Source organism: Panthera leo, chromosome E1 (assembly GCF_018350215.1).
Source record: "Panthera leo isolate Ple1 chromosome E1, P.leo_Ple1_pat1.1, whole genome shotgun sequence".
NCBI lineage: Eukaryota > Metazoa > Chordata > Mammalia > Carnivora > Felidae > Panthera > Panthera leo.
In genome coordinates, this window is record NC_056692.1 from 1827574 (window position 1) to 1897086 (window position 69513).

Below are 69513 nucleotides of genomic sequence, written 5' to 3' on the forward strand. Positions count from 1 at the left end.
CTACCCTCCTGCCGTACTCTGTTCCTGAAGCTTGCGTAATCTCCTCCAGGAAGCCTTCCTGACTTCTCGCTTCCCCGTATCAACTTGTATTCCTGACTGAGCTCTCTGTCCCTTCCCCACCCTTTCCCCCAAGCTGTCATGACCCGCGCAAGGCGGCTGTTCGACGAAGCCTTACTAGGTCACGTGGGCAGGGTATCAGTGGGTCAGGGGAGGGGAGAGGTCAGGGAGAGAACTGCAGTTTTACTGTCCAGGAGGCACAGTAACAACACGTTGTGTCAGAGCAGTACGTTAAAGAGGGCCGCGTAACCAGCTCGTGTCCTCGGACGCCAGCCTCGTACCCGGGAACGAACGGGTGGCCCGTTCGTTGTGGTTTTTCTTCCTTCGTCATACTCCGCGCTGCTCGGCAGACCGTCGGGCGTCCCGCCACTCAGAGGGACGCACAGAGCTGTAGGGAACTGGAATGCGTGGCAGATTGGTGGCCCCTCGTGCGCTCAGTGGTGTGGTTGCCTGTCGGCCGCCATCGTTACCAGTTAGGGGAGTTTGCCGTTAGGGGATCTTACGTTGAAAGTAAGATCCCCTGGTTCTGCGAGAAAGTCGAGAAAGTAAAGGAAAGCGAGACAACTGATGGCGGCACCCGCCGAGTGCGGCCACGGGACACCCTGTCACGGCGGTGGTCCCGGGGGGGTTGGTGTCGGTGAGTGAGACAGACGAGGACGCGGGCCCGGAGCGGTTTCCCCGACCTACCCGTCAGGTCTGTAAGCCTCGTAGCTCTGAAGCCAGGGCGGGTGCACGGCCCTTCGAGCCGGTGCTTTTCCTGCGGGAGAGACCCCAGAAGCTCTTAAGAATGTAGCCTGGATGAGCCGATAGGCTTCCACGGGGATAGGCATCCACGGGGTTGCTGGCTCCGGTCGGCTGTCTCGGCTGGGGGAGGGAGGGCCACGCGGAGCCCTGGGGGCGGACGTGCCGTGGGCCGGGAGCGTGTCCGCCGAGGCTAGGTTAGGGTTAGGGTTAGGGTAGCACCGGTTCCTCGAGCTGTTTCTCAGTGACACGGGGTCAGGTCCTCATCAGTCTGGGTTTTCACAGGCTACCCTGATGGCAGGTGACGGGATCTCTGGGCAGTCAGGGCAAGATTTTGTCAAGACGGCCTTTGGAGCAACTGCTAGATTTTTCTAAAGTCGAGTTGGGTTGTTTTTATAAAGTTCAGCCTGAGTTGTGCTGAGTTTAGTAAAAACTGCCTTCCTTCCGGAGGACTCTGTAGGTCAGCGTCTGGAACCACGCAGGCCGTGTGTTTGTCCCCGAGCCCCCACCGGTCAGGGCGGGTGTCCGTTCTGGTGCGGCTCCTGAGGGCCCGCGTCCTCCCGCCCCCGCCCTCACCTGTGCCCCGAGGCGGGAGCTGGGGTGTCGCCGCCTGCTGGACTCCCGCAGTCGGGGGGCTGGACGCCAGGGGACCCTGCGTGGGTGCCTCTGATCTCTCTGTGAGAGGACAGTCATCCACGCTAATCCACAGCCTTGGGGACACGTTCTGGCCTGCGTTTTGAGTGTCTTTCCAAAGGTCACAGCAGGACTTCCAGATGTTCCAGGCCCTGTGTCCCTGCCTCCGGCTCACTGAGAACACAATGTCATCTGGAGACCGTCCCCCCGTGGACGCCACATTCCAGACAAGAATCTGTGAGAGGCTCCAGGGCGGCTTGTACTTGGGGAACTGATAAGTGCTGTTTGGAGTGTCCGTCTGTCCCCTGGCTCGCCCCAGGGCAGTGGCGGCGTCCGAGTCCGGGATGACCCCTCCCAGATGACGTGCCTCTAGCCTCCCGAGTCTGTGAGGTCAGCCCCCGGAGGCTCTCCTCCCCCCCCCCCCCCCCCGCCGAACGGGCGAGTAGTTCCTCGGGATGAGCCGGAACAGTAAGCCCCGGAGAGGCTCCCGCCCTTTGCGTGGGTGCGCGCGTGCGCTCTCCCGAGTGAGACATCGTGTAGTTGGCCTGCTGGGTCATCTGGGGCAGCCTCCTGCTCAGAGCCGCGTCCCTCAGCTGTGCTCTGTCGCGATCGCATACGCAGACTTGCGTTGGCCTCGGCCCAGCTCTTTTGCACCAGCATCTCGGGGAAGGTGACCAGAAGGGCAGGGCGCCAGCGCACCTGGGCCTTTGGCCGCTCTCCAGGAAATGTCCTCCTTGGGGGCCGGGGAGTCCAGACCCCCGCGGGCGGTTCCCGTCTTCCGTGAAGTGTTCCGAACCCTCCCACGCCACACCGGCCGTGAGAGCGCTGTCCCCGTCCCGGTGGGACCGGTCGGCGAGAACCGCGCTCGCCACGGGGCAGGTGGGAGGGAGCCGTCTGCTTGGTTTCCGAACCACGTGCTCCGCTTCCATCCGCGAGGCCCTGCCGAGGGCCTGGCGCCACAGCCGCTCTTTTCTCCCGCAAGTTCACCCTTGTGTGCGTGGGGCCCCGCCCCCACAGGACCCTCCGGCCTGGGGTGGAGGCCGCGTCTGCTCCTGACGTGCATCCCCAGGTGGATCCCCTCCCTCAGCCTGGCCAGCCCGCCCCTGCCCCTGCTGATGCCTTGTGTCCTCCTGACTCTGCCCCTGCAGGTGGGGTCCGTCCCCTCTCTCTGTGCCCTCACGTCAGTGTGTTCTTGCCCTCGTTTGTGCCAGTGTTTTCACAGCCATAAAATACGTGGAATTGCAAGGGAAACCGATTCTGATCAGAATGGGAGTTTTAAAAAGTTGTGATGGAGCAGCGTGTAGTTCGTCGTTAACGCATCAGATAACAGGACCTAATAGCTGCCGATGTTTCAGATCAGCGGAGCGATGTTTCAGGACGCCTGTAAATAGAATGTGCTGTGAAAACAAGCGGTTTCTGCCGGTGACCGTCAGGGGCACTGCCGACGGCACGGTGGCTTTTTGTCTCCTTTTATAACGGAAAGAAACCCTGCGTTTCACTTACGGGTTGAAAATGATAAAGATATATCTTTCCCTGCCATGTTCCCAGGCCCCGATTCTGGCCCCAGAGAGTTTGTGGCCCCCCAGTGAGGCCTCGTGTGGGCGGGGACCTGGCCCTGCCACACTGCCTTCTCCTCTTGCCTGACCCTGCCCTGCCCTCGCACCTCCGCACCTCTGCACCTCGGCTTGGGGCCACACTTCCCTGCGTGCACCTGTCGTCGTGTCTCAGCTGCAGGGGTGGGAGTGTGGTGGTTGCCGCTTTTTCAGGACCGCGTCCTTTTGGCCTGAGGGAGAGGACCCTCGTTTTGCAGAAATCAGTGGGAGGGAGCCCAGTGTCTGTGGGGCCAAACGGGAGGCAGGCTGAGGGTGAGGGCTGTGTTCGGGATGTCTTTGGACCCCGGAGCGGGTGCACTCCAGGCACGGAGCCCGTTAGCCTGCCTCGCGTCCTGGGTCTGCGGGACGGAAGGGCCTGGGCGCTGGCTCACCAGCCTCTTCCTCTCTGTCCCCTGACCCAGGGCAAGCTGGCCTCATTCTTCTTGTCTCGCGTGGATGCTTTGAGCCCTCAGCTCCAGCAGGTAAAGGGAAAGGAGGGGGGTGGAGACTCTGGGGGCCTGAGCTGGAGCTTTCTTCTCTCTTCCTTGGCTTTTCTTGCTGTCACTGCCATTGGACTGTGACGTCACCTCCCCACCCCATCTGCGTTCCGCCCCACCATCCCTTCCTGTTCCCCTCCGAGCTCTCTTTCTTGGCCCATTGGGGTCGGGGGGTGGCCCTGGCGCTGGGCCACATTCCCGTCTGACTGCTTTCTGGCGTTTCTTCCGCAGTTGGCCTGTGAGTGCTACGCCAGGCTGCCCTCGCTGGGGGCCGGCTTTTCCCAGGGCCTGAAGCACACGGAGAGCTGGGAACAGGAACTGCACAGCCTGCTGGCCTCCCTGCATGGCCTGCTGGGGGCCCTGTACGAGGGAGCGGACACGGGTAGGGGCTGCCGCAGGAGGGGCCCGGGAGGGGCGCCTGGCGGTGTGGGGTGGTGCGGCTCAGCACATGGGTCACCTCCCGTGAGAGAGAGGGACGGGGACGGAAGAAGGACGTCGGGGTGCGAAGTGCCGATGTTTCCGCACAGCCCCCGTGCAGTGTGAGGGCCCCGGGCTGGATGTGCTGCTCGCGCCCTCGGAAGACGGTGACGCCCACACCCTCCTCCGGCTTCGGCACAGGTTTTCGGGCCTGGCACGCTGCCTGGGGCTCCTGCTCAGGTGTGTGAGTGAGGGTGGGGGGGGGGGGGGGGTCATCCTCCCCGGGGAGGAGGCAGAGGACCAGGGAGGGGGTCCCGTCGGGGAGCCCGTGCTGAGGGTGTCCCTGCTCTCGTTCCCGTCAGCTCTGAGTTTGGGGCTCCCGTGTCCGTCCCCGTGCAGGAGATCCTAGACATCATCTGCCGGACCCTCAGCATCAGTGCCAAGAACATCGTGAGTGGACCTCGTGCTCTGTCCGCGGCCCTTCCTCGGGACTGGGGCGACTGGGAGGGCCATGCGGGAGGCGAAGCCCCCAAACCGGGGCCTCCCTGAGGCTGCGCCGGCCAGCGCCTTCCTCTTGTGCAGACGCCACTGCTCCCCGGGCTTCTCGCGACACACGTGCACATCCCAGTGGGTTCGCTCACATTTCTAGGAATGCTTCTGGCACGTGCTTCCCTAGGGGAGGGCGAACCCGGGGTCAGCCGTGCCTCCCCTCCTCTCTCCGGGGTCTGTCTCCGGGGACGGGTTTGTGGCGCGGGGCGGGCTCCTCCCTGTGTGCACACGCGTGCGGTCCCCCTCCCCTCGCGCACGCGCCTTCCCTCTGCCTTGTGTCCTGCAGAGCTTGCTCGGGGACGGTCCCCTGCGTCTTCTGCTCCTGCCTTCCATCCACCTGGACGCCCTGGACCTGCTCTCCGCGCTCATCCTCGCGTGAGTGGGACGGGGCGGCGAGTCGTGAAGGGGCGGGGTGTCGTGAAGGGGCGGGGCCAGAACGGGGTCCCTGTTCTGTCTTCGCCCCCAGGTGTGGAAGCCGCCTCCTGCGCTTCGGGGCCCTGATCAGCCGCCTGCTTCCCCAGGTCCTCAATGCCTGGAACCTCGGCAGGGATGCCCTCCCTCCGGGCCAGGAGAGGCCTTACAGGTGACCGGCGAAGGAGGGGTAGAGAGGGGAGGGTGGGCCGGGAGCCCCGAGGGGACCTGGCCGGCGGCCCCCTGACGGGCTTCTTTCCGCTCGCCCTTCAGTGCCGTGCGGACCAAGGTGTATGCCGTGTTAGATCTGTGGGTGCAGGTGTGCGGGGCCTCGGCGGGAGTGCTGCAGGGGGGCGCCTCGGGGGAGGCCCTGCTCTCCCACCTGCTCAGTGACATCTCCCCGCCCGCCGATGCTCTCAAGGTGAGCGAGGCCCGTGCTCCTGGCCGGGGACCGTCCCCCGTGCCCCTGCTCCCTAATCTCTGTGTCTGCCCACGTGTGTGACTCCCGCTTCCCTCCTCCGCCAGCTGCGCAGCCCCCGGGGGAGCCCTGATGGGGGACTGCAGTCCGGGAAGCCCAGCGCCCCCAAGAAGCTGAAGCTGGATGTGGGGGAGGCCACGGCCCCGCCCGGGCACCGGAAGGGGGACAGCAACGCCAACAGCGACGTGTGCGCGGCCGCGCTGAGAGGTGGGTGAGGCCGTGCCCGGCAGCCTGGGGCCGTTGTTGAAGCGGTGCCCGTAAGGCCCAGGGCCGGCCCGGGGCTACGGACGCCTGGGCTCCTGTGTCACATGGGGCTCCGGGCTCTTCCTGCTCCCGCAGGGTCTCTGCTACCTACCCCATGCTGCCGCAGCACAGAGTTGGGGGGTCCCTGGCCCTCGGAGCTTGCATCCCCCCCACTCACCACCCCCCCCCCCCCCAGCAGGCTGCTCAGCGGGGCTTTCTGCTTTCGTTGTCACCGATCAGGAAGCAGGAGCATAGTCGGTACCGTGTGGTGCGAGGGTGACTTTCCTCTGGGTCTTGTGTGTCGCCCGGCCCGCCACCCGCCACGTGGAGAGGAAGGTCTCTCTCCCCGCGTCTGCGAGTGCGTCCGCGCGTGCGTGCGCAGCGCGCCTCCCCACCTGCCCGTGCTGTCTGTGGCCCTGGGCGCCGGAGGCGCTCCTGTGACCCCCCGGTGTGCTGTCGAGAAGCCCAGCGACTCGACCGAGGCAGGCAGGGCCGGGGCCACCGCCCGGCTCGGGCTGCGGAAGCCCCACTGGCCCGCCTGAGACGCCCTCTCCTCCCCCAGGCCTCAGCCGGACCGTCCTCATGTGCGGGCCTCTCATCAAGGAGGAGACTCACAGGGTCAGTGGAGACGGGCGCTGCCGTGCGCGGGGGCTGCCCCCCGAGGTGGGGTGTGCAGACCCGGACAAGGCTCGGGTGGGCTTGGCGACGTCTCGAGGTGCGCTCCGTGTCCTTTTCAGAGACTGCACGACCTGGTGCTCCCCCTGGTCATGGGGGTCCAGCAGGGCGAGGTCCTGGGCAGCTCCCCATATACCAGCTCCCGCTGCCGCCGGGAGCTGTACCGCCTGCTGCTGGCCCTGCTGCTGGCGCCGTCTCCCCGCTGCCCGCCTCCCCTCGCCTGTGCCCTGCAAGCCTTCTCCCTGGGCCAGAGAGAGGACAGCCTGGAGGTAACTGCCCACCTGAGCCCACCCCTGAGCTGTCGGGAGTGTCCTGTTCCTGACGCCACGGGCCCGCCCTCTCTGGGGCCGTGAACCCTTGTCCTGTCCCTGATGCCACGCCTGCCTTCGTCTTTCCTCAGGTCTCGTCCTTCTGCTCAGAAGCACTGGTGACCTGTGCCGCTCTGACCCACCCCCGCGTTCCCCCCCTGCAGTCCATGGGCCCTGCCTGTCCCGCGCCTGCCCCGGCTCCCCCTCCCGAGGCCCCGTCTCCATTCAGGGCCCCACCCTTCCACCCCCCGGGCCCCATGCCGTCCGTGGGTCCCATGCCCTCCGTGGGCCCCATGCCCTCCGTGGGCCCCATGCCCCCCACACGCCCCGGGCCTCCAGCCACAGCCAACCACTTAGGCCTGTCTGTCCCCGGCCTGGTGTCTGTACCCCCCCGGCTCCTGCCTGGCCCTGAGAACCACCGGGCAGGCTCAAACGACGACCCCGTCCTTGCCCCTAGTGGCACCCCTCCACCGGCCGTGCCCCCAGATGAAACTTTCGGGGGCCGAGTGCCAAGGCCAGCCTTTGTTCACTATGATAAGGAGGAGGCCTCCGACGTGGAGATCTCCTTGGAGAGCGACTCCGACGACAGCGTGGTGATCGTGCCCGAGGGGCTGCCGCCCCTGCCGCCCCCGCCCCCCACAGGGACCACGCCCCCCCCTGCAGCTCCGGCCGGGCCACCGACAGCCTCCCCTCCCGCGCCGGCCAAGGAGGAGCCTGAAGAGCTTCCCGCGGCCCCGGGGCCTCTCCCACCCCCACCGCCACCCCCCGTGCCGGGCCCCGTGGCGCTGCCGCCACCCCAGCTGGTCCCCGAAGGGCCGCCTGGTGGCGGAGGACCCCCCGCGCTGGAAGAAGACTTGACAGTTATTAACATCAACAGCAGCGATGAGGAGGAGGAGGAGGAGGAGGAGGAGGAAGAAGAGGAGGAGGAAGAAGAGGAGGAGGAGGAGGATTTCGAGGAGGAAGAGGAGGAGGAAGAGGAGTATTTTGAGGAGGAAGAAGAGGAGGAAGAGGAGTTTGAAGAGGAGTTTGAGGAGGAGGAAGGTGAGCTGGAGGAAGAAGAGGAGGACGAGGACGAGGAGGAGGAGGACGAGCTGGAGGAGCTGGAAGAGGTGGAGTTTGGCCCGGCAGGCGGCCCGGCCGAAGAAGGGGGCCCTCCGCCCCCCAGCCCGGCCCCTGCCCTGCCCCCTGCCCAGCCCCCTGAGGCCCCGCCCGAGCCCGGAGTGGAGCCCGGGCTGCTGCTGGAGGTGGAGGAGCCCGGGCCCGAGGACGAGCCGGGGGCCGAGGCCGCCCCCACGCTGGCCCCCGAGGTGCTCCCCTCCCAGGGCGAGGGGCAGAGGGAAGCGGGGAGCCCCCCGGCCGGGCCGCCGCCCCAGGAGCTGGTGGAGGAGGAGCCCTCGGCTCCCCCGCCCCTGCTGGAAGAGGGGACTGAGAACGGGGGTGACAAGGTGCCACCCCCACCGGAGACGCCTGCGGCCGAAGAAATGGAGGCGGCGGCAGAGGCAGAGACGGCGGCCCTGCAGGAGAAGGTGAGGCGGGCGGGCGGGCGGGGGGCTGCGGGTGCCCTGGCGACCTCGGCCGCCCCGCTCTTCCCCGTGTGACCGCTTCTAATCGCGTGTCTTTGCCCCGAAAGGAGCAGGATGACACGGCTGCCATGCTGGCTGACTTCATCGATTGTCCCCCTGATGACGAGAAGCCCCCAGCGGCCCCCGAGCCTGAGTCCTAGTCTTCCCCTGCGCCCCCCACTCCTGTTTCCAATAAAGTTGTGTCTTCGGCTATCGACTGCTGCTTCTCTTGCCTTTTACACCACCGTGTCCCCGTCCAGAAGCCCCGCCGTCCACTGGGCTCCGCAGGGGTGCCCGTAGCGCTCCCCACGCGTCTGCGCAGCCGTCCTGTGGTCTCCGCTGTCCAGAAGAGGAGCCGCTGACCGAGAGGGCGATGGACTGTCCTCTTGCTCAACGGGGCCGGGCCGGGGTTTTCTGTGATCTGCCCCGCACTCTTGCCGCTGCTGCGCCCGGAGCCGGGCTGCCCGTGTGGGTGAGACCGGGAGGGGTGAGAGGACCCGGCCTTGCTTGTCCGCGTGTGGCCGTCCTACGTGTCCTCGTCCTCATGAGCGAATTTGTAGACACGCTCGCCTGCACACCTGCCCCCTTGGTCTGAAAGGCTGAGGGATGTGGTAGGACTTGGAGAAGCGGGAAGGGTACGGAGGGGTCTGGTCCGTGGCTTCTAGGCGGTTCGAACCTTGTTGCGGGTCTCCGGTGGCTGTGTCCACCCTCCTCAGGGGTTTCCTCCCCCATCTTGAGACGTGGATGTGTCCCGGCCCGTGTCTGGTCCCCTGAAACACATGGGGCCTTGTCGGGTGCACGTGTGAGGGGGCTTTCTCAAATTGCACGAGTGAGATCGTATGTCTTTGACTTACTTCGCTTAGCATAATACACTCTAGTTCCATCCATGTTGCTACAGTTGGCAAGATTTCATTCTTTTTCATCGCTGAGTAGTATCCCGTTGTGTGTCTATATATGCGTGTATATATATGTGTACACATACACACAGACCTGGCCCTTCACCTCTAAATTCTTCAACGTTCTCTCTCCTGAGATTTCTCTGTGTAATCACAATACCACTATCAAACCCAAGAAAAGTAACAGCAATTAAATAACAATGTATATAGACTGTGATATTCAGATTTCCTCATTCTTGAGACGTGTTCTGCAGTTGTGCTTTTTCTTTTTATTTGCTGTTTCAAGTTCACGAGGTTTTTAGGTGAAGGCCGCTTGAGGCTTACGGACCACTGGAAGGACGAAGGTGCAGGAATCCTGCAGTGGTGATTTTTAACAAATAGAAAGACCCTGAATTCTGGAAACTGTAGAAAAGTAAAGTTGTCACTGACTCCGAGGAAGAGGCTGGCACAGAAGTTTTATGATTTAAATTGTGTGCTGAGTAGAAAATACGTTCATGTGGTTCAGAACTCGGCGGGTTCGGGTTTGTTCAAAAGCCTTCTCGTCCCTGCCTGCCCTTCAATTAGGCAGAGGGCAGCCTGACCCGTGCCCTCCCGCCGCGGCCCTGCGCGCGCGTTCCCACCATGACCGCGCGCACGCTCCTGCCGCAACCGTGTGCGCGTGCGCGCTCCTACCGCGCCCGGGTGCGCCGTCCCACCCCCACCGTGACTGCGTGCGCGCTCCTGCCGCGGCTGCGTGCGCGTCCCCACCGTGGTCGTGTACGCACTCCTGCGGCGCACAAGCGCACGTGCCCAAGCTTCCCTTTAATCTGCCCCCGAGCGGGGCGCGATCTCACTTAGCCTAAGTGCGGTTGGCCGAGCCGTGGGCTTCCTCGTCACACGCGGAGTGCCAGTCACGTGGTAGGCACTGCGTTCTCGTTGCCGTGTACTTCGGACGTGGTTCTAGACGGCAGGAGGTTCTGGAAGGAGTGCGGAGCGTGGGGGAGCGACGGGGCGGCCTCCCCCGTGTCCCTTCGTGGTTGCCTCTGCGTGACTAGGGCACGGCGTTGAGACCAGGATTTGATGTTGGCACAGCGCTGGGCGCCGTCGCCAGCCGGGGGCACAGACGTGAACAAAACGTCTAAGAATCGCTGCCCTGCTCTCGGCCGTTTACGTTCCAGGTGCGTGTGGGGGGCGGACTGTAAATGAGCGTGTGTCAGGTGGGGCCGAGTGCAGCGGAGGACAGGGGAAGGGGTGCGGCGTGTGTTGTTAAGATTGGACGGGAATTTGCAGACGTTAAACGGGGGATTTATAGAGCGCATCCCCCCATTACTGCGACTGCATGCGGGCGTGCGCAGTGGGAAGCAGGACAGACCGGGAGGGTCTCGCTGAGAAGGCCATGGTCATTACGGACCCGAAGGAGCGGGCGGGCGGCAGGGCTCTGTCCGGGGTGGGGAGGTGCTCCGGGCCGAGGGCAGAGGGCACAGCAGGTAAGAGTGTTCTCAGGGTGTTGAAGGAACCCAGGGGCGCCGGAGGGGCCGAGAGGGCGGGGTGAGGCGTGGAGGGTGGGGGCAGGAGCGGGCGGCGATGAGAGGAGGCCGCTTGGAGGGTTCGGGCAGGCGACCTAATAGGATTTGACCGCTCTGGGGAAGTGGATGCAGGTGAGGGTCCGGCTGGGAGCAGGGGCGCCGGCCAGGAGGCCGAGTCGGTGCGCGAGTGGTTGATTTCTAGGTAACGTCTGAGGGAGGAGTTGACAACGTGCGGATGGTTCCTTCTTTGTCCGTGCAGAGTCTCCTCGTTCTCTTTTCCAGCTGCCCGGGGTGCGTTTGCCAGCATGTATGCGACCGGCCCCTGGCTTCTGCCGCGGAGCAAGCAGATGACGTGCACGTGTCGTGCCCGCAGTTATTTGCCCGTAGGACCAGGTGCTGGAAAGAGAGTCGCGGAGCCCTCTCGGATGCTGTCCGGGTTTGGGGCCCGGACCTTGCCCACCTGCGCTCTTCTCTGCGCCGGCGTGTTAGACGGGAAACGTGCCGGCCTCGCGTTCTTTTCGGTGTTCAGGGCCTTTGAACTTCCTGTTCTGCAGAATGGGCGTGTGCCTGCGAAAGTGCTGCTTTTACTTGCTTGTGGTTTCGTGGCTATCTTTATGTGGCGGGAAAGTTTGCCCTTCGTGTCCAAGCCTTGCACCAACCTTCCTGACGCTTTGGCTCTCATCTGCGCGTGGTAGTTTCCGACCTGCTGGACGTTTTTAGGAAGTGTGTTTATCAGTAAGTCTTTTAGCTCTCGGGTCTTCAGTCCTATTTTTATTATTAATTGATTGTTTGATTGTGTTTATTTACTTAAAAAAATTTTTTTTTTATTTTTATTATTGAGACACAGAGAGCGTAAGCAGGGGTGGGGCTGAGAAAGAGGGAGACACAGAATCTGAAGCAGGTTCCAGGCTCTGAGCTGTCAGCACAGAGTCCAACGCAGGGCTCGAACTCACGAACTGCGAGATCATGACCTGAGCCGAAGGTGGACACTTAACCGACTGAGCCACCAGGTGCCCCTGATGGCGTTTATTTTTGAGAGAGAGAGTGAGGGGGGCAGAGAGAGAATCCCAAGCCCTCTTCGGGGCTCAAACTCATGAACCACGAGATCATGAGCAGAGCCGAAGTGGGTCGCTCAACCGACTGAGTCACCCAGGAGCCACTTTGAGCCCTATTTTTAAAAGGCCATCACCTTGGGGCAGCTGGGTGGCTCAGTCGGTTAAGTGCCAAATTCAGCTTGGGTCATGATCTCCCGGTTTGTGGGTTCCAGCCCCGCGTCGGGCTCCGTGCTGACAGCTCAGAGCCTGGAGCCTGCTTCGGATTCTGTGTCTCCCTCTCTTGGCCCCTTCCCTGCTTGCACGTGCGCTCGTGTGCTCTCTCTCTCTCTCTCTCTCAAAAATAAAGCATTAAAAAGTTTTTAAGAAAAAAACGCTATCACCTTTCTGAGATTTTTAGGAGACTTACTATGTTTTCAGCATTTTTATGCTGCTGCGATCTCATGCTACGGATCCTTTGACAGTTTTGGTTTTTATATGTAAGTCTTTCATCCGTTTGGAATTTATCCCAATATAAGGCTTGAGATACAGATCTGACTTTACTGTTTTACCCAAAAGTCTTTTATTTTTAATTTTTAAAAATTTACATCCAAATTAGTTAGCATATAGTGCAACAATGATTTCAGGAGTAGATTCCTTAATGCCCCTCCCCCATTTAGCCCATCCCCCCTTCCACAACCCCTCCAGTAACCCTCAGTTTGTTCTCCATATTTGTGAGTCTCTTATGCTTTGTCCCCCTCCCTGTTTTTATGTTATTTTTGTTTCCCTTCCCTTATGTTCATCTGTTCTGTCTCTTGAAGCCCTCATATGAGTGAAGTCATATGATTTTTGTCTTTCTCTAATTTCACTTAGCATAATACCCTCCAGTTCCATCCATGTAGTTGCAAATGGCAAGACTTCCTTCTTTTTGATTGGTGACTAATACTCCATTGTATATATATGCCACCTCTTCTTTATCCATTCATCCATCGATGGACATTTGGGCTCTTTGCATACTTTGGCTATTGTCGATAGTGCTGCTATAAACACGGGGTGCATATGTCCCTTCGAAACAGCACACCTGGATCCCGGGGATAAATGCCTGGTAGTGCAGTTGCTGGGCGGTAGGGTAGTTCTGTTTTTAGCTTTTTGAGGAACCTCCATGCTGTTTTCCGGAGTGGCTGCATTAGCTTGCATTCCCACGAACAATGCAAAAGAGATCCCCTTTCTCCGCATTCTTGCCGACACCTGTTGTTGCCGGAGTTGTTCGCGTGAGCCATTCTGACAGGTGTGAGGTGGTATCTCCTTGTGGTGTTGATTCGTATTTCCCTGATGATGAGTGAGGTAGAGCATTTTCTCACGTGTCGGTTGGCCATCTGTCATCCAAATGTCTTTAATCAGACAGTCTGTCTCTTGCTGCTTTGAAGCCCCTCCCCCCTTTGCCCTGTTCTGCATTTCTACCGTATCTGGGTCTGTTTCTTGACCTTGTATTTATTCCACTCATCTGCCCGTATACCCTTCCCCATTGGGGCTTTATGTTATGTTCCAGTATCTGGTCCAAAGAGTAGGTTGTCAGCGTGTTTTGGTTTGACCTTGGAACAGGTCATCAGTAGGAGCCGGAAAGGGTTCACAGTGGAGGACAGGGCCCGGCAGACTAGCCCCTCTGGGGTTGACAGTTGTGGCGATGCGAGGGCACGGGTCTCAGCCAGCCCTTCAGCAGCCCCACAGCATGCGTGTGGCCAAGGTGGGGAAGGTTGGCCAGATACTAGGATAGCTGATTGAGGTCTCCCAGCAGTTAATAATCCTGCCCAAAGGGTTAAGAGATCAGGGTTATTCTGGAGAAGAGTGTTTGGGGTGTGCCCTGGACCTTACTCAAAACCCCTGTAAGCAACTGGGATGTGGACCTGTGTTACGTTTGCACGGGACACTGACTTGGAAGGCTACCGCGCGTCTGCGCGGGTTGCCTTCGGGCTCCTGTGTGATAGGGAAGAGGCTGCGGCTTAGCGGAAGGGGGGAATCGGGTGGTTGGGGCACGCGGGAGAGCCCTTCTCCTCCAGGGCAAGGTGCAGGGGCCACGGGCACACCGGAAGGCTGTGCTCCCGAGTTTGGGCGCTGTTCTGCAGGTGGCGGGGATCCCTTTCTTCTTAAATTTTTTTTTTAATTTATTTTTGAGAGACAGAGACAGAGCACAAGTGGGGGAGGGGCAGAGAATGAGACACAGAATCGGAAGCAGGCTTCAGGCTCCGAGCTGTTGACACAGAGCCCGATGCGGGGCTCGAACTCACAAACTGTGAGATCGTGACCTGAACCGAAGTCGGACGCTTAACTGACTGAGCCACCCAGGTGCCCCGTCGGGGATCCCTTTTAAGTTTAACCTCGCGGAGAGACAGGACTAGTTGTGTTTTCCGTCGGCCTGCGGAGGAGAGCTGCGCCCGAGGGAGCAAACGGGAAACGGGCAGCGGTCGGCGGGGGCAGGGGTGCCGGAGCGTGGCTTTGCGTCCCGGCCGCCGGCGGAACGGGAAGGCAGGCGGCCCGGCGTCCACGAGTGCCCTTTGACCCGCCGTCACGAATGCTTCCTCGCCGGGACCCTTGCCAAAGGCTGGCCGGGCCTCACCTGGGAGCAGCTGGCCGCCTGGCCCAGGCCGTTAGCCCCGTCGTGTCCTTGCTGCTGACTGTTCTCTAGAGATGGGCTTTGGGCGAGCAGAGAGCGGGAAGCCATCGAGCATCCCCCGCGTGGCCGGGGCTGTAGCCAGCAGAGGAGTGGCTTGGGTGGCAGGCGTTGGGGAAATGATACATCGCTCAGTCTTGCTCTAAAGGAGTCCACGACCCGGCGATAATCGGAACACTGAGTGAGCAGCGCCTCTAGGAGAGCGAGCGGCTGGGTGTGTGGGGTCTGGAGCTCAGAGCGTCCTGGTGGGGGGTGGGGGGGACGCGGCTCCCAGGGGTGGGGCAGTGAGGGCAGCGGAACCCCCATAACACCAACATTTTAGGGGCAAGGAGAGCCCTTAACGGAAAGAGGAGCCCACGGAAGGGGTGATGTCCCAGAAAATGAGACATACTGGTTTTCTGCAGGGACTTCCCCCACGTTTACCTATAACTGATTAAAATGGGCAGAACGTGGAACACTCTAGTTATTTCCAGGTGAATGCTTCACATTTCCCGGCTTTTGGAAGTTCTCCTTCCAGAAATCTTCTAGGACCGTGTATCCTCGTAAAGCCCCGTCATGTAATTTCTCTCCACCGATTTGGACAGATACAGTGGCTTGCTGTGGGGAATCAAGAGAGGCGGTTCATCTCGCGAACCCAGAGGACACCCCAGCTTCTTTAGCTTTGAACCTTTAGCCGAAAGAAATCCCGCAATGCCGGCAAAGCCAACAACGCCAAGTCTCGGAAAAGATCCGGGAGGCACACCTTGGAGATACCCGCGGCTGTCTGGCCCCCATCGAGCCGGACCCTGCATCTCGGGCTTCGTGTGTGAGTGTATTTCCGGACCCCAGCTGGTCTGTGGCTCACGGTAACGTTGGAGGTGTGAGACGCTTCCTTCAGGGCGGGCCCTCAGCTCCTCCGCACGTTTAGATTGACCCCCGGGGACGGAGTAGAGCGAAAGCCCGTGAACTTCCACGGAGGTTTGGTGAGGTGGGCCCTCTTCAGGGGAGGTGTAGACCTTGAAGGTGAGCCGACTCAGGCCGGCCGGCCCCACAGACCTCGGAGCTACCTTGAACGTGCTGCTGGCAGGGGGCACTCCGGCCTCCCCTGCTCTTCAAAAGGCCCAAGAGGAGATGGTCTTTCTTTCCGCCACTGTGTGGCGTTGGGTCTGCCCGGGCTCATTGGAGGAGGAGCGCCATCTTGCCAAGGAGGTAAGTCACTGGACGAGCTCATTCACGAAGGATGGACGGATAGGAAAACACAACCCCAGCTCCTCGGTGACGCTGACCTGGACAGCCCTAGACTCAACCTACCCTATGGGCGTCTTATCTTCTGAGATCATAGTTTTTCCCTACTGTCTGAGCCATTTTGAATAGATTTTTTTTTTTGGTTACTGGCAAGAGAAAACATTCTATATGTAAGTGAAATAATTCACTTCTTATTTCAATCAGTCCCATTATTTAGGTTTTGCTCCTTGAAATGTCACGACATAGCCAGTGGGAGCCCCTCTAATTGGAAACATGCCCTTTCAGTACTGCCTGTGACTTTCTTGAGAACGCCCTTACTTTTTTTTTTCTTTTTTAGCGACAATAGTATGTTCCAGGCATATCCTGAGGTTTGCCTGCTCGAAGGTATGGAGTCAGCTGCCCTCCAAGGAGCCCGCGTTTTAGTGGAGAATAATATCGTAGACCACAGTCCGGTTTCCAAGGAGCTGGTGTAGGTAGAAAAGACCGTTGTTGCTGTCGGGACTCTTTTCGTTGTGACAGAGCTGGAAAAATCATTTCCTTCGCACGGCCATAGTTCTTACCAATCAGTAAGAAAAAGACCAAAATCCCAGAGAAAAACGGAGCGGCCGGTCCACAGAAAAGGAAATACCAGTGGCTTCTACGATACGGAAAGATGCCCAACTTTACTCAGCGTAAGAGAAACGGAAATTAAAATGACACGAGTGTGCCGTTTCTCGGCTGTCAGACTGGCTGCGGCGAGGGCGCTCATCAGCACGGTGTTGGCGAGACTGAGGGAAAGGGGGCATCCTCACGCATCACTGGCCTCACTGATGGAAGCGGAAATTGCCACAGCATCTGTGGGGGGCAGCTTTGCACGTGCCAAATGTCCACATGCTCGTGGCCCAGAAATTCCATTTTTAGGATATCGTGCTACATGTATACTTACATTTGAGAAACCATGTATGTGCCCGGCGATTTCTTGTAGCAAAACACTTCTTTTTTATATTTACACAAGATTGCCAGCATCCTAAATGTCCACTTAGACAAAGCTGGTAGGCTATGTTTTGCTACGTCAAAACAGTGGCACCCTTTTTAAGAAATATTTATTTCAATTAAAATATTTATTTATTTTTGAGAGAGAGAGAGAGATCAGGAGAGGGGCAGGGAGACGGGAGACACAGAATCTCAAGCAGGCTCCACACTGTCAGCACAGAGCCGGATGTGGGGCTCGAAGTCACGAACCTGAGATCATGACCTGAGCCGAAGTCGGACGCTCAACCTACTGAGCCCCCCGGGCGCCCCCAAACAGTGACACCCTTAAGGCACAAGGAAGCTCTTTAAGTTGATACACGATGATCTCCTGATTTAATCTGCAATGTGGAAAAACCAAGCTGCGGAACAGTGTGTAGAATATGCTACCACGTGCAGGAGGAGGACGAGGGCGATCGGCGTGTCTCCGCTCGTGAACGTGCGTAGGGAAGACGTACGGCGACCACAGGAGGTGGAGACACCGGGTGGCGTGGGGCTGAGCGGGAGACCCTAGCGAATGCCACTTTCTTTCTGCCGTTCCCGCTTTGCGTCATGGGAAGTTTCCGCCCACGAGAAAAGCAAACCAGAAACGACGCTGTCCCTGTTTCTGTTGACTTCACTTGCTTTGTCAGGCTTATGGGACTCGGCGTCACGGCTACTGGAGTCGATCTGGCCATTCCTTTATTATTTATGTTGCCTGGGAGTTGCTCGTTTGCCTGTGTCTCTCCCGAGGGAAGGACTTACTTTTAATGGGCCTTTGTGCCCAGTGTGTTCTAGCAAACACCTCTCAGCACCCGCAAGCCTGATACCGTGCTGTATCCAGAAGAAACCAAAATGAGGACGTCCTGCTGGGAGTGTGGTCCCTGCCGAGGGAAGCTGGCTCACCGTGGTTGGGGATCCGGCCGTTCGCGCAAACTACTGTGGCATTAAGTGTGCGGTAATGAAGTATGCACAGGGCAAAAGCGGTAGAGAGTGAAGCTGATGAGGTCTGGCGGGGGGCGGCGGGATCACCGGGGAGGACTCCGAAAAACCGGAATCTGACCAGGGATTAGAAGGCTGAACAGAACGTCCCAGAAACAGGGACCACAAGCAAACTGCAGAGTGGGTTCTGGGAAACACAGGGGTCCGGCCCACGTGGGGAGACGGGAGGTGAGGATGGGGTGTCGTGGAATAAGGTGGGAGAGGGGCGGGCCAAGTGGAAAGAGCGTCGAAGGCCAAGAAGCTTGGATTTTTATCCCGCAGGCAACAGGCGGGTAGCGATGAGCCCCCGAGCTTGGCACAAGGAAGGCCTGTAAGTGTTGGAAGTTGACCAAGTTAGTTCCGAGGCCACGCTGTACCTCACTGAGGAGCTCCTGTGGACCAGCCCCCCCCACCGCCCTCCTCCCCTGCAACCTTAAGCATGGCCCTCCCAGAGAAGAGCCACCTCGTGAGGCCAGTGTGTGTGAGTGTGTGAGTGTGTGTGTGTGTGTGTTCGGATGGGGAGGCCTTGGGGCCCCTGGGTGGCTCAGTCGGTTGAGCCTCCGACTTCGGCTCAGGTCATGATCACCTGGTTTGTGGGTTCAAGCCCTGTGTCGGGCTCTGTGCTGACAGCTCGGAGCCTGGAGCCCGCTTCGGATTCTGCGTCTCCCCTTCTCTCTGCACGTCTCCAGCTCGCGCTCTCTCTCAAAAATAAATAAGCGTCAAAAAAATTAAAAGAAATTAGATGGGGGGGCCTTCCCAGCCCCACACTGGGAGGCCCCCTTCCCTCCTCCTCCCCCAACTGGGTCGCTGTGTGCCTCCCTGGCCCCCCACCCCCACTCCCGCCAGGCCCGCCTTCTTGGGCTCCCGGCTGGTGGAGACTCTGGTGGAGACTCGGGTGCCCCCACACCCGGGGCCCCGCTGGGCTTCCGAGGGGGAGGGGTCCGGGCTCTGCTCTTCAGAGAGTCCGCTCTTCCCCCTGAGACCGCGACTTGTCTTCCGGCAGGATGGGTGTCCGCCGGCTCCTCGCTGTGCGCGGGCTCCAGCAACCAAGGGCAGCTGTGGCTGGTGGGCCAGCACAGGGAGGCGGCGCTCAAGACGGCGCGGGAACAGGACCCGGCGGGGACAGGTGACACAAGGGCCCGGACGGACGGGGCGCACGGCGCGCTCCCCCGCGGCCTCCTTGGAGGTGACCAGTGCGCGCCCGCCCGTCGTGGCGCAGAGCTCGGCCTTTCCTCGAATAGGCCGTCCGTCCTCCCGTGTCCCCTGTTCTTAAAAGCTGCCGTTTCAAGCCTTCTGCGGCGTCGCTAGGTGGGGGACCTGCGGGCCCTCCCCGGGGACCCGGCGGGGATGCGGGCGCCGGGGAGGAAGCCCGAGATGCGAAGCCCGCGTTTCCCAGCCTCTTCCCTGCTCTCGCCGCATCCACCTGCTACTCGCCCCGGCTCCGACCCGCCAGGCCTCACCGCCTGCCCCTCTTCCCAGCCCCCCCCCCCCCCCCCCCCCCCCCCCCCCCCCCCCCCGCTTCCCTTCCTCCGCCTCTAACCGAGAGTGCGCGCGGTCAGTTCTGTCTCCCGGACCTCTCGGGCCCGAGCCCCGCCCCCGCCCACCGGGGCCGCCTTGAACCCGAGTCGCCTGCGCGCCCTCCACCGCCCCGCCCCGGCCGCCCTTCCACCACTGGAGCGGTTCTCCAAACGTTCCCACCTTCAAAGGTGCCCCCGCGCAGAACACGGGAGTGGCTTCCGTGTGTCCTCGGGACCAGCCCAACGCCCGTGGCTTACCCTCGAGGCTGCACGGTGTGGTCGCGCCCGTCTCCCCACAGCCCTGCCCTGAGCCCCAGCTCCACGACGCGGCTCGGCTCGCCTCGGCCCCGTCCCCCGGTACCCCTGCGCGGCACGCCTCCCCGCCTCTCCCTCTCCCGCGCGGCCCGGCCCAGCGCCGCCCCCTGGAGGGGGTCTCTCTAGTCGGCACGTCGTGCGGAAGGCCTGCCAGGGCCGGGGACTGCCCGCTGCATCCTGGGGGCGCTGGCGAGGGCGCCCCTGCCGTTCTGCTCCGCGGTCCCCGCGCCCGGGGGCGCTCCCTCGGGGCGCGGCGCGTGGCGCGGTGACCACGGGGAGGAAGAAGTGAGGAAGGGGTGCACCTCCCGGTCTCGCCTCCTCCGCCTCCCCCCGACCCGCGTGGGGTCGTGGGGCCACCTGCTCCGTGCGCGCCCCCTTGGCTGTGCGGCTCCTTTCGCGCGCCTTTCCCAGAGGCCCTCGGAAGGGCGTCCGGCGCGGGCAGGGCTCAGTCCCGGGGCTGCTTCTGGGGAGCCCCGCGGTGGCCGAGCCCCTGTCGCCCGCAGGAAGTGGAGCTTCAGGCGGACGTGCAGGGCCCCGGCGCCAGCGGGGACGAGTTCAGGTTCCCGTGCTGCCGCTGGGTGGAGGGCGCTGGCATCCTGAGACTGCCCGAGGGCACCGGTGAGCGCGGGGCCGGGGGCGTGAGGAGGCCCGGTCGGGGGAGCGGAGGAAGGGGGGCAGGGCGCGCGGGCTGGAACCTGGAAATCGGGGTTCGGGGCGGTTCTGGAAGAGGCGGGTTGCTGGAGATACACCTGCCGGCCGGAGGCTGGGGGAGGGCAAGATGCTGAAGGGTCAGGGCCAGCGGGCAGGGCCGGCAGGGGAGGGGCTCTCCGGAGGAGCCTCACTGCCCACCCCTCCTCCCCACCCCTCCTCCCCACCCCTCCTCCCCACCCCTCCTCCCCACGCGTAGGCCGCGCGGTGCTGGACGACCCTCAGGGCCTGTTCAGGCAGCGCCGGGAACACGAGCTGGAGGAGCGGAGGAAGCTGTACGGGTCAGCCCTCCCCCCGCACCCGACTCCTCCCGACCCCACCCGACAGCCCTCCCCCCGCACCCGACTCCTCCCGACCCCACCCGACAGCCCTCCCCCCGCACCCGACTCCTCCCGACCCCACCCGACAGCCCTCCCCCCGCACCCGACTCCTCCCGACCCGACAGCCCTCCCCCCGCACCCGACTCCTCCCGACCCCACCCGACAGCCCTCCCCCCCGCACCCGACTCCTCCCGACCCCACCCGACAGCCCTCCCCCCGCACCCGACTCCTCCCGACCCCACCCGACAGCCCTCCCCCCGCACCCGACTCCTCCCGACCCGACAGCCCTCCCCCCGCACCCGACTCCTCCCGACCCCACCCGACAGCCCTCCCCCCGCACCCGACTCCTCCCGACCCCACTCGACCCTCCTCCCGCACCCCGACTCCTCCTGACATAGCGATGCAGGAGAGGGCGACGGAAGGCGCGGCCGCGGAAAGCACCCCTTTCTGGGTCCTTGCTCTCTGCCTCCGGCGGGTACCTGCGCGGCCCCCTGCGCCCCGCGGCCCAGACTGGGCTTTGGGCGCCACCTGCTGGCCGCCGGGCAGTACTGGACAGGGGACCTGCCTTGGGCGCAGAAATTCGGAGAAAGGGGCGAGCTGCTGCTGGGGCCTCAGGGAACTTTGGAACACCTCCTCCCTGCAGCCCCTGGAGGAGCTCAGGGCGGGGTTATGGCTGGGCTGGGGATTCTCACCTTGTGACTACAGTCCGGGGCAGGATGACAACACCAGCGTTGTGCGTTTATTTTCTGAATTCTTGTATTTTATTTTATTTTTTTTTAAGTTTAGTTATTTGAGAGAGAGCACAAGCGGGGGAGGAGGAAGAGGAGGAGGAGGAGAGAGAATCCCAAGCAGACTCCATGCCGTCGGCGCAGAGCCTGCCGCGGGGCTCAAGCTCACGAACTGTGAGATCATGACCCGAGTCAAAGTCGGGTGCTTAACGGACTGAACCACCCAGGTGCCCCTTTCTCACCAACACTTACTATTTTCTTGTCTTTTTGACAATAGCTGCCTCACAGGTGTGAGCTGATAATCTTATTATAGTTTCGATTTGTTGGTTGGTCTGGTTTTAGGTGGCTGTCTGCTTTTTGTGTGAGAATTTTCTCTGTTCTGTTTTTATGTGACTATTCAGGAAGATCCAAAACCTCTTGCCACCACCTTGCCAGAAACTCTATGTGTTACTTTTTGTAGTGAAAAACCCCTGAGGTATGGGAAGCTTAATCTGGGCATTATTTGGAAGGTCGCTGTGGCAGGGAGCCAGTGTTGATTTCTGAGGAATGGAAGCGTCATCGGATCGGTTCGGAAGTTTAACTTGGCAGAAGTCTGGCGACTGGGGAAAGGTAGTGGAACGGGAAAGGCCAATTATGACGGTACGTCAGCCCTCCAGATGGGAGATGCTACTGAGGGAGAGGTGAGGGGGGACGGGTGTGAGAAACACGGTGGGGGCTGAGTCAAGTGGCTTGGTGACGGGTGGCGGGAGAAGAAGGAGAGTTGGAGACGTGCCGGTCGACCGGAAACTCCTAGAACGAACGTCTGGGGAAACGGCAGAATCCCAGACGTCAGTAGGGATGACGGCAGTGACTGCCGAGAGGGGGACCAGGGGGTCGAGGGGGAGATACCGCTAAGGTCTCGAAAATCAGTTTGGCGAGTTACGGGGTCCTGGGCGGAGACGCGGGCGGGCGTCCGGAGCTCGGGGAAAGAGCCACGCCGGACACGCGGGTGTGGGGGTCGTCTGCGTTCCGCACCCAAGGAAAAGACAACAAATGGCACTAAAACAACATTTGCGGAAAAGTGAGAAAAACTGCTTGTGAGACGAAGGAACCATCTGGCTACATCAAAAATAAAAAGGCAGCAGGAAGCTTTATGTGCGCGGGAAGGGCCCGTGGCTTTGTCTCCGAGTGGTCTGGCTCTGTTTACGGGGAGTTTCTGAATGTCAGGATTTGGTTTCTTGGTTTTGTTTTTTTATTTCAGAGACAGGGAGAGTGCGCGTGAGCAGGGGAGGGACAGAGGAAGAGAGAGAGAGGCTGGTAAGCAGGGCTCGATCCCACGACCCCGGGATCATGACCTGAGCCGAAATCCAGAGTCGGATGCTCAACGCTTGAGCCACCCGCGCGCCCCACTGAATGTCCACATTTGGAGAGATGTTCTCCGGGGTCATTCACATCACACCCCCTCGTAAGCCTTACGCCCCACCCCAGATCGTCTCTGCATCTACTGCTCCGGGTTCATTTCCCCTTGGTTTCGGCTTCTCCGGAGAAGAAAGCCTCGACAGGTGGGCGGTGCGCTCGAGGGACGCACACCTGTACCCGGATGCCTGTACGTGTACAGATCTTCGGCCCAGCCCCGTGCCACGCACACGCGTTACGGGGTAAACGGTACCTCCCAGGCTTGGGCCTCTGAGAGCTTCCCGGGGACGGTCCTCGGCCTGGTGTTTATTGCTGTCCCCCCCTTGCTGCACTTTGTAGCGTCTGCAATGTGAATCTTCAGTCTTCACAACCGCTCGAAGTCTGTTACGCTGAGAGTCTTCCGTCCAGTGTTGATTTTGCCCCCGCACAAGCACGTTTTACTTCCCCACTGCGTGCTGGTGGGGCGCCTGGGTGGCTCAGTCGGTTGAGCGTCCGACTTCGGCTCAGGTCATGATCTCGCGGTTCACGAGTTCCAGCCCCGCGTCGGGCTCTGTGCTGACCGCCCGGAGCCGCTTCGGATTCTGTGTCTCCCTCTCTCTCTGCCCCTCCCCCACTCACGCTGTCTCTCTCTCTCTCTCTGTTTTAATAAACATTAAAAAAGTTTTTTTTAAAGAATGGGATTAGTGATGGCAAATTTGCACAAGAGAATGCCACGCAGTCACGAGAATGAAAGAACAACTAATGAGCAACCACGGGAGCGAACTTCACAAACACATTGTTGAACAAAAGAAATCGGACGGGAGAGAGTACGGATGCTGCAACTTTATACAAAGTACGGAAACAGGCAAAACGAATCCGTGGTGCCACAGGTCGGAACAGTGGTTACCCTTTGGGGGAGGGTACTGACCGGGAGGGGTCACGAGAGAGACTTCTGGGGGACTGGTCATTTTCCACGGTGATTGTTTTTCCCTTTTATCTGGGTGCCGATTACATATGAGTGCGTCCAGCCTGAGAAAGCCATCAGGTTGTACCCTGGTAACAATCCACTTTTATATATGTAACTTGTACTTCCAGACATGAAGATTAAAAGAGGATGGGCCATAGTTAAGCCACATGGACCTTCAGAGTGAAGTTACTTAGTATCTAATACAGTTTAGGAAAAGGACCCCTTTGCCAATGTCGTTGTCAAATGAAAACAAATCCAGACTTAAGGAAGTGGAAATTATTCAAGAGTATTGCATGGGGAGACCACTTTGACCACAAGATCTGCAAGTGTCTCAAATGTCAGAAAGAAATTCACTCTGGTACGAAAAGTGTTCAGGCTGGAAAGAACCAGGGGTGCTGATGTGGTCAAACCTTGGAGCAAAAAACCAACCAGCCAACCAACCAACCAAACGAAACCCTTGGAGCAGGAAGTACCTCTCCTTCAGGTTGGCTGACGGGGTGTTCCCCAATGCTAGAAATTCTCTTTGATTTTTTCTGACCTCTAGCCCTCTGCGTTAAGGTCGGGCGTGGGGTGGGGGAGATGGGCTGTAAACCCCTGGTGCGTACCGTCCGGACGCATCATTGATTCTCCCGGGGGAAGGCAGACGGGTTGGGAATCCCTCTATGAGGCGGGAGCAGGAGTCAGTAACAGTGACGTAACGGGTCTCGGGGAGGACTGAAGGCAGGGTGGCATGAGGGGTTGAAACTCGAGGGAATCTGGCCTTTATTTGTTTATGGCCCACACGTCTTGGACTCCTATACATCTTTCTTCCCTTTTAAGGTTTTGTTTTTGTTTTTGTTTTTTAATGTCTGAGAGACAAAGAGAGACAGAGTGTGAGCAGGGGAGGGGCAGAGAGCGAGGGAAACGCAGAATCCGAAGCAGGTTCCAGACTCCGAGCTGTCAGCACAGAGCCCGACACGGGGCTCAAACTCGTGAACCGTGAGATCATGACCTGAGCCGAAGTTGGACGCTCAACCGACTGAGCCACTCAGGCGCCCCTCCCATTAGGTTTTAAAAAAATCAATCGGCTTTAGTTTTTAGAGCAGTCTTAGATTTACAGAAGATAATTGAGTAGACAGTACAGAGAGTTCCCAACACATCTCTGCTCCCCCATCTTGTGTGTAGTTTTCCTATTAATGTTACACGTTATTAATAATAATACATAGTGTACCTTGCAGTGATATTGTACATTTGTTACAATCATTGACCTGATCCTGATACAGTAACTAAACTAAAGCGACTGACTATCGTAACTGATATGAGAATTGACGAAAGTCCACAGCTTACGTTAAAGTTGACTCTTGGTGTTACAGTTATAAGGTTTTGACAAGGGTGTGATGACGTGTATTCCTCGTGACGGTATCCTACCGATTGGTCTCGCTGACCTAAACTCTCCCTATTCGTCCTGCCTGCCTCCCCCACAGCCTCTTTGGCAACCACCCATCTTCTGTCTCTGCGACTTTGCTTCTCCCAGAGTGTCATATAGTTGGAATTATGCGGTGTGCTGCCCTTTTTAGTTTTATTTATTTATTTTTTTGGGGAGGTGGGGGAGGAAGGGCAGACAGGGAGGGAGGGGGCGAGAGAGAGAGAGAGAGAATCCCGAGCAGGCTCCGCACTGTCAGACAAGTCACTTTTAGATGGAAGGCTGTGGAAATAGGATCTGAAGTCTTTCCTATGATCTCTCCAGCTCTGTGATAGGTCCCAGCGTATTTGGGTTTAACTGCACATCTTTGTGAATTTTGTAAATTTTGAGAAATTTGAGAAACTGTACTAATTGATAAAGGTAGGAAAGCCCTGACAATAGGACCCTAAAACTCACCTAAATAGTGCAGAACATCCCTGCCTTCAATATAGTTTCATTTCGGACCTGCCCCTTCACAAAGCCACGACACGACAGCCATTGCAAGTGATGACTTCAGACGGGTCCACGTGTGCCCGGTATTGGTCTCCTTTGGCTTCAGTCCCAAGCCCTGCTTCCTCTTTAGATCGTGGGGTTTCCTTGTGTGTAATAATGACCTTTACCATTTGCCGAATGCTTCTTTTTTAAAAAAAATATTTATTTTGAGAGAGAGAGCGAGCGAGCACACGCAGGGGAGGGGCAGAGAGACAGGGAGAGAGAATCCCAACCAGACTCTGTACTCAGTGCAGAGCCCGACGTGGGGCTCGATCTCACAACGGTGAGATCGCGACCAGGGCTGAAACCAAGAGTTGGACGCTTAGCCAGCTGAGCCCCCCAGGTGCCCCTTCGTTGAACGCATCTTAAACATTACATATTGTGTTAAGAGCAGTTTCCACAGCAACGCTTTCACTGTCCAAGCAGCTTTATGATGTCGGTGTGATTGTTTTTATTTCGTAGCTGAGGACGCAGAGACTCTGAGAAGCTCGGTAACGTGTCATGGGTCGCACGGTCACAAGTTAGAGGCGGGGCCGGAATTGGACTCGAGCGTGTCTGGCTCAGAAGCTTGTGCCCTTAACCACCACTCCGGCTTCCCCCCTCATCTTGCACCCTGAGGTTCTTCCCTTGAGATGGTCTCAAATCTTTAGATGTCACTCGAAGCAGATGGCCTCGTCAGGACACGATTTATAACCCTGTTTAACGTGGAGGACTTTCCCATTGCCCAAAGATGCTGCGGCGGTGAGGGTGGAGATTCCCAAAATCCCCCTGACAAGTTTAATGTTAGGTTTTTGGTTCATGTTTTCTAACTGGAGGTAACGGGTAGCTGTAGGTTTTCCCCCAAAGGGGATATTTGCTGAAGGCGTAGTACCATGGTGGTCTCTTGGCAGGCATACCCGTGCTCCTGTGCCGTAGAGAAAAAAATTCTGTATTCTTTCCACAGATAGATGTACGTATCTATAGATCTGTATCTGTAGAGTAGATCTCTATCTATCCGTATATCTTTATATATGTGTTTAACGATCTTCCCCACGATTCCTCTCCCTGAGAAAGAAACTCACAGAGAAATCCACACAGAAATTTAGTGTGCTATTTGGCACGCGGGCCATCGTCAGAGACTTACTGGCCAAGTGGAGTTGAAGTGTCTTAGCATCGAGCCCGGCACCTCCACGCGTCTCTGCTGACCTCTTGGCTTTATCGCCTTGACCTTGGGCCATCGATGGGAGGTACAAAACAGCACGGGGGTCCGGTCCCGAAACGTCACCGTCATAGGCTCACGTGCCGGATTCCCGTCCGGTGGTGGAAATCGCGCGGCGTGGAAATGACGTGGCAGGGAAATACCCTGTTGCCTTTGGTCACCGCTAGGGACGCAAACGGAGACGGGGTTGGTGGGGCGGTAATGTCTGGGGAGACGGCGCCCTAAGCTCTCTTCTTCCACCCAGATATCCTCCTTGGTTGCCGGGCTCTCTGCTTTCAGTCGGGTACGGACCTTGCTGTCAGAAACCGGGTGCTGAGGTGATTTGGATGCCATCGTTCGTTCAGACTCACGGTCAGTTTCTCGCTTTGGCGCCAGCGGTCCCACCTCACTGACTGTCGTCGAGAAGCGCACCGTCGTGGGTCACGTAAGTACGGTGCTTTCCCGTTGGGGGAGGGGAGCTCGGACCAGACTGCTCTTCTCTAAGGCGGCTGTTTCGTCTCCCAGAGCCGCGGCCTTCGTGGTCAGGTGGTCCGAGCCCCGCAAGACAACCAGTGAGTGCTTAACCAAGCGCTTTGTTGCCGGACCCTCGCTAGCCCCCCACTCCACCTCGATTTTCCCACCGCACGCAGAGCTTACTAAAGACGTCAGTTCAAAAATGGTTCCATTATGGGGTGGGTGGCTGGCTCAGTCAGTTGAGTGTCGGACTCTTGATTTCAGCTCAGGTCATGATCCCAGGGTTGTGAGATCGAGCCCCACGTTGGACTCCACACTGAGCGTTGAGCCTGCTTAAGAATCTCAATCTCTCTCTCTCTCTCTCTCTCCCCCCCCCTGCCCCCCCCCCCCCACTTGTGCTCTCTCTCTCAAATGAAATTAAAAAAAAATTTCAAATGGCTCTATTATCAACCACCCCATTCTGGTCAATATAAAAAGACGACTGATAGAACAAGTCACTAGTATTCCGTGGAGTTTGGCGTTTTGGAGGGAACTATTTCCTTTCTTCTCACCAACATGAGAGAGAGGCAGGGTGGTGTTGTCTCTAAGGCCAGGGTGAGAGTAGGGTGCGAGAGAAGCTCTTGTAAAGATGTCTGCTATAAAGGGAACGTTCTGGATAAATTCCTCTTGTGCCTCTAGACCCACTTTGTAGTGGTTTTGTTTGTTCGATTTGGTTTTTGTTTTTGAGAGAGGGAGCACGCACACACACAAAAAAAAAGGGGGGGGGGAAGGGGCAGAGAGAGAGGGAGAGAGAGAATCCCAAGCAGGCTCCATGCTGTCAGCACAGGGCCCCACTTGGGGCTCAATCTCACGACCCTGGGATCGTGATCTGAGCCGAAATCAAGAGTCTTAGACTCAACCGACTGAGCCCCCGGGCGCCCCTCATTTTGTGTTCTGTCTTCCCTGGGAGGATGGTCTTGTGGGTTATGTCAACGGGCTCGCATGCCCCCTGGTCTCTAGGGGGTTTGTCCGAGGCAGCGCCCCAGTGGGAGGTCACGGGGATGGATGAGAGTGAGGTCGGTATGTTTATTCCCCTGGGTCCCTCCCCTAAAAGTTCCTTTTAGGCTGTGTGACCTGAAAAAAGGATACCGCTCCTTTCAAGGAAGCCTTCCCTAGAAAGCTTTCTCTTTCTGGGCTTTAGTCCCCTTTTCTTCGGGCTTATGGGTGGTGACAGCTTACAGGGCCGATGGGCTCAGGATCCTGTACTGTTCCTCTGTGGTTGTGTCACACCCTACTCTTCCTTCGCCAGCTGTCCCTTTGTTAATAAGCTGTCCTCCACTTACCCGAATTTAAATGTGTCCTCTGTCTTCTGTTGGGTGCTTGGCTGACGCGAGGGAGACCAGCAGAATGAGAATCTCCTGGTGCCATCACTGGCGTGGAGGAGAGCGAAATAAAAGTTCGCATAAGATTCTGACTGCCCAGGGGCCCAGGGCGTTGCCATTTTAAGTTGTCCTCCATTTTGGGGAAGAACAGGGAGCGATTTGTCTTCTGAATTTGGAGGCATATTTAAAAAAAATTTTTTTAATGTTTATTTTTGAGAGAGAGAGAGCGCACGAGCAGGGGAGGGGCAGAGAGAGAGAGAGAGAGGGAGACAACAGAATCTGAAGCAGCTCCAGGCTCCGAGCTGTCAGCACAGAGCCCGACGCGGGGCTTGAATCCACACTCCGTGAGATCGTGACCTGAACCGAAGTCAGATGCTCAACCGACTGAGCCACCCAGGCGCCCCTGGAGGCATATTTTAAGAGAGAAACCCGTGTTTGCTATTGGTCTGGAGGCCTTGGGATTGGAGGAATCTTACTGGAGCCTTTCGGATCTAGTAAAGAGTTCCCCGAAGGCCTGAAAGAATCTTAATATATTTGAACCTGGGGGAAGATGGGGCCGTTGCCAACTCATCCGTCCTGAAAGGGTACGGCGGAGGGCATCAGAGTCCCGTGGCCCCACATGAAGGGCAGAAGCCCGGGGACTCCGGGTTTCTCTTCCAGGCCAAGCGATGGCACGTCTAGCTGAAAACGGCGTCGGGATATTGCACTGAGGAAACCTGGCTGCTGTCCTAGGAGTTCTTTCGACAGCACCAGCCGGCAGCTGAGCACTGCCCCAAGAGCCAAGCGCTGGGCCTGCAGACCATCCTACCCGCACGAGCAACAGGTAGCGGGTGGCACAGGAGCCTCTGACGAGCGACTTCACCGGAATTTCCTCATTCCGTCCCGGCCCCCGTCGGAGGATGGATGAGAACCCACAGTCCAAAGGCAGGAAGAGTGACACCGCAGGCGAGTTTTGAGTGATTATACATGGCGTGTAAATTGTGCTCGGGTGGGGGCGGGGGGGCAACTGAGATGTGCCCCGTAGGGATCTGGAAGCCGAGCTGGCGGAGGGAACACGTTGCCAGAGAGCAAGAAGCTTCTTCCCGAAATGGAGGCTGAGGCTCTGGAGGGGAACCGTAGGTTACGGAGCGGAGGTGGGGTTTGTCGGGTTGGAGTCGATGAGGAGGAGAGGAGAGTGCTTCCGGTTTGGGGGGGAGGGGAGAAGAAAAGAGGGCTTACTGGCGACTGCGTGAGCTGCAGAAGAGAGGCCCCCGGGGACGTGCTGTGCGGTGGCGAGTGTCGGGATGGCTCGCGGTCCCCGATTCTTGAGTGTCGGGAGGGGTGGCTGCAGCGGACGAGGTAGCCTCAGAAAACGAGTGGATTTTGCAAGGAAGCTTCCAAATCGTCTACGCCGAACCGGCTCATCAGGTGACCGACGCTGAGCGTCGGGGGCAGGACCGACGGGGCCACACTGTGCCAGAAGCCTCGTTCCCGCACGCCTGGCTCGGTGGCACCCGCCGGGGAGCCTTCTGTTTGTCAAGAATCGTGTGAGCGTTTCTGTCACCTGCTTGTTACCGTCACTAGCGATTCACAGACTCGTAAAATGAGCAAACAAAAGGTATTGCTTTTATGAAAACCCAGCTCGACTGACTTACGCCTCTGTGAACAAGGATCATTTAAAAATCACCGTCAAGCGGTGCCTGGGTAGCTCAGTCGGTGAAGCGTCTCTTATCCTGGCTCAGGTCGTGGGAGGGGGGTCAAGGGAGGGCGACTTGCCTGCTTGAGTCTCTCTCTCTGCCCTTCTGCCCCGTGTGTGCTCTCTCTCTCCCTCTCAAAAAAATTAAATAAAAATAAAAATCACTGTGAATTGAGTGATTAGAAGGAGGCAAGACAGCTGCCGGTGTGAGGAACCCCGTAAAGATCTGGAGGGTCACCGCATTTCGTCTTTTCCCTACAAACACCTTTCGTTTCGAGCTCCCTTTTAAACAGATGTCGACTCATCTGGCTGTGGTTTACGCAAGAAAGACCCGGGGAAGGTCTTCTTCAGGACCCACGCTCCGAAAACTCCCGCCCGATACACGAAGACACTCGTGGGTGGCTGTTCATTTACGGTTTCGCTTTAGATCGACGTGTTTCAGGTTTGTGTCAATACTCTTTGATTCCCTCTTGATCCCCTTCCGATGTTGGCCGACCCGACGAATTCAACATGCAGAAACAGAGGCGGCGTTTAAGCAGAAGCCCGTGGACTCGAGGCCTCTGGGTCACGGCAGAGCGGAAGGTCCGGGAAAGGGGGAGGGAAGCCTGTGGTGAGCCGGGCGCTGGAGGGGTGGGACGGAAGTGAGCCTCCCAAGAAGGGAGCTGGGAGGGATGTGGACCTGCGACCGCGGCTTCTCTGAGGAGGCCCCCGAGACCCACACGTGGGGAGGCGGAGGGGCAGCCGACGCTGCTGGGATGGGAGCGGGCCGATGGCACCCGCAATACGGTGCTGGCCCGGAAGAGCCCGTGCGGGGAAAGCCCCACGGAGGCTTCAGGACGGGACTTGAAGGGGAGTTCCCGACTCCTCCTCTTGCCCGGGAGCCTGGACAACCGAGCCACGGCCTCCGCCTGCCCGGCACCGTGTACTCGTCCTGCACTGTCACTCGGGATCCTTGTCAAGATGGTTTACTCCCGTTCCCCTGAAAACAGCCCCGCACGTCGAGCGTCCCTCGCCCCACTGTCTGTTGTCGTCTTACTTATTCGCTATATCCGGGTGGCCCGTGCTCAGCGCCTTCAGCCCCCGGCAGGGCGTGGAACTGGCATCGGAACGTTTGCAGGTGGACCAGGGCGCACCTTCTCCGGGGACGGTAGGGGGGCACCTGTGTCGGCGGAGAGGAGCCGGTGGGTGGGAGGTGGAGACCCTGGGAACCGGACCACCCCCCTCCCCCGCCACCTCGCGGGGACACGGGTCTGGGTGTGGCTTTCTGAGGGTGGGGAGCGGCTGGACCTCGGATCTATTTAATCGCGGGTCTCCCTCCCCCCAGGTGCCCTCCAGGTCCGGGCGCGACGGGCAAGTACGCTATCCGCGTGGTCACCAGGGACTCGCTCCTGGCGGGTTCCAGAAACCTGGTGCAGCTGTGGCTCGTGGGCGAACACGGGGAGGCCGACCTGGGCAAGAAGCTGGGGCCCGTGCGCAGTGAGGTCGGTGCGCAGCCCGCGGGGCACTGGGGGTCCGGGGGAGGAGGCCGGGCAGTGGGGGGGTCCCGGGGAGGGGGCCGGGCTGTGGGGGGGTCCGCGGAAAGGGGCTGGGCGGTGGGGGGGGGGGGGGACACGGCGGGGGGGCCGGGCGGGCGTCCGGAGCCCGGTGCCCTGCAGCCCTATGCGGTCTGTCCGGGTCGGCTCGGAGGGAAGGTGGGCCGTCTCCCCGGCGGCAAGACCTGCAAGCCGGCGGCAAGACCTGCAAGCCGGGGTCCGAGCCCGCTCCCGGTCCTGCCGCAGACGGGAGTTCGAGGTTAGCGTCCCCGTGCACCTGGGGCGCCTCCTGCTGGCGAAGCTGCGCAAAATCCTGCTGGATGACGCCTGGTTCTGCGAACGGATCTCCGCGCGGCCCGGGGACCCAGGGCGAGCCCCGCTTCCCCTGCTGCCGCCGGGTGCGGGGCGACCAGGTCGTCTGCCTGCCCTAGGGCACCGGTGGGGGTGTGGGGGGCGGCGCGCGGGGCTGGAGGAAGCGGGGGTGGGGGTGGGGTCGCCGTGACGCCAAGAGGGGACAGGCGGAAGGGCGGGGCCGGCGCGGACCGCGTCCAGGGAGGCCTGTGCTCGTGCCCGTCCCCCAGCCCGGAACCTGAGCGACGACCACCAGGACTTCCTTAAGGCGCAGCGGGAGCAGGAACTCCGGGAGAGAAAGAAGGTGTACCGGTGAGCCCCCACCCCCTACCCGAGCCCCAGGAACCCCCAGCCCCCCCTGATCCCCGATTCCGTGTCCTTCCTCCAGGTGGGGCTCCCGGAAAGACGGCTCAATCCTGCCGGTGGCCGGGAGGACGCAGTGTGACCTCCCCAGGAACGAGAGATTCCTGGAGGATAAGGATTTCGACTTCAGGGTCTCCCCGGCGAAAGCGCCAGCGCCCGCGCCCGGGGGAGGGTGGGCACCTGCTCCCCGGGACGCAGAGCGGGGGCCCTTCCTGGTCTCCCGGCACCGCCATTCTTTCCGCAGGCCGGAGGGCTTGGCCTCAAGGGTTCCCTGGACCTCACACAGCCAGTTAAAATAGCGGAAGCCTTCAAAAGAGTATCCCCGCGCGCAGGGACTCCCCTGGCTGGTCAGTTGCCGCAAAGTCCCCAGACCTGTGCGCACCTTTCCAACCCAGGGCTCTGAAAGAAGACGGGGAGGCCGGAGGGAGGGGGTACGCTAGCGGATCAGGAGCTCGGGGCTCCCCGCAGGCTTCCGGAGGGGTGTCTTTAGAGCCGGTTCCAAGTTCAGGGAAGGAGGACGCCTTCTTTGGGTACCGGCTCCTCAAGGGCGCAAACCCCACGCTCCTGAGGCGGCACCAGCCTCCCGGCGCGGCTGCTGGGGCCTCCGGGGTGGGAAGAGCCGAACCCCCAGCCGGAGGCCGAGTCCCGGTGCCCTCCCTGTGCGCACCCACAGCCCCGAGCCGCCGCCCGTCCCTCGGTTCGCCCACCAGCCTCCGTATGCCCTCCTCCGTCTGCACTCAGGGTTTCTCCGAGGCCGCGGGGTGTCCTGTTCGTTGCAGGGTCCGGGCACTCACTGCAGCCCCGGCTCGACGACCCCAAATGACTCCAGACACTGCCGAACATCCTCTGGGGCGGGAGGGGGACGAAAGTCCCGCTGGTCAAGAAGCGGGGAGCTAACGTCCGCCCCTGGCATCCCTTTCTTTTCTTTCCCGTCTTCTTCCTTCGTTAGATGCGTCTCCGGCTTCAGGAAAAGCCGGAGGGAAAGGGAGACCGAACAAAGCCCTGGAGAGAGCTGGAGCTGTGGAGCTTTCTGGAGGGGAGGAAAAAGGAACTAGTTTTTAAGAATTCTTTTAATGTTTATTTTTGAGACAGAGACAGAGACAGAGTGTGGGTGGGGGGTAAGCAGAGAGAGACGGAGACACAGAATCCGAAGCAGACTCCAGGCTCTGAGCCGTCGGCACAGAGCCCGACGTGGGGCTCGAACCCACGAACCGCGAGATCGTGACCTGAGCCGAAGTCAGACGCTTAACCGACTGAGCCCCCGGCGCCCCATAAAGAAACTATTTTGTGCTAAGTTTGGCTAAAACCTGGAGGGGGTTGGTGATAGGGAGGACTTTGGTTGTGGGGGCAGACGGTGTGGCGGAAAACCAGGACGTTCACTTCAGGGGGCTCCAACTCTGATGGGGGGGGGGGGGAAACACTGGGCGTGGAAACCTTGCGTCCGGGGGGCTTTGGCTGTGGGGAAAGGGAGGGGTGTCGGAGGGGAGAGAAGGAAACGTTGCCAATGAAATAAAGGCGGTCCGGAACCGACCCCAAGCCCTTGACCTGTCCCTGCTCCCCACCCCGCAGGCTGGATCTCTGTCTGAAGCCGACTTCTCCCTGCCGGATGGGGTCAAGCCGAACGTCGTCTTAAGACAGCAGGGTGTGGCGGCCCCTCTGGTCATGCTGACGCTCCAGCCCCACCGAGACTCTTGCCTGCCGTCGCCCAGCGAGTCTTTCACAGACACGGATCTCCTCGAGGGGCTCCGACGCACAGGCCCCCAGCCCCCACTCTCTCTCCTGCTCTGGCTTCAGCCACCGCGCCACGGATGCCCCCGCCCCCACTGTTCCTGCCCTCCGGTCCCCGCGTGGCCTGGCTGCTGGCCAAGACCTGGGTCCGCGGCTCCCATTTCCAGCTGTCCCAGCTACAGTCACACCTGCTGCGGGGACCCGTGATGGCCGAGGTGACCTCTGTGGCCACCGTGAGGACCCTGCCCGGCCCGCACCCTACCTGCAAGCCGTTTCGGCATCTCTCCTGAGTACGGCACTCAGGAAGCATCTCTGTGGAGTCTGAGCTCGTGGTAGGTGAGGTCAATAGCGATCTTAGCTTACGCGCACGCGCACAGCGTGCTACAGAACCACCACGCCCGGGGCTGGGGAAAGCGTTTTACAAAGGCGTTGGGGAAATTTGGAGCGAGGAGGTTGCCAGGGGAGGACGAGGGCTGGGCGTTCCAGTGAGAGACGTCTGCGGGGGGCGGTGGGATACGTCACCCACGGCTGACATTAGGGGCGACCGAGGGGTAGGGTGTGGGTGACCGCAGTGCCAGGCGGGAGGAAAGGGAGGTGAGAACAGATGACGGGAAGCCGTGCTGCTCGGTGCACGGAAGAATCAAGCTTCGGCCCTTGTAAATCGAGAGGAAGGAGCGAGGTAAGAAAAGGAGCAAGGAAGGGACGCCCACTGGGGCGGGAGGGAGAGCGAAGGCACGATGTCACGGCAGCCAAGAGGAGAGAGCGTTTCAAGAGGGAGGCGTGGTCACCCGTGTTCGATGCTGCTGCTGCGAAGCCAACGAAAGGACGGAGGCGCCGCCTGCGGGCGGTCAGCACGGAGGCCACGGCCGATGCGCCACGTCCCAGGGGAAGGGCAGGCGGTACAGGCTGAGTCTTGTAAGACCACTTGCTGTGGGAGGGAAGTGAGAATCGGAAGCTGCTGGAAAGTGGGGGGGGGGGGAGAGGGGGAGGTCAGGGCTTTCTCTCAGGGTGTCCAGGATTAAGTGTGTGTGTGTGTGTGTGTGTGTGTGTGAGAGAGAGAGAGAGGCAGAAGGGAGAGGAGGTAGACAGAGGATGGAGAAAGGGAAGGAGGGAGGGAGAGACGGAGAGGGAGGAGAGGGGAGGGGAGGGATTGGGGAGAGAGGGAGATGGGGGAGGGGAAAGAAGGGGAGGGAGGGGGAAAGGAGGGAGGGGAAGGAGAGAAGAAGGAAGGGGAGGGAAGGGAAGGAGGGGGAAGAAAGCGGGGGGGGGGGGGGGGGGGGGGGGAAGGGAGGGGGAAGGACTGGGGAAGGAAAGGGAGACAGAGAGAGGGAAGGGGAGGAGGAGGGAGGAGAAGGGCAGGGGAGGGTGAAGAAGAGAGAGGGAGAGGGACAGACTGCAGGAGTGACATCCCAGGGAAGGCCGTAGAGAAGGAGAGATTGGCTTCTGGCGGGAGCAGAGATACTTTCCTGGAGCAGAGACAGAGGCAAGAGGTATAGTTCTGTGCGTGGGAAACGTGAACTTTCGTGGCGTGAGACGAGCGTTCCCGGAATTCTTAAAAATTACATGAGACCGTGCACACGGGTGAACTTCTAAAACCCCTGACCTCGGGAGGCCTCGGGAAGACGGCCCCGCACCTCGCTTTTCCCCGATCTTAGCCCGACTGGACCCAATCCCAGGGGAGTCTGTGATTTTCAGGGAGGCCCGTCCTGTCCCTTCTTCTCTATCCCCGGCCCTTGAATTTCCTCTCCCCGCGGAGGGTCCTGGTGTCCCGGCTAACGGCCCCGCTTCTTTCTTCCCCAATCAGCTCCTGATCCCCTCGCGCCACACCACGGACATCAACTTCCTGGCCCGGGAGAGTCTTGTCTCCACATGGGGGATTTCTGGTCTGGGATGGAGAGCCACGGGCAAAGAGGGAAGTCCCAAGGGTCGCTGGCTGACCCTGTCCTCCACGAAGGCCTCTCCCTGGTCGGCCACGCACCTGAGTCGGTCTTCTCCTTCGAGGGGCCTGAGCAGGCCCACCGACCCGGAATCTGACCCCGACCTCCCTGCCCTCTGACGCGGCTCACCCTGGTGTGTCCGGGGGGGTCCTCGGGCGGTGAGCACCGGGAGTGGGGCCACGTGGACGACATTCTCCTGAGGCCCACGGCTTGCCTGACCCACCGCTCCGCTCCCTCGGCCCTCCTGACGGCCTGGCCTGGCTGACGGCGGCCTCTTCTCTCTGTGGCCGGACGCCCTCGGGCTGTGGGGACTCGTCAGCCGGTGAGGGGGACCCAAAGGTGCGGGCCTGGTGCGGAGAGATCACGGAGACCGGGCTACAGGGAGCCCCGGATGGGGGGTGAGCACAGACCCTCCCTGCCGACCTGCGTGTCAGGAAGCCGCGCCCTCTCACAACGTCATAGCCCACCCTCCCCACCCCCGGCTTCCCTGAGGATCCCAGGGAGCCCCTCAGGAGCTTCCAGAAATCCCAGCGATCCCTCCCGACGCTCCCGCCCCTTCTGCCTCGCCCTCCCGTACAGCCTTCCCTGCCCTCACGCACTCGGGGCTGCTTCTGGAACCAGACACGTTCCTCTCAGGGGCATAAACATCTGAGTACACGCCATGCGGGAGCCGTGGACTCCAGGGGCCATGAGCACAGACGGCTCTTCTCTGTGTCTCCAGGTACCTTTCACCGAGGTCTCTCGTGTCCCGCGCTCGAAGCCTCACTTGTCTTTCGTGTCACCGTGTTCCCCGTCTCCTTAGATTCCGGGGCTCAGCTCTGCCACTTTGTCACCGTGTGTATCTTCACGTGCACCGGTCAGCATGCTTCTGCCCACCTGGGCCAGGTAACCCGCTGTGGTCAGACCCCAGGGGCTCCTGGGCCGTAGAAGACGGGGAAGCGAACGCGTGGCTCGCCAGCCTGGGTTCCCGAGTGGCTCCCGTGCTCGCAGCCGGACGGGTATAGCTGGGTCCCTAATGGCCCGCGCACCACGCGGAGGCCCCCGCCCGTCTCCAAGGACGGGACAGAGAAGGACACAGTGGTCTCCTTGCTCCACGCCCAGTGGGCCCGTAAGCAGAGCACCTTCACAGAGTTCCGCGGCGGATGCCAGCCCGTCACGGTTGGAGGCAGATGCCTGGGTCCCGGGGAGGACCGGCTTGGAGGGGCGGTGCCCTTGTTGGCCGAGGGGCCCCGGGCCGATTCACCTCTCTCCCCTCCTCTCAGGTGGCCTTGGGGCGTCGTGAGGAGAAGTATTTCTCAGGCCTGGAGCCCCAGGCGGTGCTGGAGCAGTTCCAGGAGGAACTGGGCCCAGTGTGGAGCCCAAGGCGGGACTTGAACTCATGACCCTGAGATCAAGACCTGAGCTGAGATCAAGAGTCCCATGCTTTTTTTTTTTTTTTTTTTAATGTCTACTTAGAGAGAAAGAGCACCAGCAGGGGAGGGGCAGAGAGAGAGGGAGACACAGAATCCGAAGCAGGCTCCAGGCTCCGAGCTGACAGCACAGAGCCCGACGCGGGGCTCGAACCCACAGACCATGAGATCGTGACCTGAGCTGAAGTTGGTCGCCCAACCGACCAAGCCTCCCGGGCACCCCGCTTTACACCACGTATAAAAATTAACTCAGAACGGGTCAATACCAAAATGTAAGAGCTAAAACTATCCAACTTTTACAAGAAAATATAGGGGGTAAATGCATGTCGCTTGACTTGGCAATGATTTCTTGGATGTGAGACCAAAAGCACAAGATACAAAAGAAAACAATGGGCAAATCAGACCTACATCAAGATTTAAAACGTCTGCATCAAACGGCACCATGAAGAGAGTGGAAAGGCGGTCCACAGAACGGGACAGAATATTCACAAACTGTACCTCTAATAAGGGGTTAATATCTGGATTATATGAAGAGCTCCTAAAACTCCCCAACAACCAAAGCAAACAGCCTGACTTTAAAATGAATGAAGGGCCTCAGCAGACATTCATTTCTTCCAGAAAGACGTACAGATGGCAACACTCGACATCACAGATCATTAGGGAGAAGCGAATCAAAATCAGGTGAGATACCATCTCACACCCGTTGAGATGGCTACTGTTAATACGAGAAAATGAAAGTGCTGGCAAGGATGTGGAGACCCTGAAAGCCTTGTGCTCCGCTGGTGGGAATGTCAAAGGGTGTAGCCGCTATGGAAGACAGTACGGCGGTTCCTCAAAAAAATTCAAAGTAGGCTGAATTCCCACCGGATCCGGCGATCCCTCTTCCGGGCATATGACCCCAAAGACTTGAAAGGGACTCACACGGTTACGTGCACACTCACATTCAGAGCAGACTCCTTTCCAACAGCCAAAGGTGAGGGCAATCCGAGCGTCCGCTGGGAGATGAACAGATACGCCGAATGAGATCTGTACACACAACGGAGTACCAGTCAGCCTTAAAAAGGAAGGGAATGCTGACAAATGACACAACGTAGATGAGCCTTGAGGACAAGGCATGCTAAGTGAAGTGAGCCCGTCACAAAGAACAAATGCTGTATGTTTCCGTTTATATGAGGTACCAAGAGTGGTCAAAATCCTGGAGGTGGAAAGAGTGGTGGTCGCCAGGGTCCGGGGGGTGGGGGGAGAGTTTCGTTTAACGGGTGCAAAGTTTCAGTTGTAGAAGATGAAAAACGTGCACAGACGGGGGCGCCAGAATGAAAATACTTAATACCACCGAATCATACACTAAAACAGGGCTAAGTGGTAACTTTTATGTCACATTTTACCACAATTAGAAACAAAACAAAACATTCATTACTTTGTAAAAGAAACTTAAACAGTAATAAGTTAGACACAAGAATACAACACATTAAAATGATGAAGTGGGGAAAAACAATAAAAAAGAAAATTATTGGGGCGCCTGGGTGGCTCAGTCGGCTAAGCGTCTGACTCCTGCTCAGGTCATGATCTCACGGTCTGTGAGTTCGAGCCCCATGTCGGGCCCTATGCTGATGGCTCAGAGCCTGGAGCCTGGTTTGGATTCTGTGTCTCCTCTTCTCTGCCTCTCCCCCCGCTGGTGCTCTCTTTCAAAAATAAATTTTCGGGGCGCCTGGGTGGCTCAATTGGTTGAGCGTCTGACTTTGGCTCGGGTCATGATCTCGCAGTTGACGAGTTCAAGCCCCGCATGGGGCTCTGCTGACAGCTCAGAGCCTGGAGCCTGCTTCCAATTCTGTGTCTCCCTCTCTCTCTCTGCCCCTCCCCTACTCATGCTCTATCTCTCTCTCTCTCTCAAACATAAACATTAAAAAAAACTTTAAAAAAGGAAATTACTTATTAGCTATTATATAGCCATTTAAACCTATTATATCCACAATAGCTCAGAAATAAAATTCTATGAAGCATGATTCAGTATAATTACAACAGATCACGAGTACATTTTCCTTTATAGAACACTCAGAATTTAGAACTGTGAATCGAGCTTATGTTGACTAACTTTAAAGGATGATTTTTTGGGGGTATTTACTTGAAAAACATAAGTAATGGGGAAACCCATTGAAACCCAAGACCTTGTGGCACATGCCGGCCTCCGACCAGCTTATTTTATGACTCCAAGTTGGGTGGTGCAGGGATATGCGTTGGATATTCTCAGATTAGTCTTCTAGGAATTGGTTGATCATAGGATAGGAACTCAAAACAGGCCAGATTTTGGAGGGGCTCGGAGAAGCAGATGGAGGTGTGCAGACAAGTACCTCCTCTGCTCCCTGAACCCCGGGGGCTCCAAACGGACAATGGAGAATGGCCTGAGGTCAACGACCTTCAACAGGGGCCTCTCCGGGCAGCCCAGGCAAAACAGAAAAGGTCAAAGCATCACAGGGTTTGACAACCACGATCGAGCGCTCGGAAAATCCCTTGGGATTTAAGGATCAACAGGTCATAGAGAAGCTGTAGGGGACGTTTCCTGGAGTCCTGAGGACAGAAACCCAACACCCACAAGGACAAAGAGGATGATGCTGTTTTACTGCCACCGGAAAACGGAGCACAGACACTTCTTCTTGGAGAGCATTGGTGGGGCTTGAATCCTGTCACCAGAGACGCAATCTCTACCCACCGCCAACCGCTGGCAAAGAGATTATGGCAAAGAACTGACCCGTCAACGGTCACTCAAGGTCTCTGCCCTTGCTTTGTGCCGTTCAAACACAAATGGTCAGAAGAACAGTATCCCGCATAAAATAAAATAGGAAGAATGCTTAGTTTCCGGTAACAACCGAAGTGAATGGAGAACGAGGGAGCATCGTGAGAGGGGACAGAGAAGAGAGAGAGAGAGAGGCTGAAGCAACATGGCTCCTGTGTGTGTGTGTGTGTGTGTGTGTGTGTGTGTGTGAGGATGGCGGTTAATGGGAATAAAGGCAACAGAGTGAAATTCCTGGTGTCAGGAAGTCACAGAACGTTTAACAATATGAATGTCCTGCAGCAGGTGTGACAATCTCGGTTGTGTTGAGGGATGACAATCTCCCCTCCATCACGCCAACTGATGGGGGATCTCTGTTGTGTGACTGAGTGACACTATTCTGGGAGGGGTGACTTCGAAGTTTGGGTCATTGGGACAGAGCGGGGACCAGAACCAGCAGACAAATAATGAATAAGGTTGAGAACTCGGTGGGCGGAAGATCCTAGAACGAGGTCTGATGAAAAGAATGCAGCTAGAGCTCGGAGCTACAGGCAGAGACCCGCACCGGGCAGCCTGTGCCCCTGCTCGGCCTCAACTGGGCTCCGTTCTCATCTGTCCTTTCACCGTCCTTGTCCAGGAAGGAGGGACATGTGAGAAAGCGCGATGCTGCCCTTCTGGCTCGGCTCTGGGGCATGATGGCCGGGTCCCCGAGGGCAGAGCGCATCTAGCATCAGGGGCCAGGAAGAGGGGCGGGGTGAACGGAGGAACCGTGACAGGTGAACCTCAATAACCCTGCACGACATCTTCTATTTTCCTCCTTCGCTGCCTCCTGCCTCCTGTCAGAGAGGACTAGTCTCCCTGTCCTCCCAGAATGTTCTCCCACATGTTCTCCCAGTGTTCCCACATCTCACCCCCACTGTGCCGTCCCTTTATCTTGTCTGGCATCCATCCTTTCTTCCTTCCTTTCTTCCCTTTCTATTCTTTTGTCTTTTCTTTCCTTCTTTTTCTTTCTTTTCTTTTTTCTTTCCTTCCTCTTTCTTTCTTTCTTTCTTTCTTTCTTTCTTTCTTTCTTTCTTTCTTTCCTTCTTTCTGTCTAGTTGCAGGGACTTTTCTGTGTATGTTTTGTCTCTTATCACAGATTCTATGTTCTCAAATTCAATACAAAATATTTATAGTGAAAAGCAACAGTCCCGCCAAACTCCAACCTCAATATCTAAATATTCATCACCCATATCTTGAAAGTGGTTAAGCCTCTTTGGGTCTGTATGTCTCCTCTTCCTTTACTTCTTTAGTTTTTGCAATTTATTTGTTGATGAAAGCAGGTCGTCTCCCAGGATGGACGCTGGTTATCACCCTGTGGTGGTGCTGAACCTATTTCTTTGTCCTGTAGACTTCCTATCGATTAGCAGTTACATCTAAAGATTATATGAGAATTTCTAACAATTTTCGTTAATTTGAAAATGACATCAGAGGTGGTGCAAAATATTTCCATTGGGAAACATTCATGCGGATGGCATGTAACCTTCAGCAATCTCACTTCTTGTGAATTTAGCTTCATAGATAATCCTTACCCTAACCATAACCCTAGACCTCACCCTAACTCCAACCCCTAACCTTAGCTGAAGTCTTGGGTTTTATTCATCGGAGAGGTCTCTGAACTGCAATATACCAGACACATTCCCTCACCCTAACCACACTAATCCTAACCCTAACCACAAATCACTGACCTCTAACCATAATCCTAACCCTAACCCTAACCCCAAGAGAAGTCAGGGGTTTTATTATCTGGAGAGGACTTTAAACTGCAAAATACTAGGTACATACCCTGACACTTACCCTGAACCTAACTCCAACACTAAGCCTGACCCTAAATCCTAACCCCTAATACCTAAGTTTAACCCTAAGCCTATCCCTAACACTAAAACCAACACTGATCCTATGAGGAGGTCTCTACACTGCAAAACACCAGGCACATACACTAACCTTAACCGTAACCCTAACCATAGATCTGAAGAAGGTGACTTCCTGAACGCATGATAAGAGCAGATGAGAAGCAGCCTAATTATCCAGGAGAAGACCCCAAACATTTAAGAATTGGTAGTGTTTCTGAAACTGGGTTTGAAGACAGACATAAAAAGATTGTTTCCTCTTATGGTTCCTTACCATGAGGAAACAATTTTTTAAATAATAAAAAAAGGGCAGAAGACATGAACAGACATTTCTCCAAAGACACACAGATGGTCAACAGACACATGAAAAGACGCTCAACATCACTCATCATCAGGAAAATACAAATCAAAACCATAATGATATCTCACCCTTGTCAGAATGGCTAAAATCAAAAATACAAGGGTGCCTGGGTGGCTCAGTTGGTTAAGCATCTGACTTCAGCCCAGGTCACGATCTCACAGTTCGTGAGTTTGAGCCCCACATCGGGCTCTGTGCTGACAGCTCAGAGCCTGGAGCCCGTTTTGGCTTGTGTGTCTCCTCTCTCTGCCCCTCCCCCACTCGTGCTCTGTCTCTCTTTCAAAAATACATAAACATTAAAAAGTTAAAAAAAAACACAAGAAACAAGCATCGGCGAGGATGTGCTCAGTTGGTGGGAATGCAAGCAAGTGCAGCGACTGTGGGAAGCAGGTATGGAGGTTCCTCAGACAATTAAAAATAGAACTACCCTACGACCCAGCAATTCCACCTCCAGGTATTTACCCAAAAAATACAAAAACACTAATTCACAAAGACAGATACACTCCTATGTTTATTGCAGCATTATTTGCAATAGCCAAATTAGGGAAGCAGCCCAAGCATCTGTCAATAAATGAATAAAGAAGACATGGTATGTACACACACACACACACACGAATATTATTTAGCCATAAAAAGAATGAAATCTTGCCATTTGCAACAACATGGATGGATCTAGAGAGTATAATTCTAAGTGAAATAAGCCAGTCAGAGAAAGGCAAGCACCATAAGATTTCACTCATATATGGAATCGAAGAAACAAAACAAAGGGAAAAAAAGACAATCCAAAAAAAAAAAAAAAAAACCCACTCTTTAAAAAAAAACACGTTATTTGTTTTTGAAAGAGCACAAGCAGGCAAGAGGCAAAGAGAAGGGGACAGAGAATCCGAAGCAGGCTCCGTGCTGACAGCAGAGAGCCCGACGTGGGGCTTCGAGTCACGAACCACGAGATCATGACCTGAGCTGAAGTTGGACGCTCAACCGACTGAGCCCCCAGGTGCCCCACCAGACTCTTAACTACAGAGAACAAACCTACGGCTAACAGAGGGGAGGTGGGCGGGGGGGCTGAAATAGGTGAAGGGGATTAAAAGTACTCATCTCGTGATGAGCACTGGGTGATGTATGCACCTGTTGGGTCCCCGTATTGTACGCTTGAAGCTAATACAACACTGCATGCTAACTATACTGGCTTTAAAACTAAACGGACGAATGAAAAAAGAAAGAGAGAAAAAGGATGTGTTGGCATAGTCATGAAAGCCCCAAATCCCCTCCTTGACTCGGCTGGGTAGGTGGCTGCCGTGTCTATTCCCACACCGGCAGAAGTCTGGGGTTTGATTCCCTGGAGGGGTCTCTGAACTGCCAAATACCAGGCACATAACTTGACTCTAACTCTGACATTAATGATGACCCCTAATCCTTAACCCTAATCTCAAATGAAACCCTATCAGTAACCCTAATCCTCTGGAGAGTTCTCTGAACTGCAAAACACCAGGAATGTTCCCTGAACCTAACCCAAACCCTAATCCTAGATCAGAGAATGGAGTTTCCTCAACACATGATAAGAAAAACTGAGAAGCAGCCTACTTATCCTGGATAAGAGCCCCAAACATTTATAAATTGGTAGTATTTCTGAATACTGGTAGTAATTGAATGTGAAGGTAGAGAGAAAACCAGAAGGACCGATTGAATATATATTTAAAGAGTATTTAGAGCCCTGAAAACACCCCAGAAATCATCCTGAAGACTGACAGAACAAACTCTACAACTAAAAGGAGAGAAGAGGCCACATTGAAGAAGTCAGAAGGTTGGAGATGTATTTGGGGGCAGAAAGGGATTGTGAGTGCTGTTGTGGGGGTGGAAGCCGTGGTTGCAGAGAAGGGTGAGAGAGAGAGGAGCACACAGGGGAAGCCACAAGGAGAATGTTTTCCCAAAGCCATCAGCTTGGAAGGTGAAAGGGGTTGAATTTTGTGAGTTCTTATAACCAGCAGGGCTTGGAGACTGGAGTTTTAAAGGTTGGTGGGTTTGGCTGGGATAGAGCTACCGAAGAAGAGAATTACAGGCCAATGTCCCAGATGAACATGGATGCAAAAGTTCTCAATAAAATAAATACTAACAGACTGAATCCAACAATGCATTAAAAAAAAAATCATTCACCACGATCAAGTGGGATTTATCCCCGGGTTGCCAGGGTGATTCAAAATTCACAAATCAATTGATGTAATGTGATACACCACATTAATAAAATAAAGGATAAGAACCATAAGATGATCTCAACAGATGCAGAAAAAGCATTTGGCAAAGTACAGCATCCATTCATGATAAAAACCCTCAACAAAGTAGTTTTAGAGTGAACATACCTGAACATAATAAAGGCCATTTGTGGAAAACCCACAGCTAATATAAAAACTGAGAGCTTTCTCCCTAAGATCAGGAACAAGACAAGGATGTCCACTCTCACCACTGCTATTTAACACAGTACTAGAAGTCCTAGCCACAGCCATCAGACAAGAAAAAGAAATAAAAGACATCCAAATCAGCAAGGAAGGACAAGTTTCACTATTTTCAGATGACATGATACTATATATAAGAAAGCTTAATATTTTTAAGAAGAAAAAACTGCCTAAACCAGTCTACAGGTTCAATGCAACCCCTATCAAAATCCCAATGACATTTTCTTCAAGAAATGGAAAAACCCATCCTAAAATTCATATGGGAATTTCAAGGGATCCAGAATAGGAAAAGAGTCTTGAAAAACAACAAATTCGAATACTTCCTTAAAAACTTACTATAAACCTACAGTAATCAAAGCACTGTGTTATTGGCATGAAGACAGACACACAGACAAATGTAATGCAATAGAGAGCCCCGAAATAAATGTTCACATAGAGTCAACTGATTTTCAGTAAGGGTGCCAAGGCCATTAAGTGGGGGGAGAGGAAAGTCTTTTCAACAAATGGTGCTGTCCAGGAAAACTGGATATCCACATGCAAAAGAATGAAGTTGGAACCTTACATTACACATATACAAAAATTAAGTGGCTCAGAGACTTAAATTTAATATCTAAAACTATAAAAATCCTTAGAATAAAACCTAAAGGAAAATCTTCATGACCTTAGATTCGGCTTCTTTTTTTAAATATGACATTAGGGGCGCCTGGGTGGCTCAATCTTGATTTTGGCTTACAACCGTGAGATCAGGCCCCATGTTGGGATCTGTGCTGAGTGTGTAGCCTGCTTGGGATTCTCTCTCTCTCTCTCTCTCTCTCTCTCTCTCTGTCTCTCTCTCTCTCTCTTTCTCTCCCCCCTCTCTCTGCCCCTCCCCTGTTCTCTCACTCTCTTTCTCAAAATAAATAAGTAAACATTAAAAATATGATATTAAATGTGTAGGGAACAAAAGAAAAATTAGGTAAAATAAATTACATCAAAATAAAAAACTTTGGGGCATCAAAGGCCACTATCAAGAGTGAAAAGACACCCCGTGTAATCGGAGTAAATATTTGAAAATCATATATATGGTAAGAAATTAATATTCAGAATATATAAAGAATTCATACAACCCCCAAACAACAATACAACTCAACTAAAAAACTGGCAAAGGACTGGAACAGATATTTCCCCAAAGAAGATCCCCAAAGAAGATTCCACTGCCTGCATGTAAACTGCTTTTTATTTATCCATTCATCCACTAAAGGACATTTGGTTGTTTCCAAGTTTCAGCAAATATGAATAAACCTGCTGTAAACATCCACGTGCAGGTTTTCGTGCTGACATAAATTTATAATTCATTTGAGTTAAACACACACACACACACACACACACACACACACACACACACACAAGAATTGTAATTGCTACATCATACGGTAAGGATATGCTTAATTTTGTAACAATCTGCCAAACTACATTCCAAAGTGGCCACACCATTTTGCATTCCTACCAGCAATAAATGGGAGTTACTGTTGCTTCGCAGCCCTGCCAGCATTTGGTGGTGTCGGTATTTTGGATTTTGGCCATTCTAACAGGTTTGCAGTGGTATATTGTTTTAGTTTGCAATTTCCTAATGACATGATATTTTGAACACCTTTTCATATACTATCTGCCACCTGCATATCTTCTTTGGTGAGGTACGTGTTCAAATCTTTTGCCAGGTTTTTAATTAGGCTGTTGGTCTTATTGTTGAGTTTTAAGGGTTTTTGTATATTTTGGATAACAGTCATTTATTAGATATGGCTTTGCAAATATTTTCTCTGAGTCTGTGGCTTGTCTTCTAATTCTGTTGACAGTGTCTTTTGCATAACAGAAGGTTTTTATTGTAATGAAGTCTGGACTATCAATTATTTCTTTCATGGATCGTGCCTTTGGTGCTGCATCTAAAAAGTCACCGCCAAACCCAAGTCATCTACCTTGTTTCTTATGTTATCTTCTAGGAGTTTTATGTATAATTTACCATAATTTTTAAAAATAAAATATATATAGGGCTTTTCAATTTTCTATTTCTTCTTGTGTCAATTTTGGTAAGTTCTGTCTTTCAAAGAAGTTGTATATTTCATATAATTTATTAAATTTACTGCCATGAAGATGGTGACGACATCTCACTATTTTTAATGGTAGTATTATCTATCCCTCCACCAATACCACACTGTTTTGATTACTGTAGCTATAGAGTAAGGCTTGATATAAAATTATTCCTCCTAGTATTCTTCCATGTCAAGATTAGTTTAGATATACTTGGGCCTGTGCTTTTCTCTATAAATTTCACATTAAGCTTGTCTACATTTACAAAACGCCTTACTGGGATTTTGATAAAAATTTTATTAAGCCTACTGGGGGAAACTGAAACGTTTTTACGATATTGAGTCTTCCAATCCATGAACATCATCCATATATGTCTCTATAATTTGCATCTTCTTTGACTTCTTTCATTGGAATTTTGTAATTTTGAGCATCCATAATCTGTACATATTTTGCTGATTGTATCCTTAAACATTTTATTTTGAGTGATTATAAATGGTATTGTTTTTAATTTTGGTTTCCACATATTTATTGTTATATCAATATTGGTCAATTTTTGTGTGTTGATATTGTGTCATGGCTATGGTGAACACACTTATTAATTTCAGGAGTTGTTTTTTTTTTTTTTTTTTGTAGATTCCTTAGGATTTTCTACAGAAATAATCATGTCATCTGTGAGATAGTTTATTTCTTCATTTCCATTATGTATGTCTTTTATTTATTTTTCTTGCCTTACTGCAATGGTTAGAACTTTCAGTTCTATGTTGGATAAGAGCTAGTATAGTCGATACATTGGACCTAATCTAAAGGGAAGAGCATTCAGTCTTTATCCACTAACTATGACGTCAACCGGGCTTTTTTGTAGATGCTCTTTATCAAGATGTGGTAATTCTCTTCTGCCTTCATTTTGAATCAAGTTTTTTTTTAAACATGTATTTATTTTTGAGAGACAGAGCACGAATGGGGTAGGGGCAGAGAGAGGCGGGTACACAGAATCCAAAGCAGGCTCTAGGCTCCAAGCTGTTGGCACAGAGCCCGATGCAGGGCTTGAACCCACGGACTGCGAGATCATGACCTGAGCTGAAGTCGGCCACCCAACTGACTGAGCCACCCAGGTGCCCCCTGAATCAAGTATTTTTATTTCACTTTCCTTTTAGCCTCTCTATCTCTTTCTCTTCCTCTCTCTCACTGTCCTTCTCTCTCTGTTGCAATTTTTGATAGTTACATTATGGATTACAACATTCATCTCTGATTTACTGTAGTCTAAGACAAATTAGTACTTAGACCCTTCACTTAATAATACTAATATCTTAGAACACTTTAATTGCTCCCTCCTCTCGCATTATTTTCAAGCATTGTAATTCTAAATATATTTTAAATCCTATAATTATCATATCATTTCTTGATATTGTCTGTATTCATTTATATTTGCCCACATAGCTAGTGTTTACATTTTCCTTCCTGTATTTCTGTGTTTTCTTCTAAGATCATTTTCCTTTTGTAATTTTGTTTCCTTCATGAGACATTTGGTTCCTGCTAAGGACTTCCCTTTATAAATTCTCTTACTTTTGCCTTTATTCTTCCTTCTTTTGTGGAGTATTCTCACCGAGTACAGAATTCTAGGTAAGAAATTATTCTGTTGTAGACCTTGTCTTTTGCTTTCCATCGTTTCTAGCGAGAAGTTTGCTCTCAGTCTCGTGCCTCTGAAATCGATGTGTCTTTCTCTGGCATTTTTTAACATTTCCTCTTTTCTTTGGTTCTGAGTGGTTTATTATGTATGCAGACAGATATGATTTTCTTTTCATTTTACCTGTACTACATGTCTCTTGAACCCTTTATTTTATTAAAAAAATTTTTTTTACATTTATTTTTGAGAGACAGAGCACACAAGTTGGGGGAGGGGCAGAGAGAGAAGGAGACACAGAATCCTAAGCAGGCTCCAGGCTCTGAGCCATCAGCACAGAGCCCGATGCGGGGCTCGAACTCACAAACCGTGAGATCAGGACCTGAGCCGAAGTCGGATGCTTAACCAACTGAGCCACCCAGGCGCCCCTCTCTTGAACCCTTTATAGTGCTTTTACATATGGTGGATTATCTCCCTCACCCTTTCCTACATAGTTCTAATATGTTCCCTAGCTCCCTAGTTCTTCATAGTTCCAAGTCCTATTCCATGTCAACAAACTTTCAAATTAGCCACTATTGAGAGAGCCACATGATCCAAAGGCCAGGACCCCCTGGACACTATTCCTTCTCTGTACACCCACAGTTCTGGCCTTTGCACCCCTTTTGCTGTCTGAGCTCTGGTCTCTCAGCCTCCGAGTCTTCTGATTTTACCCAGTGTCCCCGTCTCCTTAGAGTATCTCAGCTCAGCCATTTTTCCTCCACGTGGATCTTCATATGTGTTGGTTCAGTGTGCTTCTGCCCACCTGGGCCAGAAGATGTGTGTGTGGGGGGGGAAGGGGAGTTTCTCAGAACACAGAATAGGAGGACAGAATGCATGGGTCAGCAGGCTGGATCCCTGAGTGGTTCTCTGATTGCAGCTAGGCTTCTGGAAACTGCACCGTGCGAAAGCCCCCACCCACCTCCAATCATATGACCAAAACAGGATATTGTAGACTCTGCTCTGTCTCCACCAGGCCTGTATGGTTTAAAAGTTTAAGAAAAGCATAACAGGGGCGCCTGGGTGGCTCAGTCAGTTTCAGCCCAGGTCACGATCTCGCAGTCCGCGAGTTCGAGCCCCGCGTCGGGCTCTGGGCTGATGGCTCGGAGCCTGGAGCTTGCTTCCGATTCTGTGTCTCCCTCTCTCTCTGCCCCTCCCCTGTTCATGCTGTGTCTCTCTCTGTCTCAAAAATAAATAAACGTTAAAAAAAAAATTTAAGAAAAGCATAACATATAACCAAATATAATAAGATCAAGGGGCAACTGAAAAGAAAAATGAAAGCTCTAATAAGGACATGGGCAAAACAGTGTATAAAAAAGATGAATCTTAAAGTGTAGAGATCAAAGGACCTATCTGGAAATTACTGCTGTCATCTCAATGTGAGGAAATGAAAGCCTGGCCTGGGGAAAGGGCTGTGGGATGGCAAAGAACAGGAAAGATAAAGCCTGAACCCCTAAAACATCTTAAACATTTCATTTATCGATGCCCCACAGCTCTCCACAGATGTCTGCAGCTTTTAAATGAGGTTGACGTAGTACAGTTAATAAGGCAGAAACGGGCACGTACGACCGATCGAAACCAACATGTTCCGCCAACCTTTTAGCTCGCAGTCACTGTCTCACCAAGCAGGAGGTGGAGTTTGAGCTCAGAACCCGCCCTCTTGGATGGGCAATAAGAGACAGGCCCTGGGAATGTGTGCACTGGTCACTGACAAGTTCTCCTGGGGAGGCTTTGTGAGGCAAAGACCGGAAGAACTTGAAGGCCGGTGACGTTTCAGGAGAGGAGGAGGGAATGTGGGAGATCGAAAGGTGAGTCTGTGGTTGTGAGTGTGGGCACGTTGAAGGTGGGGTAACAGCGGGACGCGGACAGGAAGAAATTAAGCAGACGTTTGGGAAAGGGGTCACTGAGGTCCAAAAAGGGCTCTGGAGGCTGAGAGTGGGTGGGCCCGGCACTCCTAGGGCACACCTGCAGTGAGAGACTCCAGACAGAGGAGAGGGGCTTGGGAAGGAGAGGATAAGCTTACGGGACAAGGGACACGGGGGGGGGGGTTTCCCTGTGCCTCCCCTTTCCTTCAACGCTCTCTCTCTACTCTCCCCTTCCCCGCAAGCACCCTAACCTCCCTGACAGCACACTTTGAGGTTACTCGATCTGCCCAGGGGAACTGGCCGTTGCCTTGCATACCTGTTAATGGTGACCCCACGTGGACCACACCCCCCCTAACTTCCCATCAACAATCTCTCTCCCCCTTGACACCAGGCTCAAAACACCTGCAGGAATCCTGGGCGATTTCTTTGCGCTGACTCTTAGTTCTTCCCTCTTACTCCGTGGGTGCCCTTCACCACTCCAGGGTGGGCGTTCCCCGGGTACCCCTTCCACTGCAGCTGGGAGACGCGGTGGCCACGGAACAGGAGGAGGGAGGACCGAGGGTTCTCTTTTGGCTAAAGCTCTAGGCTGGAGGCCACACCACTGGGTCTCCCCAGATCCCCCGACGACGGCCGGCAGCAGCCCCTGTTGTTCCGTCGCTGGCCCCCAGGTGGCTCTCCGTTTAAACCATGGGCAACAAACCCACAATCGAAATGTGTGGTCCCCCTGCGTCACCTGCAGATCGGGTGGGCCTCCTTTTCCACTCTTTGGGTTTGCTGGCATAAAAGCAATAATCCCAATTCCTTAAGTCGAGTACTGTCAGGTACGGATGAGGTTCAAACAGTGGGTGCTGTAAGTTAGGGACTCCGACGACACTCCCTCTTTTCTGTCCTTGCCGCACAATTCTTACAATTTATTTTTTTAAACCTATGCTGTATGAGTAGTGCTTCTTTTGTTCCTCAATACGGTTTAGTTTTGCTCTCTCGTTTTTGTCTAAAATAAATAAGCAAAGCTTTGTTTGAGATTTGCTGGTCTCACTGGTTTTATCTTAAAATGTTTTCTATGTATTCTTGTTTCTGTGTTTCCGACGGGATTAATTTTTGGTATTTGCTCCCTCCTGCTCTATGTTGAAATTGTGTACTTCTTTTTCGACTCTAAAAAAAAAAAAAAAAAAAAAAAAAAAAAAAAAAAAAAAAAAAAATTGAAGGGTGCCTGGGTGGCTCAGTGGGTTGAGCATTGGACTCTTGATCTCAGCTCAGATCTTGATCTCAGGGTCGTGAGTTCAAAGCCTGCAGCCAGGCTCTATGCGTGGAGCCTACTTAAAAAAGTGTTTTGAATCCTTAAAACATAGCTGAAGTGGCAGTCAGCTTCAAGTAAGAATGGCTCCAGTAGACAAGTGGCTTATTTTTCTCATAGAAGGTGTAGGTGTTCGGCTGTCCAAGGCTGATGTCCTTTGTGGCTTTTGTCTTTATGATCACAAATGGTTTCTGAATCTCCAGGCATCTTGTCCACATCCCAGGCAGCTAGAAAGAGTATGGGAGAAAGAGGTTTGTTCTCATTTCCTTTGGGGGGCGTTGATTTTGTCAAGCAACTCTCTTCTGATAACTCGTGTCTCTTATCGGCAAAATCTTACTGCTGTGTAACGTGCAGAAAAGCACACAGATCATAAGTGCACAGGTCAGTGACTTATCACAGGGCGAACACACCCACGGGACTAGTCTTTTTTCAAGAAATAGAAACTTCCAGCATCCCAAAAGTCCCCTCTTGGCATCTTCTCCAATCGCGTCTCCAAAGGTAACTGTTAGTTTTGCTTTTAATACTATATATAGTCTTGTATTATTAGAAGCACACAGTATGTGTTCTTTTGGTCTGGCTGTTTTTTTGTTTTGTTTTGGTTTTTTTTGCTTTTGTTTTGGCTCAACATTGGTGAGATTCACCTATGTTGCATTTAGCAATAATATATTTATTTTCATTACTGTGTAAGTTTTGCCTGGGTGTTATACATTTTACCAGTATTTTAAAATAACAAACTCTTGCTTTTTAAATATTCCCTGTTTTGAGTTTGTTTCTATTTTATTAATTTCTTCTCATTACTATTTGCTCATTTCTACTTTCGTTGAGTTTACTTGCTATTATTTTTCTAACTTCACGAGGTGATGCTCAAAAGACTGCTATGAGCCTGGGCTTTTTTTTTTCTATTTTCATTTAATGTTCTAAGTCTTCCTTTAAACGTGGTTCTAATTGCAAGTTTTGATACATATTTTCATTTACATTTAGTTAAAATACTTTTCTAATTTTCACTTCATTTCTTTATAGACCCATGGTTTTTTGATGATTTTTTTTTTTTTTTTGGTGTAATGCTTCATTTCCATGTATTGGAGATTTTCTAATTATATTATTTGATTTCAAACAAGACAATTGTGGTCAGAAAAGTTACTCAGCGTCGTTTAAAATCCTTGAAGTTTACTGCGGTTTACTTTATGCCCTTATTTGATCAATTATGGGAAATGTTCTACGTGCACTTGGACATAATGTGTTTTAGGTCAAATTGGTTAATTATATCATTCAGATTTCTATAACCTCATGGATTTTCTGCCTACTTATTGCACCAGTTACTGAGATCGGTGTGATGTAATTTCTTTGTAAAACAGAGGACGTGTCTCTTTTTCATTATACTTATGCCAATTTTTGCATTACCTATTCTCAGACTATGTTGTTAGTTTGTACAAAGCAAATTGAGAATGACTATATCTTCTTTTTAAAACACTTTTAAATATTTATTTACTTTTGAGAGAGAGCGAGAGACAGAGTGGGAACGGGGGGAGGGACAGAGAGAGAGAGAGGGAGACACAGAATACAAGGCAGACTCCAGGCTCTGAGCCATCAGCACAGAGCCTGATGCGGGGCTCAAACCCACAAACTGAGATTGTGACCTGAGCCCAAGTTGTATTAAAGATAATAGCTTAACCGACTGAGCCACCCAGGTGCCCCTAGAATTACTACATCTTCCTGGTGGATCTTCAGATTAGGTCAGCCTTTTTACTGCTATTAATATTGTATTTTTCTGTATTTTTACTTTTGACATTTCCGTATCTATAACCAGTCCCCTGCTGAAGATATTTGGGTTTCCTCTGAGTCCTCTGTGATTACACGGAGTGCTACAATTGATAGTTTTATGCTTACATCATTTCTCATTTTTGTCCAGTACTTTGGGGATACCTACAAGTGGGATTTGGTTTCAAAAGACAAATTCAAGGATGATTTTGCTACATATTGCCACATTCCCATTTTGCCTACACACCAACATGCATGAGGGCCAACAGAGTGTTGCCAAGCTTTTGGATCTTTGCAAATCTGAGAGGAGAGAAATGATACCTTGGTGTAATTCTGATTCGCATTTCCCTTATTATGAGCAAGACTGAAAACCTTTTCCTATATCTAAAGGCCATTTAAATTTCTTTTTCTATAAACTCTCTGTGTATATCTTTCACTCATTTTTTTTTTCCTACGGGGTTACTGGTATTTTTCTTCTCAAATTTAAAAGCTCCGTATATATTAAAGATAATAGCCTGTTGTGGCAAAAGTTGTTAATTATTTCCCGGTTTACCACTTGTCTTTTTACTTCATTTGTGGGGTTTTGCTGTGTAACAGCTTCGTTTGCTTATTTTGTTTTGTATTTACAAAGTCAAGTTCATCTTCTTTTTTTACAGCTGCTGAGTTTTATTCATGGTTACAAAAGTGTTCCCACTGCCAGGTTGTGAAAGAATTCACCCACACTTTCTATTACCACTTATGGGGGCGGGGGGTGTTGGTTACTGGGTTGTTCTTTTTTTTTTCACATGTAGTTACTTGACTCATTTCGAAATTTCCCTACTTTATGGTTTGAAGAATGGTTCCAATTTTGCCTTTTTTTCCATATGGTTATCCAAATGTCTCAAACATCACTTATTTAAAAGTTCTTTTCCACAACAAGGGTAGATGATATATATATATATATATATATATATATATATATATATAATCTGTAGATATATATAAAATCTGTAGATATATATAATCTGTAGATATATATAATCTGTCTTATGCTTTTATATCTATTTCTATATTTGTACAATGTCTCATTGATTTATTTACTCGTGCGCCAACACAATCTTGACGATGGAGACTTTACAACGTATTTAGTATTTGGGCTATGACTATGGTCCACTGCACTCCTTTCTCAGAGGTTTTCTGGGTATTTTTGCTACTTAGTTCTTCCAAAAACAAGGTTATGACCAGTCTTTTAGGTGTAGAACAAAATTAGCTGTACATATATTACGACTGCATTACCTTTTAAAATTAACTTAAGGAGAATTAACATGGCGTGGAATCTTTCTGTTCATAAACGTGACCTGTCTTTCCACTTGGTCAAGCCTGACTTTTGTCTTTGGAAAGTCTTTTGTAATTTTCTCACGTTGGTTTTGTAAATTTCTCGTTCAGTTTATCCCTAGTAATTTTTCTTTCTTTATTGGTATTGTAAGTGTGGTCTCTCATTGTTTTTTTTTTTTTTTTTTCCTACTAGGTGTTGTTTTCTATATGAAGGCTTCTGATTTCTGTGTTTAATATCATATTTGGCTACTTTGCTAAATTTCCGTTTCATGTTTTGTTTTCCATTTAGTTTTTTCCCCCAGATATGTATGATATAATCTGCAAATAAAGATAAATTTACTTCTTCCTATCTTTAAATTTCTGTCACCCCTCTCCACCTGCCATGCTGGCTAATATCTCCAACACACTGTTAAATTATAATGAAGATAATGAACCATTTTGCCTTCTCTCTAACTAGTGGGAATGCCTCTATTTTTCCCCCGGTAAGAAAGATGTTGGCTTTGTATATATATTTTTTCCATGTTAAAGAAGTATCAGCTCCTATGTGACTGATTTTTATTTTTATTTTTTATTTTATGTATGTATTTATGCATTATGCATGCATGTATGTGTGTGTGTGTGCGCGCGTGTGTGTGTGCGTGTGAGCAAAAAGGTGTTTTTATTAAAGCTCAGGGACAGGACCTGGAAGCAGAAAGAGCTGCCCCAGGACTGTGACGAGTAGCCGATTATATAGTTGTTAGTTAGTCCGGGTCAGGGATAGCGTAAGTCCGAAGAATTGTGCATATTTAAAAAGCAAGGTCTCCAGGACCTTGGGAGGCTAGCTATGGTTAAGATAAGGTTGCTTTTTTGATTTTTAAGTCTGCTTTCACCTACCGGATTCTCAAAGAGGCATGCCTAAATTCTCCCACAGAGATTAAGGATTTACCCATTGATCCTTCCAGTTTTGTTAGTTTTTGCCTTGTATACTTTGACTGTTGAGCCTATACAAGTTTATAATTGTTATATTATTTTGGTGATGGTTCTTCCGGGCATGACACGGTGTCTTTTTTTTTAATCCTTATTAGTGCTATCTTGCCTTCTACTTTGCATGATATTAAAATTGTTATAACGGGGGCACCTGGATGGCTCAGTCGGTTGAGCATCCGGCTTCGGCTCAGGTCGTGATTTTGTGGTTCACGAGTTGGAGCTCCGTATCGGGCTCTGTGCTGACAGCTCAGAGCCCGGAGCCTGCTTCCGATTCTGTGTCTCCCTCTCTCTCTCTGCCCCTCCCCTGCTCGCGCTGTCTCTCAAAAAATAAAAAAATAAAAATAAAATGTTAAAATCGTTATACCACACGCTTTTTGGTTAGTTTTTACAGGACATACCTTTCGCCATCCTTTTTTTTTTTTTTTCCAGCACTGCAGTGTAGTGTCGTTCTAGAAGTCTCTTCTAAATAGCATATACATAGATTTTATTTTTATAATCCAATAGGACATCTCTAACTTTTTGCAGGTAATTTTGGATGTATTGGAAAAATTGATACATTTAGACTCATTTCTCCATCTTCTAATGAGTAACGCTTTGCCACCTTTTATTTGCTTCTTATTGTTTTCTGCTTAATTTGCCATGTTTTTAGAGTACCCTCCCCGCCCTTTTTTCCTGAATTAGAAACCATCAGTTGCATTTCTCTTTGTTCGTGTATTTACATTGACTCTTTAAAAAGTTTTATTTATTTATTTTGAGAGAGATCATGTGCGTGCATGCGAAAACATGTGTGCCAGCAGGGGAAGAGCAGAGAGAGAGAGAGAGAGAGAGAGAGAGAGAGACAGAGAGAGAATCCCAAGCAGGCTGCGTGCTGTGACAGCAGAGCCCTACACAGGGCTCTATCTCACGGCCCTGAGATCACGACCTGAGCTGAAAGCAAGAGTTGGACGCTTAACCTCCTGAGCCACCCGGGCGCCCCTACACTGACATTTTTCATCGAAAACCGAACTGTAAATTTTCCTATAAAACTAAAAGCATTCAAAATAGATATAAATTCTCTCAGCGAATCAGAAAACAACTTTTTGCTAAGTCGGAAGTTTTAAGTCCCAAGTCTGTTAAAATATGGAAAAAATGGTTATTGATTGTTTCCTTCCAATCAACAGTTAATTAAACCCTTTAAGTGAATAAATTAATTACACTGGGCAACCTATGTATATCTTTTGGTGCTCCTGGCATTTCATGCACTCTCTCTCTCTCTCAAAAAAGCCTCCTTTCTTACTGAAATGTCTTTTCCTTTCTCCATCTTGTATATGTCCCTTAGAACTCACCAGAGGACTGTCTCCTTCCCCCGGGTCCTAACTGCCGTCACTTCCAACATCATGTAATATGCGGTTTCACTGGCTGTCTCTGCATGGTTCGCCCCCTCGGACAACAAGCTCCCAGGGGAGGGGTTCGGGGGATGCTCACCGCTGCGTTCCCGTTACCAAACATTCATTCGTGCATTCAGAAAGTCACTCAACAGACAGTAATTAACTGTGCACAGGGGACAGTGCAAAGCAGGGGGCCGCGGGGGGCCCTTCTCCAGTTCCCGGAGGCGCTTCACGAAGCGGGGATGGTCGAGGACCAAGCGTATCACGTTTCCCGACCTTTCCTCTCTCCTAAGCGTCCCGCATTCAGGAGCTGATGCCGTCATATACCCAGGTGTCCCAGCTGAGAGCCGGGGGGTCGTACTGGAGCAGTCCGCCCCCCTCTCTCTCCTTCTCCTCTGCCTCCCCCTCGTCGTGCTCTCCTCTCTCCCCCTAGGACCACCAGCTGAGTCAGAAAGTCGTGCTGGTTCCACTTCCTTAGCATCTCTGTCACACTCCCCCGCCCGTATCTCTGCTGCCCTTCCTTCTCGAGCTCACCAGCACTCCGGGGTCTCCTCGGGGGCCTCCCGTTTTCTTTGCAACCACACCCCTCGTCCCCTCCCGGCCCAGGCTCACGAATTCCCGTGAAGTTTCACCAGCTCACGGCAACCCTTGCTGCCTCTTTGCCCGCGACGCCCGCCCTCTCCCTGGCTCTCCTCCGTCCCCGCCAACCTACCAGGAGCCTGCTCCGATATCCGGACCCAGGAGCCTTTCTGTCCCCCCTGCTCTATGCCCCTCGGTGCCGTAAGCAGAGCTGTTTCTTCATACACACACCGCCGCGTGTACTTTTTGGTTTTTGTGTCCCCCACTAGACTAGTCCCCTCTACGGGGCAACATGTCTGTATCCTCAGAGCCTGGAGCCTGCTTCAGAGTCTGCGTCTCCCTCTCTATCTGCCCCTGCCCCGCCCATACTCTGCCTCTCTCAAAAATACACATTAAAGAATTTCTTTTAAGAACAGTATGCTTAGTTTGGTCTCTCTCACATGCATGCATTTCGCTTGTTTGTGCATAAAGAAATTCTAAAAGAATATACAAGAAACAAATATCATGGTCTCCAGGAAGGGGTGTGTGTGGGGGGGAAATTAAAACAACAGTGACGGGAAGAAGAGTTTTCATTCCACACCCTGCTACTCATTCTAAACATTGAAGGGGAACTAGTACCTTTCTAAATCCTTGGAGATGGCATGCATCGGTACCATAATATGGGAGCAGTGTGTCTGTCAGTACCTAGAAACATAACAAATATACACGACCTTCCCCCCCACTAATTCTTCTCCTGGAAAGTTACTTCCCAGAAAAAATTTACTTTATTTGCAAAATGATTTTTTTTTTTAACCACGAAAAAGAATTCCTCCTAAATGTAAAATTCGTAATGGTTGGACCAATCGTTATCCTCTACTGAATGGAACAGACAAATGAGAACAACAGGTATGGAAACACGCTTCCCGATAACATCCCCCCATCCAAGACTCTGGGGCTGGGGCACAGGAAATGCAAGATGGGCCCGGAGCATCTCACAGTGGGAGAAGAAAAGAAGTGCTTAAAAACTAAAAGTAAGTACAAGGCTGGGGCATGTCCCGGGGAACACGGGAGCCAACCTTGAAGAGGCCACCAATGGCCAGAGCCACAACAATTTCGGCAACAAAGTAAACGATGAAGGGTTAGATTGTAACCCGAAGTGTAAGATAAGAATACTTCCGGATATAAGTAAGTGATTCCGTAAAGACATAGCTGGGGAGAAGAAACAAACGTTGCTTACAGGACGCCAAATGATTTATGAAGACACTACCCTCTCCACGAAAAGGAGCATATTTCCTTCACCTCTTTTTGAGTATGGGCTGCACCTAGTGACTCATGTCCACAGAACAGAGTCAGGAAAGGGGAAACAGTAACCTTCCAGTGGAGAAACCTGGCTAGGGCTGCCTTACCCGAGTGACCAAGGGCACATCACCAGTAATATCACACAGACATTACGTATCCTCTGATATGATGGGATGAGAAGGGTATATCACCTCTGTGGTGGTCTTTCCAAAAACATATAACCCCATTCTAATCACGAGGACATATCAGACAAACCCACTTTAAGAGACATCCTACAAATACTTCAAACCAGGGCTCCCTCAAACCCTCAAGTTCACGACAAATAAGGAACCGCTAAGAAGCTGTCACAGGGACTAAGGAGTCATAACAAGAACATTCGATGTGGTTGTCCCGGGCTGGATCGTGAATTTACAAAGGATATATAAAACGTGGTAAAAATCCGCACAAATTCTGGAGCTTGGCTAATCGTACCAATGGCTATTTCTCAGTTCTGACATGCGGACACAGCGATGTAAGAAGATACAATGTTGGGAACACATCGGGTGGGGGACGTGCGCAAACTCTCTCGACTGCCTCTGCAAATTCTCTGCAATCAAAATAGATTCCGCACTGCAAAGTTTATCAAGAAAACTCCTGGCGACGCGGAAAAAGCTTACGATGCAATATTAAATGGAAAGGGATGACGGAGACGTATCTGCCCCGGGGGAAAAGGGAAGAGAAATGGAAAGACAAGAGAAAGTGCAAGTTGGCTCCCTCCTGCCCGTCCCACCTGCTCTCGGCCCCACACTTCCAACTTTGCTGACACAGCTACCCAAACACTCCTAGGAGTGTCTGCCCCTTCCCGTCCTGCCAGCCACCCCCCCCCACCCCCCTCCGCCATGATTGAAGCTTTGTCACCACCCCTGTTGGTATGGCTCCTTCCCTTTGTGCTGAATTCTCTCTGCCTCTGGGTATTCTTCACCCCAGCCACTTTGACTTTGCTCTAGGACAGGTCACGCCCTCCTTCCTAAGAGCTGGACAACACGGCTTGGCCCCTGCCTGCTTGCCAGCAGAAACGAAGGCTTTAACTTGATTTGGTTTTCCTTGCAAACTTCTATGGCTGCTGTGTTCAAAGGCTTGCGAAGCAGCACAGCAGGTGCGAATACAATGGCCCAGGGCCGTGTAGGTCCCCTTAGCTCCGGGTGGATCCCTTTCCCACCCTCCCACTTCCCAAGGCCTGTGCACCTGCATAAGTGAGTCCCAGGCTGGTCGCCTTGCGCCCCGGGAATCCCAAAATGAGACCATGAGGAGGCAGCAGTGAGACCAAGGCCCATCAGATCATCAGCTCATTTTGGGCGGGGGGGGGGGGGGGGGGGGGGGGCGGGGGGTAGATTCCTGGATCTCCGTGCACCTGCGTGTGGAGAGGAACACCGTGCCTTAGGCCAGGATCCCTCTTTACCCTTCTTTCAAAGTCCCTGACGGCAGATCAGGTCTCCCCGAACGTGCCAGCTCACTGGTTCCCTCCCCAGCAAGCGCTGTCCTGAAAAGTCTATGTCTCACTTCTCCTTGTGAAACTTTCTCCAGGTCTAGAGACGCAGGATGTGGGAGAGACAGGATAGAAGGTGGAGGGGACATTCCTGACCCCAGACATCAAGGCCATACCGGCAGTGTGGATAAACAAAGTGGCACAACCAGACAAGGGGATGTTGTTCAGTGCTAAACCTGCATGAGCTGTGAAGGCACGAAAAGACATGAAGAACCTCACCCGCGTGTCACTAAGAGAAAGGAGCCAGTCTGCAGGCTACACACCAAAGGACGCCACCCATACGACATTCTGGGGAAGGCGACGCTCTGGAGAAATGAAAACATCAGTGGGTGCCCGGGGCTGGGAGGCGCAGGGATGAACAAGTAGCACGCAGACGACTCCCAGGGCAGTGAAAATACTCTGTATGCCACCATGATGGTGGACACAGGTCATTTGCTCACACCCGTAGAACGTGCTATACCAAGAGTGAGCCGGAATGTAATTCGCGGGCTTTGGCACTAGCTGGGGACGCTCGTAGGACAGGCCCAGCACTCCGGTCCTGGACTCTGCCTCTCCTTCCGGACCAGTTTGCTCAAATTTTCCTGATGCGTCAGGAGGATGTCATGAGAGCGGGGCAACTTCCATGAAACCTCTTTCAAAAAGCAGATGTGGCCCTAGTGAGACATTCACTCGGGATCAAAGTTGGGAGACGGTAAAGGCAACAGAACAATGAACGAACCAAGAGATCTCGGCCAGGAACCACACCAGCACCTTCCGAACCTTCCAGCCTACGGACTGCGCAGCCCGGAGCACGTTGCCCCCGTCTGTCCGCGGAGAAGGAAACCCCCAGGGGCCAGGATCTTCTTCGACACACATTCTTTGCTCGGTGTGGGCGGGAAAGACAATCAGGTGTAACTCTGCCGGGATACTTTCCTCTACATTCATAAACGTGTAACAACGTTAGATGCGCGCTACCGACAGGTCATCCTAAGTGATTCGTGGTAAAATGTCAACTTGTTTCACTCGCTGACCCGTATGCTTCCCTTCAGGCAACGTTATTACCGATCTTATCCTTCCTACACACAGCACCTTGGGCGTCCAGTGAATACACTCTGGAGAGAGCAGTGAATAGACCACGGCTAAACACAGGCCTCGGCGGGTAGCAGCAGGTTGAAGTCAAAAGCCTGTTGCAATGACCCGTGGACGGTCATTGCAACAGTCAAGCATCTAGGAAAGTGTCTTGATTCTTCCAGACCCTTTGCACCAGACTGCACTGGATTAGATGAAAGGCAGAAGCAGGCTTGTCTTGGCTTCTTACTTGCCAAGCGAATTTTCTCTGCCAGGCTCTCCTGTGAGAACTGCTTGTTGACTGGTCCAGCCCGGCCCTACCTGACGAACCCTGTAATTTTATTTACTTATTTTTTGCTCTTCTCATTTCCAATAGTTCATTTTATTTCCAATGGCTCCTGTCTTCATTCATGCAGTTTTATTTTTTTATTAAAAAAATTTTTTTAATGTTTATTTTTGAGAGAGAGAGAATGTGAGCGGGGGAGGAGCAGAGAGAGAGAGGGAGACACAGAATCGGAAGCAGGCTCCAGGCTCCGAGCTGTCAGCACAGAGCCCGACGTGGGGCTCGAACTCACGGACTGCGAGATCGTGACCTGAGCCGAAGTCGGACGCTTAACCGACTGAGCCACCCAGGTGCTCCGTGCAATTTTGTCTTATTTTAGCCTTGGGTCCTATTTAATCTTTCCACTGCCGTTTCTCGTGACTTTCTACTCATTTTCTCATGTGTCGAACCTGCAACTTAGCTATTTTATTATCCCCATGAATCCTTCCACCTCTCAGCTAATACATCTTCCAAAACCCCTCAGGTTATTTGATTAAGGAGTAAAACATGGAAACATGCCTCCAATACTTACAAACGATCGCACAAGTCACCTGTTAAACGTAAATACACCCATATGAGCCAGCGAGGTTTTCTCCTCGTCACTACAGACTTGTTCCTTTGTGGGCCCAGGGGAGGGGGGGTGTGGGAAATCTTCCTCCACAATTGAGCCATTTGCCCCTTTTAGGATTCCAGCACTAGCTTTGTAAAATTCTTAAAGTGTATTATGAACTACATCTCATAAACAGAAGAGTATAAGCATTTTGTGTAAATCTCACAAGAGAAATTTCTTGTTACTCTTCTAGATCTTATACTGACTCTCTTATTTTTTTTTTTTATTTATGTTTATTTATTTTTGAGAGAGAGAGAGACAGAGCACGAGCGGGGGAGGGGCAGAGAGAGAGGGAGACGCAGAATCCGAAGCAGGCTCCAGGCTCCGAGCTGTCAGCACAGAGCTCGAACCCAGGAACCAGGAGATCATGACCTGAGCCGAAGCCAGACGCTTAACCGACTGAGCCACCCAGGGGCCCCTAAATTTTTTTAAATGTTTATTTATTTTTGAGAGAGAGAGAGAGAGAGAGAACACCTGCGAGCAGGGAAGAGGCAGAGGGAGAGAGAGAATCCGAAGCAGGCTCCTTGCTGTCAGGGCAGAGCCGGACTCGAGGCTCAAACTCACAGACCACGAGATCTTGACCTGAGCCGAAGTCGGACGCTTAACCGACTGAGCCACCCAGGCGCCCCTAAAAAATATTTTTTTTAAAGTCAAATTCACAGAAACAGAGGAGAATGGTGGATGCCAGCGGCTGGGGGTTGGGACAAGAGGGGACACGTCGGTAAAGGGTACATGCTTCTGGTTATGACATGAGTAAGGGCTGAAGGCCTGACAGAGAACGTGGTGACTAGAGTTGACGATATTGAATTGTGTCACTGAAATCTGCTAAGAGAGTAGAACTTAAGTGTTTGTACTAAGAGCGAATAAATAAATAAAGGTAAGTATGTGAGGTGATGGATGTGTTCTTCAACCCAATTGCAGAAAATCTTTCACAGTGTGTGTATATAAAATCATCACGGGTGCTTTAAATATATCACAATTATGCGGCTCCTGGGGGGCTCGCCCAGTTAAGGGTCGACTCTGGGTTTTGCCTCAAGTCACGATCTCATGGTTTCATGAGTTCAAGCCCCACATCAGGCTCTGTGCTGGCGGCATGGAGCCTGCTTGGGATCCTCTCTCCCTCTCTCTCTCTGCCCCTCCCCCAGTCGCACTGTCTCTCTCTCTCTCTCTCTCTCTCCCTCTCTCCCTCAAATAAAATTTTAAGAAATTTAAATATATCATAATTTTATTTGTTAATTATACCTCAGTAAAACTGGAGAAAAAGTTTCAGGGACCAAGTGATTTCTTGGGGGTTAGCGGCTTCCGTATTTTCTGACGGATCTTGTTACGCACAACGTGTTGACCGTTCTCGTTCACTTGTTTCCCAAATGTGGCATGCTGGCAATTTTTTTCTCCATGCCCAAACAATCCATTTCCATCGTAGAAAATGTAGGTTATTTGGGGTAAACACAAAAAGAAGAAGAAATACTATAAAATTCATCCAAAATTCTACCACCCAGAGATGTTACCTTTGCCTACACAGGAAGGGGGCTACTGTGCTCACTCCTCCTTCTAAAGGAATCTCCCCTCTTGGGGCCCCTACTGCTAATGCTGCCGTAGCTGATTCCATGCAACCCCATTCCACACGTCACTCAGATCAGACCAAGGATGAGCACCCTATCGGCATTAGTCAGGGTTTAGTCAGGAAAACAGACACCACCCTGGGCCCTTCGCTCCAAATAAAGAAAATTGGTTATGCAGGAAGTGGAAAAGCTGAGCGGCCAACCACAGGATGGTGAGGTTAGAAGCAGCCGGAAGACACTGCCTCCCCAGGGCTGAAGGGGCAGCATGAGAGGGGGGTTTTATCGGAGCACAGAAGTTGGGGCCAGCCAGGAGCCAGAACCAAGGAGGAGGATGTCCGGGGAGCCTGAAGCGCGCGGGAGGGTCTGTTTGGAGGGAGCAGGAGACTCACAGGAGTAGACACAAAGACCTCACAGGAACACAGAAATAGGAGAAAGATTCCAGTCTTTCCCTTTCTCCTACTCTCCAGTCATCCGCCATTGCCTCCTCTTGGCCAAACTCACCCACAGGTCTCAGGACTAAGGAACCTGGGATAGGACGGGGGAGGGGAGTGGGGAAAGGGACAGTGGGAGTGAGCACAGATAGACGATGATCCAGCAACTGTCAAAAGTAGCCAGTCAACTGGCTGGCCACACATCACCTGTTCCTACCACAGAGAGTTAAGCTGGATCTAGCCATGAGGAAATAATTATGCAAATCCAAAGTCGAAAGACGCTGTGCAAACAACTGGCCTAGGCTTTCCAAAAAAGTCAACGTCATAAAAGATGAAAGACAGCCAGGAAACTTGTCTAAATTAAAGTACATCGAGGAGACACGTGTGGAGACATAATTTCTACGTGTCATCATAGTTTCAATAAGGGATTAAAAAATCATACATAAAAGACATTACTGGGGCAACCACGGAAATATGAATGTGGGTAGCACGTTAGGTTACAATTGTATGTAACTGTTAAATCTCATGAGTGTGATCATTTGACTGTGGTTATGTAAGAGAACGCCTTGTTCTTAGGAGATATATGCTAAAATATTCCAGGGTAAAATGTCATGATGTCTCCAACCAACTCCATACACATACTCATAGAAAGACAAAGTATGACCAAGCAAATGTGGCAAATGTTAAGATCGGTGAATCCAGGTGCAGGGTGTATAGCCATTCACTGTATTATTCTTGCCACTATTCTGAAGACTTAATGTTTTTCAAACTAAAACTTGAGGACAAAAATAGGCTGGCCTCTGACGTTTGACCACTCACACGGAACAAAAAGATGAACCGAACCAAGCAGTTCTTAGGCATTTGAGCCCCAAAACACAAAAAGTATTTGCTAGTTAGCAGGAAAGTTGGAGGTGACAGGAAATCATGAGTGAAGTTAAGGCAATAGCAAATGAAAATTATACGCGATCCAAAATTCTGGGGTAGGGGAAAAAGATACGGCAAATTGTTTGCAAAAAACAGCTGCCAAGTACTCTTCCCATCTATGGGAGAACATGCCGCTTCTCCCATCAAGAGGTGAAATCTGTTTCTCCTCCTCACCAAATGGACTTGCTTAGAACAAAATGCAGTGGCGGTGACATGGTGCCAGTTCTAGACCTAGTGCTTAAGGGGCCTGACAGCTCCTGATCTGCCTCTCTTGGAGCCCTGAGCCACCATGTAAAGGAGCCTGGCTGCAAAGATTGACCTGGCCAACCCCTAGCTCTTCTGGGCACCTTAGCTGAGGAGCCAGACACGTGAGTGAAGCTATCCACTCCTCCAGCCCCAGTCACGCTGGCCCATCAACACTTCATGGAGCAGAGATGAGCCATTCCTGCCAATCCCTTCCCCAATTACAGCATCATGAGCCAATAAATAAATGGTGATTGTCGTTTTAAACCAATGAATTTGGGGAGGTTTACTATATGGCCAATAGGAAACGCAGCAGACAGAGACCCAGGGATGCCTCTAGGGAGAGTCAAAACCTGCCTGAGTTTTATCGTTCCAGTCCACTCCACATGTTGGCTCAAAACAACCCCTTTCCTTTCTTGAGTTGAATTGAACAAGTCTGTTCCTTGCAACAAAGAGGCCAGATGCAAATGTTTTTCCCCGTCCTTTCATTTTCCAACGATTCTGGATGAATATCTCTTATTTCTGCTTTCCACGTTCCTTTCCCCTTTTATTGAGTAACCGCACCTGATTTTTAAATGGTTTGTTGTGACATGCACCATGCAAATAAAGAGGAAGTAAAATCACTTGTGCCATTTAAATATAATAATAGGGTAGACAGTCCTCGGGCCAGTTGGAGATACAAAGAAGGGCCAGTCCTTCCAGAGCTCTGTTTACTCCTCCTCAAATAGTAGTCTCTTCTCTACCCCCAGCAGTAACCACTGTGATGGCTTTCGTGTTGACCATTCCCATTTGCCCTCTTTAGCTTTCCACCTACACACGCATCCCTAAATATTGCTAAGTTTTGAAAATCGGAGCAGCGAGCTGCAATCTGGGACTGTAAGGAGAGGCTAAAACCACCACTGCTGGAGGAAGGCTGGGGGGAGAAGCTAAACTGAACAGTCTCCAGGCCGTTGCCTGACTTCAGCTTCCCTGAGCATTTACAAAAGCCTTTGATGGGAAAATCACCGAGTAAGGGATGAGTAACCTTGGGCATCAGGCTCAGCACAGCTGAGACGTGTGGCAGCACCATGGCATGGACCAGGTTTTAGGTATTTGGCCAGAGGGAGAGGCCGTTCTGTCTTTTCTGGTCGCCATGACTTCCCCTCCAGCATTTCTAGATGATACATGCAGCGCGTCAGGCAGCGGGGCATGCGGGAATGAGTAGGAACGTCACCAACATGTGGTCAAAATCAGGTGAGCACGGAGAAAACCTCGGGCTGGACTCTCTGGGCATTTCACCCTTGGTTTAAGGTTAGCGTGAAGGTAACAGGGTAATAATGGCGGCAGCCCTGGCTAGGTCTTTGCAGTCACGGTGCTTCAATCGGAACCGTTTCCTTCTGCATCTAGTGCATGGCTGTCCCCTGGACTCTCCCATCACCCTCACCCTGAGGATCCCCTCCACCTCTCCCCTGGGTCAGATTCCTATGTGAGCAGTCCCATGCCTTCCTCTTTCTTGGCTTCTCTTAAAGCCAAATCTGATTGCTCATCCTTTATATATGATTTTTATGTTTCTCTCCCTCCTCTCTCTCTGATTTTAAGATCTCTTTGTCCAGTGTTTCAACATTTCATGATGATGTGTCTTGGTGGGTCTCTTCTCGTCCTTTTTTATGGGCATTTGAAAGACCCTTTCAATCCGGAACCTCAAGTCCTTCAGTTCCGGTAAATGCTTCTTTATTGTTTTACTGATGGCTGCCTCCCCTAAATGTTCTCTGTTCTCTCTTTCTAGAACTCGATTATTCAGATATTGAACCTCCCAGGCTTATCTTTTCTCTCCTATTTTCCATCCCTTTGTCTTCTTCAGGCGTTTCCTCAAACTGATCTTCCAACCCTTATAGTACCTTTTTCGGTCTGTGCTCCTGCTTTAACCTTTAAGGGCTCTTTTTTAATCCTCTTGAAGGTATGATTACATCATCCCTCTTCTTATAACAACAGTGCAACATATTCTTTTGCCTTTATGAGTGTATTAGTGATGGTTTTATAGAGTTTTCATAAGCCTGTATTCTGTGGGGTTCTTTTGTTTTGTTTTCGTTTGTTTTTGTTTTGGGCTCTGTCTCCAATGTCAGAAGGAGCATCTGATGCTTCTTGGGGGGAACCGCCTAATCCCACAGTCTCAATCCACATGAGTGGGTACACCACTTGCGAATTCTTTCGTTTTGTATAATATAGTTACCCTGCCTGAACCTTAGTTTCTTCATCTGTAAAATGAGAATAGACTCCATTTCAGTAGGGTTGTCAAGAGGAGTGACTGAAATCAAATCAAGGACACGGGCTGTGAGTCTTTTTCAGATGTGGGGGGACAAAACTGCCCAGGGTGACACATCTACCATAGAACTCGAACTCCGACTCCTCAGGCGACATGTAATTAGTACTCAATAAATTTTAGCTGCCATCATTACTACATAGTTCAGGTGCGCCCCACACCATCTCTCAGCTGAAGAGAAGGCTACGTGGCCCAGGCCTGGCCAAAGAGACCCAGCACTGGGATTTGGGCTGGAATGACTTGGAAGGAAAGACTCTCCTTTCTTTCCCCCCAGGTTATTCGGTTAGTCAAACATGATCCCGGAGCTGCTGGTAGGCCCTCTGTGATGGTTAATTTTACATGTCAACTTGACTGGGCCACAGATGTGCTGGTTAAACATAATTTCTGGGTGTGTCTGCGAGGGTGTTTCCAGAAGAGATCAGCATTTGAATGGGCGGATTGAGCAAAGCAGATGGTCCTCCCCAGTGCGGATGGACCTCGCCCAATCTGCCCAGGGCCTGAGTAGGACAAAACAAGTGGAGAAAGGTTGAATTCACTCTGCCCGACTACTCAGCCTGGCACATTCATCTTCTGACCTCAGCACTCCTGGGTCTCAGCCCTTCAGACCCAGCCCGGAACCTACACCCTCGGCTCTCTGGCTCTGAGGCCTTTCAACTACACCCCTGGGCTTGCTCTCCCGAGTCTCCCTGCCTCTATTTCCCTGGAGGAGTCTAACACACCTTGTTTGACCACACTTGTGGAAAGCGGATCTGAAAGTAAAACCAACATAAAATAAAGCTGAACTAGGAGACGGACGCACATGCCTGGCGATGCCCCATGAGCACATGGGTCCGGCTTACCTGAAGGTATTGTCATGCTCCCTGACTTTCTAGGATTATGAATCAATACATTCCCCTTCTTTCTCTTAAGCCACTTTGAGTTGAGTTTTTGCAACAGAAAGAATCCCTTGTAATACAAAAAAAAAAAAAAAAAAAAAATTGGGAACATACTGTTTTAAACCTATGATTTCATTTAACATATCATTATCATATTTTCCTATTATTCTTCAGCATAATTATATGTCTGAGATTCTAATTTCTCCTATCAAGCCCGTATTAGTGGGCAGATAAACTGTTATCAATGTTTCAATACTATAAACAAGAATGAAATGAGTATCTTCATAGCCAGATTTCTTAATGTCTTGTGTGAGATAGTAAGACTTTTGCCACACACAGTGAAAGTGAAAGGTGATGCCAATTGAGTCCCATGTCAGAAACGTAGGAGAGTGCCTATTTCCTCTACCACTGCTTGCAATGGCTAATATCGTCCTTAAAATCTTTGCCAACTTCATCACATACACACAAAAGTGTGTCTCATTTTACTTTGCATTTCTTTACTGAGTCATCTACCATGCATAGATTTTTTCAGTGCTGGATTCTGTTAACACTTTATTTAGGAATCCCGCATCTGTATTCTGAAGCTGGTTCTTCTGGTAATCCTGTTTTCTCAGGTTTACCAGGCGTTACTCTAACCTCGTAAAATAAACTAAGAAACGTAGAGGTTTGAAGATGGACCGTTCTGAGTCTGAGTTCCGTGACTAGATGGCCAATTTCATCTTCCTAAACCAAAAGAGAGCTACCCATT

At 52.7% G+C, this 69513-nt stretch overlaps 2 protein-coding genes and 2 pseudogenes across 2 annotated transcripts in view; 2 read left to right on the forward strand and 2 right to left on the reverse strand.

The window, feature by feature from the left end:
* Nucleotides 1–8374, forward strand: part of PELP1 (proline, glutamate and leucine rich protein 1) — a 23270-nt gene extending 14896 nt beyond the window's left edge. Inside the window, exons 6-17 of the mRNA XM_042916097.1 lie at nt 3446–3505; nt 3752–3902; nt 4048–4177; nt 4300–4387; nt 4773–4861; nt 4953–5069; nt 5171–5318; nt 5423–5582; nt 6181–6236; nt 6356–6562; nt 6694–8127; nt 8232–8374. Coding sequence (XP_042772031.1) covers nt 3446–3505; nt 3752–3902; nt 4048–4177; nt 4300–4387; nt 4773–4861; nt 4953–5069; nt 5171–5318; nt 5423–5582; nt 6181–6236; nt 6356–6562; nt 6694–8127; nt 8232–8324 — 2733 coding nt within the window. The 3' untranslated portion in view covers nt 8325–8374. The remainder of the gene's footprint in view (nt 1–3445; nt 3506–3751; nt 3903–4047; nt 4178–4299; nt 4388–4772; nt 4862–4952; nt 5070–5170; nt 5319–5422; nt 5583–6180; nt 6237–6355; nt 6563–6693; nt 8128–8231) is intronic.
* A 6348-nt stretch (nt 8375–14722) lies between these two features.
* On the reverse strand, nt 14723–16359 carry LOC122206940 (annotated as a pseudogene).
* A 14605-nt stretch (nt 16360–30964) lies between these two features.
* On the forward strand, nt 30965–33337 carry LOC122206941 (annotated as a pseudogene).
* A 748-nt stretch (nt 33338–34085) lies between these two features.
* Nucleotides 34086–38017, reverse strand: LOC122206942. Its single transcript, XM_042916599.1, has 4 exons — nt 37953–38017; nt 36641–36685; nt 36045–36290; nt 34086–34906 (listed from the first exon to the last, which is right to left on the reverse strand). The coding sequence occupies exons 1-4, from the start codon at nt 38015–38017 to the stop codon at nt 34513–34515; spliced, it is 750 nt and encodes a 249-aa protein (XP_042772533.1). The 3' UTR covers nt 34086–34512.
* Between the last annotated feature and the right edge of the window lie 31496 nt (nt 38018–69513).

What these genes read in the sequence shown, in the direction of transcription:
- LOC122206942 (XM_042916599.1), bottom strand. Translation starts at nt 38,017, where the DNA reads ATGGTATCTCACCTGATTTTGATTCGCTTCTCCCTAATGATCTGTGAT. An exon ending in GATGTCGAGTGTTGCCATCT is followed by an intron (nt 36,686 to 37,952) that starts GTACGTCTTTCT and finishes GTGACACGAAAG; the next exon opens with ACAAGTGAGGCTTCGAGCGC. An exon ending in ACGAGAGACCTCGGTGAAAG is followed by an intron (nt 36,291 to 36,640) that starts GTACCTGGAGAC and finishes GGCTCCCTGTAG; the next exon opens with CCCGGTCTCCGTGATCTCTC.